Source organism: Lepidochelys kempii, chromosome 1 (assembly GCF_965140285.1).
Source record: "Lepidochelys kempii isolate rLepKem1 chromosome 1, rLepKem1.hap1, whole genome shotgun sequence".
Lineage (NCBI taxonomy): Eukaryota > Metazoa > Chordata > Testudines > Cheloniidae > Lepidochelys > Lepidochelys kempii.
In genome coordinates this window covers 52693215-52764855 of record NC_136380.1, presented here as the reverse complement: position 1 = coordinate 52764855, position 71641 = coordinate 52693215, and the positions used below count along the sequence as shown (strand labels likewise).

At 48.4% G+C, this 71641-nt stretch overlaps 1 protein-coding gene across 3 annotated transcripts; it reads right to left on the bottom strand.

The window, feature by feature from the left end:
- Positions 1-19682: 19682 nt before the first annotated feature.
- SERTM1 (serine rich and transmembrane domain containing 1) lies at positions 19683-68695 on the bottom strand. Of its 3 annotated transcripts, none has more exons than XM_073342094.2 (2): positions 68258-68695; positions 19683-25671 (listed from the first exon to the last, which is right to left on the bottom strand). In XM_073342094.2, exon 2 carries the CDS (start codon positions 25485-25487, stop codon positions 25164-25166), a length of 324 nt encoding a protein of 107 aa, XP_073198195.1. In that variant the 5' UTR covers positions 25488-25671; positions 68258-68695; the 3' UTR covers positions 19683-25163. The 3 variants fall into 3 exon arrangements, with proteins under 3 accessions (XP_073198195.1, XP_073198213.1, XP_073198203.1); XM_073342112.2 differs by having other exon boundaries at positions 68261-68695; XM_073342102.2 differs by having other exon boundaries at positions 68524-68695.
- Positions 68696-71641: the final 2946 nt, after the last annotated feature.

Sequence of the window (71641 nt, the reverse complement as noted above, 5' to 3'; positions counted from 1 at the left end):
ACTAGGCATAATTGGGAATGGTACCATCTGAAATTTACCTGGTGTCTGTTCTGAGACTTGTTAACTGGGGAGGATCATCTCTACAGAGATTTGCTGGAGATGTAGGGAGGGAAGCATTTTCTTGTTCCATATTCTTAAATGCAACATCATCCTGCAGTTCATAAAAGCTGAATGTGTACCAAAAAATGGAGGACAAAATGAGTTTTTAACACCCAGTGTCTTCTGTGGAATCTTATCAAAGAAACTGGGCATGAGCCAATGGGTTTCCAACAATGTCAAGGAAAACCCTGTACGTGAGACTGAGGATCATTATTTCTCTTGGACAAGTAAAGAGCCACTTTCCAAAACCTGTAGTTAGGCAGCCTCCGTATTGGTTACACATCTACAGAAGCTCGCACGCATGTTGCACTGTATGCAAGGGGTGTGCACATATGGCTGTAAAGTACATTCTGTTTTAGCACCCCTATTCTTCTTTGTATCCAAATAGCAATAGACAGATTTATACATTTTGGTTAAATCTCCCAAGTTGAGTCAAATGGTTTATTTTTGGAGGTGTGCTGCTGGAGTTTACTTATGCTCCCTTGACACTTTTGTTACTTTTCTCTGAGCTCTCTCCAGTTTGTCTATATCTTTCTGGGAATGTGGTGCCCCAAACTGAATACATTAGTACAGGGGTGTTTGTATCAGGACAGTAGAAAGAGGGCCCATTAGCTCCAGGCTCCATGACTTTTCATAGATTCATATATTCTAGGGCAAGAAGAGATGACTGTGATCAGGGCCGGCCTTAGGGAAAATGGCACCCTGGGCAAACTTTTATTTTGGAGACCCCCATCGCCCCTAGCCCCCACGGGCTCCCCCCTACCCCATAACCTCTGGGTCCCACTGCCTCCCCCAGTGTTTAATTTGTATTGAAAGAGATGCCAGAGCTCAGCCCTGGCACAAATTAAGCACTCTCAGGGTGGCCTGATGCTGGTGGGTGCTGGCCGGGAGCCCAGCTCTGAAGGCAACACCACCGCCAGCAGCAGTGCAGAAGGAAGGGTGTCATGGTTGATGGTGTACTGCCACTCTTACTTCTACACGTCTGCTGTGGCTGGTGGTTCCTAGTGCTCGGCATGTGGCTCAAGGCGGCCTTTGCACTGTCACACAGGGGCTGCATCTTGCCAGAACCCACAGCAGCCCTCTGGCTACTCCTGGCTCGCCAGGGGTGCCATTTCAGAGTCTGGTGGGGAGAGGGGAAGGCAACTTTAGACATGATTACAGGGGTTACTTAGGCACCTGAAAACTGAAATATCTTGACATGTGATATTGTGTCTTAGTGGTTTTTGCAGTATTGTTGTAGTCATGTTGGTACCAGGATATCAAAGCCACAAGGTGGGTGAGATAATATCTTCAACTGGACCAACTTTGGTTGGTGAAAGAGACAAGCTTTTGAACCCCTCAGAGCTCTTCTCCAGGTCTGAGGAGCTCAAAAACTTGTCTCTTTCACCAACCAAAGTTGGCCCAAACAAAGATATTACCTCACCCACCTTGTCTCTCTGTTTCTGTTTTAACAGCTTTAAAGCTTGAACTCTTTGAATCTCAACTTTTACTGTCATTAAAAAATTGTCTGGGCAGGGGGCAGAGCCTATCCCCACTAGAGTTATGTCCCAGTTTAAGGGCCTGAAACTGTAAGTCACAATCACACATTGTCCTTACACTAACAGTAGGAACCCCATCGACTTCCTGAGGATGAACGCGGTTTGCAGGATATGGGATTAGTCAGAGATGGAAGGAAAGAAAGGAGTTTATTTATTCTTCATGCATAAGGCCATACCAAATTCACGGTCCATTTTGATCAATTTCACGGTCATAGGATTTAAAAATAGTAAATTTCATGATTTCAGCTATTTAAATCTGAAATTTCATAGTGTCGTAATTGTAGGGGTCCTGACCCAAAAAGGAGTTGGTGTGTGTGTGTGTGTGGGGGGGGGTCACACAGTTATTGTAGGAAGGGTTGCGGTACTGCTCCCCTTACTTCTGCGCTGCTTCTGGCGGTGGTGCTGCCTTCAGAGCTGGGCAGCTGGAGAGCGGTGGCTGCTGGCCAGGATTCCAGCTCTGAAGGCAGAGCTGCTGCCAACAGCAGTGCAGAAATAAAGGTGGCATGGAATGGTATCGCCACCCTTACTTCTGTGCTGCTGCCTGCAGAGCTGGGCCCTCAGTCAGCAGCTGCCACTCTCTGGCCACCTAGGTCTGAAGGTAGCAGTGCGGCAGTAAGGGTGGCAAAACCGTGACCCCCCTTAAAATAACCTTGCGACCCCCCCCTGCAACTCCCTCTTGGATCAGGATTCCCAATTTGAGAAACACTGGTCTCCCCCAGTGTACTTCCCCAGCCTCCCCTTGCCCCAGGGAATTTCAGTATACTGCTAAGTACAACTAGTGGACTAGAAACAAAACAGTTACAAGCAGAAAGCCTGAGAGTGGGGATAGGCAATCAGGAATTGAAAGAAAACGGAGATGGGTTTCAAGGAGGTCACAGCAAGCAGGCAGGCACCACCCACGTAATAGTTAATCTGCCATTAGAACTATAGAACCACTGTGTTGGGTCCATCCCTGTGACAGGGCAGAGCGCAGTAAGTCTGGGTGCTACTCCCCATGGGTGGTGGGTATAATAGGCCAGGGGAGGCTGCCACGTCCACTGGACCCCTGGTTGTAGGGTTTGGCCAGTGAAGTTTTTGCTTTATTATGCCCCATGCAGGCTCTGGGGTGGCTGAGGAAGTGGTATGTGCTATTCAGCTTCCTGGGTTCATCAGTAATCTCCCTGGACTCCAGAGAGATTACTGAGGAACCCAGGAAGCTGAGTAGCAAATACCGCCTCCTCAGCTGCCCCGGAACCTGCATGGGGCATAGCAAAAGCATCTTTGGGCAGAGATGCTTTTCCCTGGAGTGGCTTGGGGTCTGGGGAGGAGAAGTGTGGCTGTGGCTGGCTCAGGGCACCTCCAGGCAGGTGTGTGTGTGTGTGTGGGGGGGGGAGAGGCTCAGGGCTTTGGCCAGCCCGGGGCTCCTCTGACCGAGGGGTGGGGTCGCTTGGGGCTTATCCGGGCACAGTGGGGAGGCTTGTGGCTCTGGCTGTGGAGGGAGGGGACAGGATGTCTCAGGGCTATGGCCGCGAGGGGCGTGGGCAGAAGGGGTGGAGCCAGGGGCTAGCATCCCCGAAGGGGTACTCCACCTGCCGCCCAGGCTACTCCGCTACCCACTGTGGCCCTCACTCCCACTCCTGTTCAGATGCGGGGGAGACAAGTGGGGGGAGCTGATCTCACACCCATTTATCTCCTGTGCACCCAACTGCCTGACTGGGGGAGGCAGCCCATGGGACCAAGTGAGTGAAGCTCTGAGCCAGGGAGCAGGGAGGACCCTTACCAGCTGATGGGGGGAGGGGCAAAATTTAAGGGTTCCCCCCAATGCCCACCCTCATCAAGAAGCCTCCCCCTTACTCTCAGTTCCCCTGTGGGAAAGCAGCTGTTCCTCCACTACCCCTCCTTGCGGAGCTGAAGCAGCAGCCCTTCCCTACTGCACCCAGCTATTTGGTGCAGGTGCTGTTTGTTTGCCTCTGTGCAGGGGAGGGGGAGAGTGCTCAGCAGGCAAACCCTTGCAGAAAACTGAGGGGGGGGGGTTAGTTAACCTGCATGCCCTGCCATGTGTCACCTCTCTGCAGGGAAGGGATGGGATGGGAGCAAGCTGCAGCACCCCTGGTTAGCGCGGTGCTCACCTGTGCGGAGCTAAGTGTGTGCTCCTGTCAGCGATGCTGGGGGAAAGAGCGAGCCCTTTCCTGGACAAGTGGGGTAGACTCTTGGGGGACGTTAGTGCAGCAGGCCCATCCCCACCACAACCGAGACAGCAGGGAGGCTTGCCCTGGTCAAAGGCCAGCCCTGACTGTCCAGTGATTCTCAACCCACGGCCCAGTCAGCACACAGCTGCGACCCAAGTAGATGTACAGATAGGATATCTATTGTGTGGATGCAGCCCACATAACACCTAGAGAGCTGCTTATGTGGCCCACAGTGGTAAATAGGTTGAGAACCACTGACCTACTCTGAACACAGGCTTTAGAACTTCACCAAAATAATTCCTAAAGCATATCTTTCAGACAATCATCCAAGCTTGATTTAAATATGTGTTAATGATGGGGACTCCACCATGACCCTTGGTAAATTGTTCCAATGTTCCATGGCCCACAATAGCCTTTCCCTTCTTTGCTGCAACATTACAGTCTCATGTCTAATTTGCTGCCTACACTCACCACTAGTTCCTCTCCATCTCACTATTTCCCAGTTTCCCCCCCTCCCATTGAGCATCTCTTTTTCACATTATTTTTCCCTCAGATGTATTAACCTGCATTTTTCCAGGCTGAATCTCATTTTATTTCCTTCCACGTTTCTGTTCTCACTAGGTCCCTTTGTGTTATTCCTTTGCCCTGGTGGGTATTTGCAACTTGTCCCAATATAATAACATCTGTGAGGTTCATTAACATGCTGCTTACTTCCTCTTCCAGATCATAATCAAGATGTTAAAGAAGACTGGACCAATCCCTACACTATCTCGCTGGACATCTGCCTGGTACACTCTTCCAAACGTTAGAAAAACATGTTGTAGCTCTAAGGGCAGAATTCATCACCCAACAGTTAAGTTCAAAGTGGGACTGGCACATAAATAGTAGCTATGTTGCTCTGACAGAGTCCTCTAGCGTAACAAATATTCATTCATTCTAAAGCCATTAAATACATGGAAGTTGCCAAAGATGATATACACACTTTTTCCTTTAGTTCATCATAATCAAAAACTCCAGGGAGTTTGCTCACCTTGTGAGGCCTGAATAAAGATTTAATCCATTTCACCCTAAGCGTGGCACAAAAAGGACATTTCTGAACATAATGTTGCAGCCCTGAAGACTGCAAAAATACTTTTTTGATAGGCACTTATTCTGCACCCTTCAGCAATTGTTGAGGCTAGACTCAAACCTAAGCCTAGCAAATCCTGTGCTCATGACCTTTACTGATTTCAGTGGAAGTTTGGAGTCTGAATACCTTTGAGGCTCTGACCTAAGGGTATAGTTACGCAGCTCAAGGCAGTGAGCCTCCCAGCCCAGATCGACAGACTCAGACTTGTGGGGCTCACACTACCATGCTAAAAAATGTCTGTATAGACATTGAGGGTTGGGCTGGAGCTTGTACTCTGAGGCCTACGGCGGGTGCGTGGGCTGCAGAGCCCAAGCACAACTTAAAAGTGCTGTCTACACAGTTATTTTTAGCTTGTTAGCGTGAGACCCATGAACCTGAATCTGTCGACTTGGACACGGAGGCTTGCGGCCATGAGGTGCCACTGGCTTTGCAGATGTACCCTCAGTGACTTGTGCAAAGTCACACAGGACACTTGTGACAGAGCAGGAAACCAATGCCTAGGCAAGGGCCCTAATCACTGGACCAGCCTTCCTCTTTTCTTAGTGTCTATATGTAATTATGAATTGTAGCCCCCGATAAGACATAATGCTGCAACTGACTTCAGGCCTGTAAGATATTTAGCTTCGCCAAACAAGGCTTCAGGCTGAGGAATAGGTTGTTCACTAGTTGACCAATGAATAACCTTGTAAAAGATGTGTCAATTGCTAATGTTTCAGAAAATCAGTGTAATCAGTGTATCAGTTAACACCGCAAAATGGCTGTAGTAACATCTTGGGGAATCCTAAATTAACCACGAGTTGCTATGGTAACTATCCAACATAAACGTTTGTCAGTAAAAAAATGAACTAGTGAAGTAGCCTATGGAAAATGGGGTATCTCTAAATTACTGGGGTGTGGAAGAACAGATAAGGAAAAAGGGGTTGGAACCCTTACGCATATGGATGAGCCTGAGGGGGTTTAAGTGTAATCAGGGTCAAAGGTGTTGCCCAGCCTGCGTGTGGAGGGAAACACATGCGGAGATGCTAGGATGACAACCACTGGTGGTGATGACAATGAAGATGCTGATGAGGAAGAGAATGACTAACACTCCAGGGTTTCCCAGCAGGTGATCTGAGTGATGCCAGTCATAGGGCTAACCACTTTGCACTCCCTATCTACTGTTGTATTTCATTGCTTGTGAAATTGTTTATCTGCTTAGTGGATTTGTTAATAAAGGGACGTGTAATAAATTGCAATTGTTTCTCATGTGCTCCTTGGGTCTCTCATTCTAATGCTATTGGTAACAATATTCCTGATGCTGTTGCCCGCCGGAGACAGAACCCTTATTGACCATTGCCATCTAAGATTAATCAATCCATCAATAAGGCTACCGAGTGAAAACTTGTGCACACAATATTGAAGGTTGAGACCTTTTTTAAGTGCCTGAATAAGACCCAGGGTTGGGATGGGAGTATTTTAGTCATTGTGTCCTGATGGCATTTCTTAGCATGTTCCATTTGAAGAATCTCCACCCAAAATTTAGGTTTCTGTATTCTAGCAGCCTTTTCAGTCTTTATTGTTCAGTTCTGGGCCTGGTTGTCCACAAACGTTCTCTTTGACCTATGAATAAAGAGAAAAAAACCATGGATGCAAGAAAACCGATTGGTCCTTTAAGAGCTCTATGTGGTTCAAAAGTTTGTCTCTCTCACCAACAGAAGTTGGTCAATAAAAGATATTACCCCACCCCTGTTGTCTCTCTAAATATTCTAGGATCGATAGAGCTACAATACTGCCTATTGGCCCTTTGGGTATCAGCATTAATCACGATCAGTAAAAATATATAGCAGTGAAAATGCTTTCTCTTTTGTAAAGGCATGGCATTGCTGTACAGGGCAACTGACTCCTTAAAACTGTGTTACTTCTCTTTCTTGTCTGAAATCATGATCATTGATGCTGATGCTGTGGAGCATGTTCAGTACTGAATGTGCTTGCCTAACCTTGAAAATGTACAGTAGCTTAATGCTACATCAGTATTAAAAGAACTGCCTAGAGCAGGATGTCTTCTTTCTGCAACCGTGACAAAATCCACAGTGTCAGCTCTGACCCTTAGCTACATTTTGGCCATTTTGCACTGCTCCATTAGCGCAAAGAGACCTTAAAAGCTGACATACCTGACTACAGAAGGAACACCGCATGTAGAGTGATCCTAGAGCAAGAGTAATTGCTCCCATGCTCCCCCTCTCCGTTGCTGGTGTAGGGTGTATGATCCATAGGTCTGCACTCCCACACGCCCCAGCTGCAATAATGGCTTGCTGGGGCCACTGGTGGCTGATGCAAGTTAGAGCAGCTGGAAGGTGACTCTCTTTGGTGTGTAGGGCAAGTTACAGCAGCTTGGGGGTGGCTCTAATTTACAAAGAAGACGTTGGCCCAATTTACAGACAGCCCAGGATTGTGGGAGAACCAAAATAGCATTGAAGTCCCCTTTACACCCCCAAGTTGTGTCATGCAGTCCTCAGTCATAGTCAAGGATTGGGGCCATTGTCTCTGGGAGCATGAACAGCACCATAAACTAGAAAAGACCATTCAGTTTAGAAAACAGTTGAGGTACTCTTATACAGAGATGCCTTTCCTGCTAATCTTGCTGAAGAAAAAAAATCTGAAAGAAAACGCTTAGACCAAAGTATGAAATTCTACAGGGAACTCAGCTTCACCATGAGTAGAGAGGATAGGCAGCCTATGAGGCAAAAGAAGAGACCAGGGTTATCGCTTCACTGCCACTGAGTGCAAGGTAAGGGGATGAGAATAATGCCAGAATTTAGGAATGTTTGTTATGAGAAGAGTATAAGAGTTCAAGGTCATGGAGATACAGAGCATTTCAGGTGAGCCAAAAGCAATATATGATTTTAGAAAGGGGGAAATTGATAAGGTGCGATAAACTACACAGGTAGAGGATTTAAAAATCAGAAGACAATGCATTATTTTAAAAAGAAGGCAGGGAGAACTGCAGGGTTGGAATAAATTGCAACTGCAAGGCCACTGCAGCCAGCAGTCTAAAATACCTAGTTATTCTTTGGAGATAAAGTGTATTGCAAGCTTCAGCAGGAACTTGGGGCTCAGATACACTTAAATGGGGAGTGTTTGCTGAACAACAAAAAGTGTCTTTTTCTGCTCCAGCAAATCCTCATGTTCTTTCCCCCACTGGTGCTTTATTGGTGTCTTGCTAAACTTTTCTGAGAATAGCTTACGTTTATAGGGTGCCTTTTGGTCTGAAGGTTCCCAGAACACTTCATATAATTCTGTAGTTACATATAGCACTGCTGAAATATAGCTAGAAAGGCAGCCACCAGGCAGACAACCAATACACAGTACCACCAGTGGAGAGAGATGCACCAAGGCAAAACCTTCCCGCAAAGTAGGAACATTGTGTCTGTATGTATTGAAAACAGCCGTGTTAGTCTGTATCGCAAAAAGAAAAGGAGTACTTGTGGCACCTTAAAGACTAACCAATTTATTTGAGCATAAGCTTTCATGAGCTACAGCTCACTTCATCGGATGCATACTGTGGAAAATACAGAAGATGTTTTTATACACACAAACCATGAAAAAATGGGTGTTTATCACTACAAAAGGTTTTCTCTCCCTCCACCCCACTCTCCTGATGGTAATAGTTTATCTAAAGTGATCACTCTCCTTATAATGTATATGATAATCAAGGTGGGCCATTTCCAGCACAAATCCAGGTTTTCTCCTTTTGTGCTTTTTTCTTAGTGAAAACACTAACCCAGAGGCTGAAGTGTGTATGCAGGGGGAGGAATATACTGTGAACTATCCTGGCACCTCTTAAATAATTAGTGAGCTAAGTTACCAACCAGTAATGTGTAGTTTTGCAGTACCAGCTAGTTGGTCAGCTCTGGAGACATATTTTTACAGATTATTTCAAAGACACTGAGCTCAAGACTAAGTTTCTGTATTGGGTTCAGTTAAGATGATCAAAATGGTCTTTTCTGGGCTTATCATCTATATTTGAATATGGGATTGTGCAACACAGTCAGCTGAAACTTCAGGCATGACAAACATAGAGAAATTTGGAGAGGGTCCAAAAAATTTTCCTCTCAGAAATTTTTGAATTTTCACCCAAAATTCAAAAACTGAAAGATTTTGGCAAAATATTTTTGGTATTAGCTGAAATCTTTTTACCAAAAAAACCCAACCCTACATGGAAAGCAGTTACTTTTTGCAAAACAACTATGTTTATTTGAAAAAACAGTCTCAGTAGAAAATTTTCAACTGGCCCTAGTCTGAACCTTTACTTAAACACAGAGTTAAATTCAATAGGAAATTCACCTGGGTAAAGATTCAAGTCCTGATCCTGCAAACCCTTACTCATACAAGTAGTCTCACACACCTCACATGCTGTTCCATTCCATCTCCCTCTTCCTCATCTGTTTGTTATGGCCATTTAGGATTAGATTCTGCAATGAAGCCAGGCCAAACACCTCCCAAGTTCCACCTCACGAGGTGGCTCTGCAGAAGGCCTGCCTCAGTTTCTCCTCTTCAAGGGGCTTCTTAAACTCCACACCTGCTTTCATGAGTCCAATGACATCAGCCCTCCTTAGAGTCTGGTTTATTAACTTCAAGTTCAAAAATCAACCCAAAAGACTTCCCCCAGCCCTACACTGAGCACAGCCCCAAACTCCCCTAGTGTCCCAGGATCCTTCTTGTTTTAGTAGGTTAATCCTAGCCCTTCCCTGCAAGAGCCTGTCTTTCTCTCTACAGCTTCCTAAGCATTCCCCAACCCTGCAGCCTCCTGTTGCTCTTTGTAGGAAAATCAGCTCCTCCATGCCCAAGAGGTTCTACTAATTAACCCCAGGCATCAACCCAGGTGTGGGGGAGGCTAATTGGATGGGGCTAGGCAGCTCCAGGCCTCCAGCTCTTAAAGGGGAAGGCCACCCCATCACAAAGCCGCACAGGTAGACCCCTGAGTTCGCATACAGCCCCATGTAAGTCAATAAGAGGGCGCAGGGGTCCATAGTCACCAATCCATTTAAGAATCTTGCTCTTAGATTGTAAACTCTTTGGGGCATATCAAGTTTGCTTAGGGCACCATATAACTAATGAGTAAAAAATAAGTCAAACTCGAAAGACCTTAGGCCAATGGGAGTTTTGCTCGAGTAAGATCTTCATCTTGATCCATTAATGATAACCAGCAATTATTTGTTCCTTGATCTCATGACTTTATTTTGGTGGTCCTTTGGGGGTACTGGGAACTATTTTTATAACAGTGTAGCTGTGGGATTTCATTGTTTTTCAGAATTTCTCATGAGTCGCCTGGAGTTCCTTCACAGACAGATTTAGGGAGCATGCTGGTCTCTAGGACATGCTGGTCACATGCAAAACCAGATGTTGCTCTGAGCTCCTCCATCACTTGTATTTCTGTAAGGTTTTATAACCAGTGTAACTTTATATGCATTCTGGGGCTGCACCGATAATAATTAACAGCTCCCAGGAGCTCTTGGACCGTGAATGGCCCTTCCCACGATGCTTCCATTTTATGGGCCAGGAGCGCCTTTAAGACCATGACCTGGTCCCCTACTTTGAAGGAATGCTCTCTGGCATGTTTATCATACCAGGCTTTTTGCTCTTTTTGAGCATCTTTCAGGTTTTCTTTAGCAAGGGCTAAAGAGGTTTGGAGGGTATTTTGTAGGTTGGTTACAAAGTCCAGAATGTTAGGTCCTGGAGAAGGTATAAACCCCTCCCATTGCTGCTTCACCAACTGTAATGGTCCCTTAACCTCACGGCCATATACAAGTTCAAATGGGGACAACCCTAAACTGGGATGGGGTACAGCTCTGTAGACAAAGAGCAACTGCTGCAACACTAGGTCCCAATCATTGGTGTGCTTATTTATGAATTTATGTATCATGGCCCCCAAAGTTACATTAAACTTCTCCACCAACCTATTTGTTTGATGATGGTAAGGGGTGGCAACCAAGTGGTTTACCCCATGAGCTTCCCAAAGCCTTTCCATAGTTCCTGCCAGGAAATTAGTTCCTGCATCTGTAAGGATGTTGGAGGGCCAACCTACCCTGGCAAAAATGTCCATTAGTGCCTGACACACACTTTTTTAGCCCTAGTGTTGCTTAGAGCTACTGCTTCTGGCCATCGGGTGGCAAAATCCATGAAAGTCAGTGTGTACTGCTTTCCTCTGGGTGTCTTTTTCGGAAAAGGACCCAGAATATCCACAGCTACTTGCTGAAATGAACCTTCTGGCCATCGGGTGGCAAAATCCATGAAAGTCAGTGTGTACTGCTTTCCTCTGGGTGTCTTTTTCGGAAAAGGACCCAGAATATCCACAGCTACTTGCTGAAATGAACCTCAATGATGGGAAGTGGCTGAAGAGGGGCTTTGAGTGTCCTGGATTAAGTTTAGAAGTGTGTGCAACAAGAGTGATGTAGTCGTGGGAGTCTGCTATAGACCACCGGACCAGGGGGATGAGGTAGATGAGGCTTTCTTCCGGCAGCTCACGGAAGCTACTAGATTGCATGCCCTGATTCTCATGGGTGACTTTAATTTTCCTGATATCTGCTGGGAGAGCAATACAGCAGTGCATAGACAATCCAGGAAGGTTTTGGAAAGCGTAGGGGACAATTTCCTGGCGCAAGTGCTAGAGGAGCCAACTAGGGGGGGCGCTTTTCTTGACCTGCTGCTCACAAACCGGGTAGAATTAGTGGGGGAAGCAAAAGTGGATGGGAATCTGGGAGGCAGTGACCATGAGTTGGTTGAGTTCAGGATCCTGATGCAGGGAAGAAAGGTAAGCAGCAGGATACGGACCCTGGACTTCAGGAAAGCAGACTTCGACTCCCTCAGGGAACGGATGGCCAGGATCCCCTGGGGGACTAACTTGAAGGGGAAAGGAGTCCAGGAGAGCTGGCTGTATTTCAAGGAATCCCTGTTGAGGTTACAGGGACAAACCATCCCAATGAGTCGAAAGAATAGTAAATATGGCAGGCGACTAGCTTGGCTTAATGGTGAAATCCTAGCGGATCTTAAACATAAAAAAGAAGCTTACAAGAAGTGGAAGGTTGGACATATGACCAGGGAAGAGTATAAAAATATTGCTCGGGCATGTAGGAATGATATCAGGAGGGCCAAATCGCACCTGGAGCTGCAGCTAGCCAGAGATGTCAAGAGTAACAAGAAGGGTTTCTTCAGGTATGTTGGCAACAAGAAGAAAGCCAAGGAATGTGTGGGCCCCTTACTGAATGAGGGAGGCAACCTAGTGACAGAGGATGTGGAAAAAGCTAATGTACTCAATGCTTTTTTTGCCTCTGTTTTCACTAACAAGGTCAGCTCCCAGACTGCTGCGCTGGGCATCACAAAATGGGGAAGAGATGGCCAGCCCTCTGTGGAGATAGAGGTGGTTAGGGACTATTTAGAAAAGCTGGACGTGCACAAGTCCATGGGGCCGGATGAGTTGCATCCGAGAGTGCTGAAGGAATTGGCGGCTGTGATTGCAGAGCCATTGGCCATTATCTTTGAAAACTCGTGGCGAACCGGGGAAGTCCCGGATGACTGGAAAAAGGCTAATGTAGTGCCAATCTTTAAAAAAGGGAAGAAGGAGGATCCTGGGAACTACAGGCCAGTCAGCCTCACCTCAGTCCCTGGAAAAATCATGGAGCAGGTCCTCAAAGAATCAATCCTGAAGCACTTGCATGAGAGGAAAGTGATCAGGAACAGCCAGCATGGATTCACCAAGGGAAGGTCATGCCTGACTAATCTAATCGCCTTTTATGATGAGATTACTGGTTCTGTGGATGAAGGGAAAGCGGTGGATGTATTGTTTCTTGACTTTAGCAAAGCTTTTGACACGGTCTCCCACAGTATTCTTGTCAGCAAGTTAAGGAAGTATGGGCTGGATGAATGCACTATAAGGTGGGTAGAAAGCTGGCTAGATTGTCGGGCTCAACGGGTAGTGATCAATGGCTCCATGTCTAGTTGGCAGCCGGTATCAAGTGGAGTGCCCCAAGGGTCGGTCCTGGGGCCGGTTTTATTCAATATCTTCATAAATGATCTGGAGGATGGTGTGGATTGCACTCTCAGCAAATTTGCGGATGATACTAAACTGGGAGGAGTGGTAGATACGCTGGAGGGGAGGGATAGGATACAGAAGGACCTAGACAAATTGGAGGTTTGGGCCAAAAGAAATCTGATGAGGTTCAATAAGGATAAGTGCAGGGTCCTGCCCTTAGGACGGAAGAACCCAATGCACAGCTACAGACTAGGGACCGAATGGCTAGGCAGCAGTTCTGCGGAAAAGGACTTAGGGGTGACAGTGGACGAGAAGCTGGATATGAGTCAGCAGTGTGCCCTTGTTGCCAAGAAGGACAATGGCATTTTGGGATGTATAAGTAGGGGCATAGCGAGCAGATCGAGGGACGTGATCGTTCCCCTCTATTCGACATTGGTGAGGCCTCATCTGGAGTACTGTGTCCAGTTTTGGGCCCCACACTACAAGAAGGATGTGGATAAATTGGAGAGAGTCCAGCGAAGGGCAACAAAAATGATTAGGGGACTGGAACACATGAGTTATGAGGAGAGGCTGAGGGAGCTGGGATTGTTTAGCCTGCAGAAGAGAAGAATGAGGGGGGATTTGATAGCTGCTTTCAACTACCTGAAAGGGGGTTCCAAAGAGGATGGCTCTAGACTGTTCTCAATGGTAGCAGATGACAGAACGAGGAGTAATGGTCTCAAGTTGCAGTGGGGGAGGTTTAGATTGGATATTAGGAAAAACTTTTTCACTAAGAGGGTGGTGAAACACTGGAATGCGTTACCTAGGGAGGTGGTGGAATCTCCTTCCTTAGAGGTTTTTAAGGTCAGGCTTGACAAAGCCTGGCTGGGATGATTTAACTGGGAATTGGTCCTGCTTCGAGCAGGGGGTTGGACTAGATGACCTTCTGGGGTCCCTTCCAACCCTGATATTCTATGATTCGATGATTCTATGATTTGACCTGGTCTTGGGGTTTTCTCACTCTTTGGCATACCTCCCAAGACTGGACATAGGTAGAAACATCCTTGCCCATTCCCTCCCAGTGGAATGACTTTCCCAAATGGTCTTTGGTTCTGTTCACCCCAGCATGGCCAATGGGATGATCGTGGGCTAAGCTTAAGAGCTTTATCCGGTACTTAGTTGGAACTACCAACTGTCTCTGAGGATGCCAGTCTTCCTGGTGTGCACCAGAAAGAGTTTCCTTGTATAAAAGTCCTCTTTCTACAGCAAACCTGGATCGATTAGAAGAGCTGAGAGGCGATGGGTTGCTCCATGCCACCGTCCAAGCTATTTGGAGGCTTTCATCTGCTTCCTGTTCAGTCTGGAACTGTTCCCTTGATGCTGGAGACATCAGTTCCTCATTGGATTGTGGACCTGGGCTTGGTCCCTCTGGAAGTGATGCAGGTGATGGGGCTGTTTCCGTTGACTGTGACCCGCTCTCCGCTGGTGCACTATGTTGGGGTTCAGGCTCTGGCTGAGCCTCTTGTGTAGGGTTATCTACTGCTGCTGGTGCAGGTTTGGTGGGGCCCTCTGGTGTTGGGGTTGCAAGTACTGGATTCAGTGCTGGCAATGGTTCTGGTACTGGTTGTTCCCTCGGTTCTGATTCTGAGACTCCTTTTCTTTTTGTGAATACAGACTAACACGGCTGCTACTCTGAAACTACTGCTGTTGCAGATGTTGGCATAGGGTCCGGTTCCATCACCTCTGCTGAGCCTTTGCCTTCTCCTTCTCCAGTGCATGCTTCCTCTCTTTTTCCTTCTCCTCCTTTTCTTTTTCCTTTGCCTCCATTTCTCTCCTGTGGGAAGCCTCCATTTCTTTTTCTTTTGCCCCCATTTCTTTTTCTTTTGCTTCCATTTCTCTCCTATGGGCAGCCTCCCTTTCTTTTTCTTTGGCTGCTTGTGCATCCATCTCCATCTGTCTGAGTTCTACCCGTCTTTCATGTTCCTTTTGTTTTTCCTCAGCCTCAGATCTGGCTAATTCCAGCTTCTGTTGAACAGTGCAGTCTGTCATCCTAACCACTCTGTTTTTAACCAACTTTATACCCGAGAGTTAGAAAGAAAACAAACAAACAAAAAACCTGGCTTGTAAAATTTTGCTGTGCTGTAACCTGATACCTTTTTCTCTGATAGCTAAAGAAAAATCCTTTTGTTATGCCTGCTGCTTTGTCCCCCAGGCAGAGAGACAGAATCTACAGCTGCAATCACCTTTTACAAAACCCTTTAAAATCTTGCTGTGCTTCTGGTTCAAAATGATCTCTGGTTCAAAATGATCCCACCACTCTGCCACCATGTCAAGGTTCCTTCCCCACTCTGAACTCTAGGGTACAGATGTGGGGACCTGCATGAAAGACCCCCTAAGCTTATTCTTAGCTTAGATTAAAAACTTCCCCAAAGTACAAACCTTGCCTTGTCCTTGAACCGTATGCTGCCACCACCAAACGTTTTAAACAAAGAACAGGGAAAGAGGCCACTTGGAGATGTCTTCCCCCAAAATATCCCCCCAAGCCCTACACCCCCTTTCCTGGGGAAGGCTTGATAAGAATCCTCACCAACTGGTACAGGTGAACACAGACCCAAACTCTTGGATCTTAAGAACAATGAAAAATCAATCAGTTTCTTAAAAGAAGAATTTTAATTAAAGAAAAGGTAAAAAAATCACCTCTGTAAAATCAGGATGGTAAATACCTTACAGGGTAATCAGATTCAAAACTTAGAGAATTCCTCTAGGCAAAACCTTAAGTTACAAAAAGACACAGCTTATTTTACCAGCCATTAAACAAAAGAAAATCTAACGCATGTTCTAGCTAGATTATTTACTAACTTTACAGGAGTTGTAAGGCTGCATTCCTGATCTGTTCCCCCCCCACTCCCCCAGATTTGAAAGTATCTTGTCCCCTCATTGGTCATTTTGGTCAGGTGCCAGCGAGGTTATCTTAGCTTCTTAACCCTTTACAGGTGAAAGGGTTTTGCCTCTGGCCAGGAGGGATTTTATAGCACTGTATACAGAAAGGTGGTTACCCTTCCTTTTATATTTATGACACTTGTTATGAGCCAGATTCAGCCTGGGAAAAAAGACTGGGGGAAAAGTCTGTGGAAAAAGGCTCTCAGGAGCCCTGGGCAACCTTGGGTAACAACAAGGAGGACTTTGTTGATGAGGAAGAGGAAGAGGAGAATGAGAAGCAGGCAAGCAGAGGATCCATTCTCCCTGACAGCCAAGAACTTTTTTTAACTCTGGAGCCCATCCCCTCACAGGACCAATTGTCGGCAGAGTATGATGCCAGGGAAGGCACCTCTGGTAAATGCACATTTTCAGTCAGACCATAGGGGTTACATGCTATTATTTTTAATGTTGAATCTGCATTTAAGAATTGGGATAGAAGTTATTGGTGGCCACTCCAGCTACGCAGAGGGTGCTCTCCGAAAAGGACTGCTTATGTGCCCAAGGATGGCCTGGGAATCCTCCATGGAGGTACTCTGCAATCCTGTGCAGAAGATTTCTGGGAAGGGCTGCCTTATTTCGTCCACCATGGTAGACACTTTCTCGCACCACTCCAGTATTAACTCTTCTGGCATCATTGCGGCACACAGTACTGCAGCATAAGGACCAGGTCTGTACCCAGACATTTGCAGCATCTGCTCCTTTTCCACCTCTGTTACCGTCAGGAGTGTGATATTGCATATAGTCACCTAGGGGAAACGGGGGAAGTTTTAAATGCTAGCCCTTAAACCGCAAGCAATTCGATAAATAATCCGTCCCCTATCTGGTGAATTCTGGTCACACAATGACACTTTCCCAAGCATGCCCTAGTTGTCATTGGAAGAGATCACCGTGTATTTCAGCCAGCATTTAAACGGGGAGGGGGGGTGATGCTTCCTGTTTGTCTCCCTTCCACCGCAGCCCAGTGCTGCTTTTGTAACAATCAAACTATTTGTGGGGATTTATGCTTGTGCCTGTCATCAAGCACTATCCAGGTTGCTACAAGAAAGGGGGTTGTGCTGAGGTTGCAACCATTGATCCCAAGGATGTCTTAACAAAAGCTGCAGCACTAGACCTCTCACCCATGCCTTGTGGCCTTACTCACCATGGGCGTAGCAGCAAACCAACTCTTGCAGTAGCCTGTGGTTGTGATTACATTGTGGCTTGCAGGGAAGTGAACTGAGGGGTGTTTCTTTTATAAAAAGATTTAACCTTGCAACATAAATAACGTATGCACTGTCAATGCTACCCTTGTGCTTTGTATTCTTTGCAGCTGAAACCTTGTCCGTAGGCGCATCCTCCACACCAGGACAGAGACTTTCCCAGATTCAAAGGCAGAAAAAGAAGACTTGGGAGGACATATTCAATGAGTTAATGTGCGTCTTCAAGAGTGACAAGATGGAGCTCAGCCCATGGAGGATTGCACTGTCGGAGAGCCTGCACAATGACCGTGAGGACAGGAAAGCATGCAGGGAACACAAGCGTGACACACAGGACAAGATAGTGTGGATTATGAAGGGGCAATCAGACATGTTGAGGCATCTGGTTGAGGTTCAAGAAAGGCAGCTGGATGCTGGAGTCCTGCTGCAGCCTATGCTTAACCTGCTGCTATCGTTGCCAAGTTCCACATCCTTCTCCTGCAGACGTCCTATGAGGTGTGTGTGTGTGTGAGTTCGGTATCCCTTGCACTCAACACCAGGGTTGGGTACAAGGACCAGAAGGTGCCCATTCCCTCACCTTTGATTGTTGTTGCAGTGTAATTGTAAGCAAGCTGTCCTTGTTTCCCCTGCCCCCTCAGTGTTATCTTACTTTTGTCCCAGGTTATCTGACTTTTCTTTGCTGCCTCTCAGTGTTTGGGAGCATAATAAAAATTAATGGATTGAGAGAAAAGGCTCTTTATCCATTCAGCACACTGTGGTTAGTGGGGGTGTAGTTTACAAGGGAGTACATGCAATGAAGGGGACAGCTAGGTAAGGAACAACACACATAAGTGTCACAATACTGTCGGTCATTGATGAAACTAGTTTTCAAAGCCTCACAGAGATGCAGTGCGCCTTGATGTGCTCTTCTTACTGCCCTGGTGTCTGGCTGCTCAAAATTGGCTGCCGGGCGATCTGCCTCCGTCCCCCACCCTGCCAGAAACTTTTCTCCCTTTGTTTCACAGATATTATGGAGCACACAGCAGGCAGGAACGACAATGGGAATATTGCTTTCACTGTGGTCTAATCTAGTAACCAAACTACACTAGTGGGCTTTTAAATGCCCAAAGGCACATTCCACCACCATTCTGCACTTGCTCAGCCTGTGGTTGAACTGCTCCTGCCAAGGCTGCCTGTGTATGGCTTCATGAGCCATGGGAGCAAAGGGTAGGCTGGGTCTCCCAGGATCACAACTGGCATTTCAACATCACCAATGGTTATTTTGCAGTCTGGAAAGAAAGTTCCTGCTTGCAGCTTTCTGAACAGACTGGAGTTCATAAAGATGTGCGCGTCATGCACCTTTCCCGACCATACCACACTGATGATGGAACAGCCCCTTTGATCCACCGGCACTTGCAACATCATTTCAGTTTATGTACTCTTTGGCAAGGTGGTCGGGTGCCAAGATAGGGATATGCATTCCATCTATTGCCCCACCACAGTTAGGGAACCCCATAGCAGCAAAACCATCCACTATGTCCTGCACATTGCCCAGAGTCACTACCCTTCTTAGCGGAAGTCTGTGGATTGCCCTGGCAACTTGGATCACAACAGATCCCACAATAGATTTACCCACTCCAAATTGATACCCCACTGACCAGTAGCAGTCTGGCGTTGCAAGCTTCCACAGAGCTATCACCACTCACTTCTCAACTGTCAGAGCAGCTCTCATTTTAGTATTGCTGTGCTTCAGGACTGGGGAATACTTTTTGCACAGTTCCATGAAAGTGGCCTTGTGCATTCAAAATTTCTGCAGCCACTGCTCATCATCCCACAGCTGCATAACTATGCGGTCCCACCAGTCAGTGCTTGTTTCCCAGGCCCAGAAGCAGTGCTCCACCATGTAAAGATCATGCACAACTGTCGCCAGAATCTGCAAATTGCTCCACTCCATTGCTTCTAGCAGGGCTGCTTGCATGGCATCACATTGTTCTGTGCAGCGGCTCCTGCTTCAGCTGAGCAAATACGGCAGGATAAGGCGTGAGGTGTTTGTAATGCTCACAACAACAGTGTACAGCTGAGTGGGGTCCATGCTTGCTGTGCTATGGCATCTGCGCAGGTAACCCAGGGTTAGGAAAAAAGGCACAAAAAGGCTGGTTTGTTTGCTGTTGATTTCAAGGATGGAGGTAGGGAGGGAGGTAAGTGCATCATGGGAGGCTAATGCCACGTTCCCATAACCACCCACGCAAATGTTTTGATCCCATGAGGCATTGCAAGCCCAACCCAACATTCCACTCGGTTCCATGGACTGTGGGATAGCTACCCACAGTGCAGTGCTCCATGAGTCGTTGTAAGCCCTGCTAGTGAGGATGCGCTCCACCGACACAATGTGCATAGTGGGGACATGCAGAATCGACTGTCTTAAATCGGAGGCTCAATGTCGACTTAAATAAAATCAACCTAATTTTGTAGCGTAGAGATAATATTACCCATTTTCATGCTGCGGCTCCTACCTCCTTTTTTTATATGAGTATTAACCTCATTTTCTGCAAAGGAGACACAGGTGACTGAATTCAGGCCTTGGCAGGTAAATGAAGATTGAGCTGGTTTTTAGCTATCTTGTTTTAAAGTTAATTTATTTGTATTTATAAGTCTACACACAAACACATTGGGTTACAGATTTTGGGATCTTAAACAGCTTTTATAAAGGAAATGTTACTTCTTGTTCAACTTTAAATAAATAACTTAGTATTTCCCCATGTCCTTTCACCGCTTTCTAGTGAAAATTGAGTGAAGCTGTTTCAGGAAAACTCTGTCTGTATGAATAGAGTAATTGAGAGACTAAATATCTTTATAAAAACAGGGTGGATCAGCAATCCCAGTGACTTAAGTTCTTTATTTTGCAACAAAATGCTTTGGCTCTTATAAGAATCTAATCAACACCAAAACTTATTGTATAATACGTTAATTTTTAAAAGTTGAAAACACCATCTCCAATTTAATCTGCCTTTGTCTGGCACTGAATAATGATATTTCTAATTACTACATTTACATTTGATGGTAAAAAACCTGCATTTTCATAGAGCATACAATTAATGTTGGATGTTGGGATATGTGTCCTGCCAGTAGCAAACTGATAACCTGGAGGATAAAAATGTTTTAAAATGTGTAAAAAAAGTTTGTGGAGTGTTTCATGTACAGCTGCGGCCTCACAGGCTGTAATATACCAACAACTTCTTAACTTTAACATGCTGGCCAAATAATACATGACTTGCTACTCCAAAGAGCCAGTTATCTCTAGAGAGATGCTGGGTGACGGGTGTGAAGGGTGCTGGTGCAGGAGGCACACAGACCTCTGCAGGATCGGGCACACCATTTGTAAGGGGATCGGTAACACCAGTCAGTTACAGCTACTGGTGCAGCTCTTCTAGTTAAGACCAGCGATGACACATCTCTCTTCTTCTCATGGTCCTTTAACTGAGTTGGATCTTGCTCAAGGGCAAAGCCTCCATTCACAGTAGGTGGAATGATTTTCACGATTGAGCCCAATGAACTATTCCCCTTGGAGCACGTTCTGTAATGATGCTATAATGTAATAACTGGAACAATTTGGAGTAATTTGGAGGTTGCAATAACAAACCAATCTTTGCATTCCATATTGTATCACTGTCAATTTAATGGGACTAAACCCACGTCAGGTTTGCTGGAGACCTCACAGAATTGTGCTTTGCAATAATAATAATTGCTTTATGACAGTAACTGAATACAGGACTCTGTTTTAATCAAGGGAGCTACTGTATTACATTTGGACACAATAGACAGTTACTCAGAGTATATCATACCAATTATGTAAGTGTGTATGGGTCTGTTCTCTATGCTGGGATCAATCCTGAAAACCCTTATTCCCCCGGGGCTAAGTTATGCCATTTCAGCAAGGCCCAAACTATGGGGTGTGTGGAGCACTGGGAGGCATCCAGGCTTACCATATGTGACCCTGAACTCCCTAGAGCAGGGAGAAGGCATGCCCATTACTACACCTCTTAATGGGGTGCAGCTTATTCTCCCACCATGCATACTGGGTCCATTATGTAGTGTGGAGGATGGGCTGGGCCATGGCCTCACCTCTCCGCAGCTCTTCTTATCCTCACTGGGGCACTGTGCATCCCTGGTGGAGTAAGGAGAGAGCAGGCTCTGTGAAGGGACTACGACGTTGCCTGGCCCTTACACAGGCCACTGCCAAGAAGGATTTGCCTTGCTCCTCCACCCCACTGTGCATCCATGTAAGGAGAAGGCAGAATCTGGCCCTTCACAAGAAGCCTGGGAAACAAGCAGGGAGAACTGGAAGTCCTGGCACAGTCAAGGAATTATGATGTGATTGGAATAACAGACACCTGCTGGGATAACTCACATGACTGGAGTACTGTCATGGATGGATATAAACTGTTCAGGAAGGACAGGCAGGGCAGAAAAGGTGGGGGAGTTGCACTGTATGTAAGGGAGCAGTATGACTGCTCAGAGCTCAAGTATGAAACTGCAGAAAAACCTGAGTGTCTCTGGATTAAGTTTAGAAGTGCGAGCAACAAGGGTGATGTCGTGGTGGGAGTCTGCTATAGACCACCAGACTAGGGGGATGAGGTGGACGAGGCTTTCTTCCGGCAACTCACGGAAGTTACTAGATCGCAGGCCCTGGTGCACAGACAATCCAGGAAGTTTTTGGAAAGGGTAGAGGACAATTTCCTGGTGCAAGTGCTGGAGGAACCAACTCGGGGCAGAGCTCTTCTTGACCTGCTGCTCACAAACCGGGAAGAATTAGTAGGGGAAGCTAAAGTGGATGGGAACCTGGGAGGCAGTGACCATGAGATGGTCGAGTTCAGGATCCTGACACAGGGAAGAAAGGAGAGCAGCAGAATACAGACCCTGGACTTCAGAAAAGCAGACTTTCACTCCCTCAGGGAACTGATGGACAGGATCCCCTGGGAGAATAACATGAGGGGGAAAGGAGTCCAGGAGAGCTGGCTGTATTTTAAAGAATCTTTATTGAGGTCACATGGACAAACCATCCCGATGTGTAGAAAGCATAGTCAATATGGCAGGTGACAAGCTTGGCTTAACAGTGAAATCCTTGCTGATCTTGAACACAAAAAAGAAGCTTACAAGAAGTGGAAGATTGGACAAATGACCAGGGAAGAGTATAAAATATTGCTCGGGGATGCAGGAGTGAAATCAGGAAGGCCAAATCACACCTGGAGTTGCAGCTAGCAAGAGATGTTAAGAGTAACAAGAAGGGTTTCTTCAGGGATGTTAGCAACAAGAAGAAAGTCAAGGAACGTGTGGGCCCCTTGCTGAATGAGGGAGGCAACCTAGTGACAGAGGATGTGGAAAAAGCTAATGTACTTAATGCTTTTTTTGCCTCTGTCTTCACGAACAAGGTCAGCTCCCAGACTGCTGCACTGGGCAGCACAGCATGGGGAGGAGGTGACCAGCCCTCTGTGGAGAAAGAAGTGGTTGGGGACTATTTAGAAAAGCTGGACGAGCACAAGTCCATGGTGCTGGATGCGCTGCATCCGAGAGTGCTAAAGGAGTTGGTGGATGTGATTGCAGAGCCATTGGCCATTATCTTTGAAAACTCATGGTGATCCGGGGAAGTCCCAGAAGACTAGAAAAAGGCTAACGTAGTGCCCATCTTTAAAAAAGGGAAGAAGGAGGATCCGGGGAACTACAGGCCATTCAGCCTCACCTCAGTCCCTGGAAAAATCATGGAGCAGGTCCTCAAGGAATCAATTCTGAAGCACTTACATGAGAGGAAAGTGATCAGGAACAGTCAGCATGGATTCACCAAGGGCAAGTCATGTCTGACTAATCTAATTGCCTTCTATGACGAGATAACTGGCTCTGTGGATGAGGGGAAAGCGGTGGACGTGTTGTTCCTTGACTTTAGCAAAGCTTTTGACATGGTCTCCCACAGTATTCTTGACAGCAAGTTAAAGAAATATGGGCTGGATGAATGGACTATAAGGTGGATAGAAAGTTGGCTAGATTGTTGGGCTCAATGGGTAGTGATCAATGGCTCCATGTCTAGTTGGCAGCCGGTATCAAGTGGAGTGCCCCAAGGGTTGGTCCTTGGGCCGGTTTTGTTCAATATCTTCATAAATGATCTGGAGGATGGTGTGGATTGCACCCTCAGCAAGTTTGCAGATGACACTAAACTGGGAGGAGAGGTAGATACGCTGGAGGATAGGGATAGGATACAGAGGGCCCTAGACAAATTAGAGGATTGGGTCAAAAGAAATCTGATGAGGTTCAACAAGGACAAGTGCAGAGTCCTGCACTTAGGACGGAAGAATTCCATGCACCGCTACAGACTAGGGACCGAATGGCTAGGCAGCAGTTCTGCAGAAAAGGACCTAGGGGTTACAGTGGACGAGAAGCTGGATATGAGTCAACAGTGTGCCCTTGTTGCCAAGAAGGCCAATGGCATTTTGGGATGTATAGGTAGGGGCATTGCCTGCAGATTGAGGGACGTGATCGTTCCCCTCTATTCGACGTTGGTGAGGCCTCATCTGGAGTACTGTGTCCAGTTTTGGGCTCCACACTACAAGAAGGATGTGGATAAATTGGAGAGAGTCCAGCGAAGGGCAACAAAAATGATTAGGGGACTGGAACACATGAGTTATGAGGAGAGGCTGAGGGAACTGGGATTGTTTAGTCTGCGGAAGAGAAGAATGAGGGGGGATTTGATTGCTGCTTTCAACTACCTGAAAGGGGGTTCCAAAGAGGATGGATCTAGACTGTTCTCAGTGGTAGCTGTTGACAAAACAAGGAGTAATGGTCTCAAGTTGCAGTGGGGAGGTTTAGGTTGGATATTAGGAAAAACTTTTTCACTAGGAGGGTGGTGAAACACTGGAATGCGTTACCTAGGGAGGTGGTGGAATCTCCTTCCTTAGATATATTTAAGGTCAGGCTTGACAAAGCCCTGGCTGGGATGATTTAGTTGGGGATTGGTCCTGCTTTGAGCAGGGGGTTGGACTAGATGACCTCCTGAGGTCCCTTCCAACTCTGATATTCTATGATTCTATGATTCTGACTGATGTAAGTAGCTCCACTGAAGTAAGAACTCCTCATGCATATAAGGGCTCTTAATAAAGGCAATCAGCTGCCAGCAACAGTAATGGGAGTTATGTGTCTCTCAAGGAGAGCAGAGGCTGCTCAGATTGTGTTTGGCTTCATTAACAATAAGCTAGAATAGCACGGACATATGGAAAGGAGCTGTGTAGAGGCAGAAACCCATTCCCCCTAAGAAGCAGGTAGCCCTGTCAACTGCATGCAAGTAAGTCCTAAAAATATCTTTACAACATACAGTACAGCTTGAGTTTACAACTGTGCATATTTATTCTAGTTGCTTTTGCTAAATAAAATTAAGCAAATATGTTAAAGTGTATGTGAAAATTGACTTCTAGAGGCTTTATACAGAAAGATTCAATGGATTGATATACATAGACAAAATTAATGTTTGTTAACAAAAGAATTATTTTAGTTTTGTTTTAATAACATAATTGAAATACTGAAACGACATCACAATTAAAAACAAAACAAACAAAAAACCCCACCCAATAACTTTAAAATTGGCCAAGGTGCCAATTTGTCTATCAAATTAGTGTGGTGGCATTTTTGTGAAAGTGATCTTGTCCAGAAGGCCCTATCCAGTGAAAAGTCAATGACACACTAACAAAGGGAAATCCAGGTAAGAGGGATACAACTGCAAAGAATTAGAACATCCACCTAGAACCATATTCAAATTTGGCAGGAAGACTGTGTGTATGCATGGATGTGTATACGTATGTCAGAAAGGCAGCATTAATATTACATACATGAAGCTACGACCAGATGCCATTTTCCATGCTCCAAGATGAAAAGCATCATTAATAAAAGGGGAAATGGAAACTAAAAAGAGAAAGAAAACTCAAAGAGAAGTCTAAAAGTCACCTCTTTCATGATTAATAGTCCTCAATGGCAAATGTTACATGCACTATTTCCCTCAAAAGCTAGACAAAGTTGTTCCATTTTCCAATGTATTTCCTTCATTTCTTTTCATGAAGAAAGGTTTGAGAAAGCAGATCGCTGGGAAGAAATACTACAAACTTCTAAATTAGTGAAAGAACTTCCAGCATCACTAGTGTATTCTGGGTACGAGGCACTGGAAGAGATGATGTTTTTCAGCCTCTGAAGTGCAATGATTAATAACAAAAGAAGAAATGCTAAGAGGCTGAGAAATATAGAAACATAGACATAGACATTTGATAAGCGTCCAGCTGAGGAATCCACTGAAGTTGACAGGGATGTGGGATATAGCTCCAGAAAAGTCCCATTTTCCATGTTTCCTACTAATCCAGATGAAGGGTCAAGTTCTGACATTTTGTGTGTGTTTTTAAGGGAATAGATGTTGTAGTCAAAGGCAGTTTTAGAAGTATAAAAAATGCTGTATTCTAGATGCTTTCATTTTTCCATCAAAACATAGGCAAATTGAGTCACCCTGTGATCAGAGTTATTCTTCACTTCTCAAATCCACAGGTAATATAAGATGCTGTATCCTTCAGTCCTGAAAGAAAAGAAAAATAGAATTAATTTACCACTAGACCAGTGCTTTAATTATTCACCCGAGAGAATATAACTTTAAAAACAGTAAATTATTTCCCCATAAAGTTGACCTCAAGGACTTAAAAAAGAAAAGAAAAAAAGAAATCAGTATCTGTTGCTTTATGGGCTGATTTCCCCCAAAAGCAGGGATAGAAGGAAAATTCTGCACATCCATTTCCCACAGCTTTTACTACCAATTAGCCAGATCCAAAACTTCTGATCCAAACAGCTCTGAACTTGGTGTGGGAGGAAGTCTTGGACTGCAAACCCAGATCCAGATCCAAATTTATCGCTATGTCCACATGGAGCCAAATGAACCCCAGAATCCAAGCACCTTTGACTTTTGTAGAGGAAGGAGATGTTTCATAATGAAGATCCAGATCTGAATTGAGTGCCTCAGGCCCTTTCTATTGATGTCATCTACAGTCATGTTTGCCAGTTCATGTGCCATGTGATGCCTCAACATGAACTAAACTGGTGATATCCCAGCTACTCCCAAACCCTGTTGGAGCATAGTGCTGGCCAAATAAATGCTCTTTCATAATCTATGGTGAAGGTTTGTGCTACAGTATGAATTCCTTGCTACGGGGAATCTTTACAAAATGCAGGATTTCAGGACTTGGCCATCAACTTTCTGTTTCCACACCAAACAAAATAAAAAAATCCTTGTAAAGAGTTAAGCTTGTAATCCTAGAGCCAAGTTTTTAAGCAAGGTGACAGATGGTAAATCCACTACCACTATTAAACCTATGTTGCTGTGCTGTCTTGTCTGAGGTAACCAGAACCAGGGAATTTGCTATGGCTTATTTATTTTACATTTATAAAATGTGCGGATCTAATTTCACAAAGTGCATATACAAAGATTAAAATGCAAGAATCAAGTCATTACCAGGCTGATCTGCTATTGAGAAGGTGGCTTCAATAAAATACACTTCTCAGCCAAAAACTGCACCTTTTCCTTCTGACACCCACAGCTCAGCAAACTCGGCCTCGGTATAAGGGCTCATCTAGACTAACACTTAGTTCACTGCACTCTGGGGTGCAAATCTACCCTGCACTAACGTGCCATGCAATGCCACGCAGTAAGGTGTCTGTGTGAACACTGCTGCTGCACACTACAAGCTCCCTAGTGTGCTTTAACTTACTCCTGTTTCAAAGCGTGGTCAATCAAAGCACACCACAAAACTTTCTGTGGGTGGCAGGCTGGCAGAAGGGTCCGCATGGACACTTACTGTGGGGCAGACTAGTGCAGGGTAGATTTATACCCCAGCCTGCCATGAACTAATGTTCGTATAGACAAGACCTAGGAGAGTGGATTCCATAGCTGAGGAGGGCCCTTCCACTGAAAATACCTTGCCTCCAGAACCCTCATGTTTAAATCTGGAGGCTCAGGTGCCTCAGATGATCCCAACAGTCAGGGTACAACTGAGGCAAGAAGCGGTCTCTATACTAGTGGCTTTTGCACCCAGTGTAGCTAAGCCCCAGTGTAGATATGCTGCACCAGAGTTAGAATGGCCTTAGTGAGTGGAAAATGCGTGTAAAATGCTAATATTCTGTTTCGGTAGGTCTGTACGCCACTGTCCATAAACTTTGTACTCATGTCAATAGCTACTCAAGCTATAAGGCATTGGAGAATCACACCAACTACCTACCTATCTACAATCACATCCATCCTTTGAATGCACCTGTTGAATCCTCTTATATTGTTGGGGAAAGGTAGTGATCTTTTCTTCTCCTACAAGAAGAGAACATCTGCAGAGAATCCAAGGCCTCAGCATAAAGCTGAAGGAAGACAGGGGTCCCACCTGTGATGAGCCTGCTTTGGACCTTAAACTTTAGTTTCAACTCAGTTTAAGTATTTTTAACCTTCATTCCCAGGCTTTGAGGAACATTTTTATCTACTCTTTTTAATGCTTTGGAGAGAAGAGAAGGATTTTCCCTTGTCAAGATTTTGCTTCTAAACCTACTTTTATTAGGTTTGTATCTGCACCTTTCTACTATATCGGTGAGCATTCTATACTCTCCAGCTGGGGAAAGTAAGCAAAGCTGATTTTATAGGTGCCTTAAGGCTCTGATGTATCAATCCTGCACAGGTGCAAAAGAGAGGAGGAAGAACACAAGTGGCCCTTTCATTGTTGTGTCCCTGAGAAAGGGAAGACAAATTTGTAGTCTCTGTGCTCCAGGGATGGAAAAGACTGTGAAAGATTAGTGTCATTAACAGCTCTAGACTACCCAGAGGGACCAGGGAGGAGCCTGGGCCAAGGAGCCCAGGTTGCATGCTGTCCAAAAGTAACACAACAGTCATTTTCCCCTGACCTCCTGGGGGCGCTGTACCCTATTTAACCCTAAGTCTCTTTGCACGGGTCCAGTTCAGAATCATGAGTTCATGAGTGAAACAGGAAGTTAAACTTTTGATGCAAGGAACTCTTCAGCCTTCATCTGACATCATCTTAAAGGGCAAAGGGATTGCCCAATAGTAAAACAGAACAAAACAAAACCACACAAATAAAACAAAACTTCTTATTCCCCTTAAATAAACAGAACTACCTATTCCTATAATAAGTGGTTTTTCTGGCCGTCTTGAGAGGCCTCGCATTTTCAGATGCAACCAGTTTTAACTAAACATTGATATCGTTATTAAGACCCAGTTCTGCCATTTTTATTCCCATTGAGTAGCATTTTACTTCACAGATAATCCCTTGTGACTTCACTAAAGTTTCCTGCAGCATAAGTTCTATGCCATGTAAATAGCGGTGGCAGAATCAGGCCCTTAAAATAATAATGTTATCACTTTGTGGGTTTTTTTTTGGATGTCACACTAAAGCTAAAGTACCTTGGTATGTTTCCATGAAAGTGTTCCAACACTCTTGCCCATAATGCTCTACCTTATAACTGTAACCCCTTGGGGTTTAGAGAGCATGGTCCCTTTAAATCTTTTCCTAAGGGGGGAGGGGAAGCAGTGAGAGAAAGGAGGGAAACTCCAGGTGGGGCTCTGGAGACAGAGAGAGAGAGGGAGAAGGGTGGCGGGGTTCCCAGAAGAGATGGAACCAAATAAAATTGAGGAGAGCCTGGATGCAGCTGAAATACTGGGGAGAGTGAAGGTCCACACTCGTATTTACAACCGCAAAGTGAAGGGCATGGTAGCACTATGTACTCACTCCAAGGAAGCAGATCTTGATAAAGTGCCCAAAGAGGTGCAAGTAGGAGGTATCCCCTGGACAATTTGGGGGCAGAGCAGTCCCCTACTAGTGTGCCTATGTCACTTGAGGTGGATTCTTTAGCGCAGAAATTGCAAGCTCTGATGGTGGATGAAGAAGCGGACAAGAGAGGAATTAATTTTGGCATTAGGAGGGGCTCCAACACGCGCAGCACCCAGCCTGGTGGGATGGGCCAAAGAGCTGGGAAACACTCTCAAAGATGCATTGAAGCTGGCCTATGAAAGTGCTCCATACAAGCGGTTACGTTCTTTCTCGGAGGTGTCACCTGTACCCTCAGGGGAGGATGATTACAAGACCTGGAGGGATTTTATGGTGCCACTTGTCCAAGAGTGGGAATGCTCTGATTCTGAGAAGCGGAAACATGTGCTTGAGAGTCTGAGGGGACCTGCCATGCAAATTGTCCGAGCCCTGAAAGACTCACAACCAGCTAACACAGTGCAAGACTATTTAGAAGCTCTTGAGAGTGTCTACGGTGCTACTGATCGCAGTGAAGACCTGTATTATTGTTACCGCCATACCTATCAGGAGCCCCATGAACGATTGTCGGATTTCATCAGGAGACTAGAGCATTTGCTACAGCAGGTGGTGCGGAAGGAGGGCATCCCCATCAAGCACATTGATTCCGCTAGGTTGGACCAGATCCTTCAGGGCACCTGACAAGATGGATTGATGCTGTGGCGACTGCAGCTGAGGGAGTGGGCCCCAAACCCAGCCCCGTTCCACAAGCTCATTCGAGAGATACGTGAAGAGGAGGAGCGATTGTTGCAAGTGGACGCAGTGGTGCAGCCGAAGAAGACAGGCAGTCACACCATGACCGTGCTTGGAGAGATGGAAGAGGCCCCGTCAATGGCAGCAGCACTGAGAGATTTGACCCGAGAAGTGGCCATGATGAAGGCTCAGGGACATACTGTGCCATCCTCAAGTGGGGAGAGTAGCAGGAGGGGTGATAGCCAGCAAGAAGGTTTCTGTTACAACTGTGGGAGAGATGGGTCACTATGCCTTGGACTGCCAAAACAAGACGGATCATGCAAGGGTATCTCAGAGATTGCAGCAAACCATTAGGGAGCTTCAGGGAAACACCAATGGGGCTTGGGGAAGGAGCAACCCAAGACCCTGAAATCCCAAGGCTTCCCAGAGAAAAACACAAACAGGGGTCACCCAGATGGGCTGGTAGACCCTCAGGCTATAGTACCTGTTCGTATAGAAGGATGATTGTATGAGGCATTGCTGGACAGCAGATCGCCATACTTTATGAATCTTACTACCAAGAATACGTACAGCATTTACCCTTGCGTCCCCTGTCTAGCCTGACAGTATGGGGAATTGGCTGTGACTCCTGCTCCTATCGGGGATATATTCTGTTGAATGTCCGGTTTCCAAAGAACGTTGCGGGAGTAAACCAGGAAATAGAAACATTGGCACTGGTCTGCCCAGATCCAAAGGGAAGAGAGTATGCACCTTTAAATCTAGGGACAAATGCAAACCTGTTCCAGAGATTGGCGTGGAAATGCCGTGAGATGGCAGGGAACAAATATCTGTGGGAGCTGCCAATGCACGCTTTATGTAAAGCCGCATACCAGCGAGCGAGGGGCCCCCAATCCCAAGAGGAGACCAAGGCTAGACCTTTTGGGAGGAACAGATTCCAGTCTGGGGTTTCCCCCATTCCTGCTGAGTGGAAGGACCGCCTGTGTGAAAAGTTAGTCAAGAGGAAAGCTGTTTTCTCTATGCGCAAGTGGGATGTTGGGTGTGCACATGATGTGGAACACCATATCCAAATGCAGGATGGTCAGCCTTTTCGAGAGATGTCAAGATGATTAGTCCCCACTGATACTGAAGATGTGAGGCAGCAGCTACAGGAACTGGCTCAAACAGGTATCATTGAGGAATCCAGGAGCCCCTACACATTGCTGATCATAGTAGTACGAAAGAAAAGTGGAATGGTGTGCATGTGTGTCGACTATCACACTCTGAACCGGCGGACGATCCCTGACCAATACACAATGCCCCAGGTGGATGATGCCTTGGATAGCCTGAATGGTAGCTGCTGGTTCTCTGTCCTTGACCTCTGCAGTGGATACTATCAAGTGCCCACGGCCCCAGAGGACCGGGAGAAGACAGCATTCATCTGCCCCTTACGGTTTTACCAATTTAATTGCATGCCCCAGGGAGTATCTCAAGTTCCAGTCATGTTTCAGTGACGCATGTTGCTGGTGGTAGCGGACATGCACCTTTTGGAGTGTCTGGAGTACTTGGATGACATTGTAGTGTTCGGGTGCACTTTAGAAGAACATGAGACTCGGCTGTGTAAAGTCCTGGATCGTTTGGAACACGCAGGCCTCAAGTTATCCTTAGACAAGTGCATCTTCTGCCCGACATCCGTGCGGTATGTGGGACACATAGTGTCTGCAGATGGTATAATTACAGACCCAGAGAAGGTGAAGGTGGTAATTCCTTGGCCGAGGCCCACGACTCTCAAGAAATTATAGTCGTTTCCAGGATTCTGTGGCTATTACCGCAGGTTCATCAAGAATTTTTTGCACATCGTACATGCACTCACAGAGCTCACCAAGGGATACCCCCCACAAATAAGAAGAAGGGGAACGCACCTCGGCATCAGTACTGTAATGTGGGTGCACCTTTTGGAAAGCAGCGGACTGCTGAGTGTGAAGAAGCTTTCCGTAAAATCATTCAACAGCTCACTCAAGCACCTGTTTTGGTGTACGCTGATCCCACTCAGCCATATGAACTTCATGTTGATGCAAGGTACACAGGTTTAGGCGCTGTCCTTTCTCAAGAGCATGAGGGCAAACTCCAACCGGTAGCGTTTGCAAGTCGAGATCTCACACCGCCTGAGAGAAACTACCCTGCTCATCAAGTGGAGTTCCTGCCATTGAAATGGTCCATCACCGAGAGGTTTCATGACTACCTCTATGGGGCCAAGTTCACTGTAAAAACCAATAATAACCCTTTGACATACATCAAAACAACAGCAAAATTATCCATAGCAGGGCACCGGTGGTTAGCGGCACTCTCTGCCTATGATTTCACTCTGCAGTATCTACCTGGGTGAACAAACATGGATGCAGATGTCTTGTCTCGGCGGCCTCATTCTAAAGATTTATAACCCAATGATCAGATGAATGTGGAGACCCCTGAATTGAGAGCTTTATGCCAATGGGTATCCATTGTGGAGGAAAAAGCCACAGCTAATGGAGAATGAGCAATTGACTGTCTGGGTGCACCACAAGAAGCCATACCCATAGTCTACTCAAGTTTTACTAGAGTACAGGACCCTCAGCTACCCAGACTAAAGGATCGAGAGGTGGAGCATGCCCAGTGAGCTGATCCACGGATGAAGGACATCCTTTATGCATTGGAAAGGGGAAAGGATCCCAAGGCTATTCGACTGAGTCTCCCAGAGGAGGCCCTTTTGCTGAAAGAATGGGACCACCTATTGGTTCGGGATGGATGACTTTATCGAGGGCAGAAGCATCCCCAGAGGCCTCACCCAAAGCAATTGTTGCTACCGCAGAAGTACTGGTGAGGCGTGTTAGAGGCCTGCCATAATTGAATGGGGCATCTGGGAGTCAAGTGATTGGAGACAAGAGTTAAGGGAAGATTCTATTGGCCCCAAATGGGGCATGGCATTGCCTACCATATTCGCACCTGCACCAGATGTATCCAACGAAAGACTCTGCCTACGCAGGTGGCTCCTCTTGTCAGCATCACAAGTTCTGCACCCATGGAGCTTGTCTTTATGTACTTTCTAGCATTAGAGCCTAACCGTCGGGGTACTGCAAATATTTTGGTGGTCACTGACCATTTTACTCATTATGCCCAGGCTTATGCCACCAAAGATCAAAAAGCTTCCACAGTTGCCAAGATCCTGTGGGAAAAGTTCTTCATTCACTATGGGTTGCACGCCAGACCACACTCAGATCAGGGACAGGATTTTGAAAGTCGGTTAATAAAAGAACTTTGTAAGTTCATGGGGATCAAGAAATCACGCACCACCCCTTATCATCCACAAGGGGATCCACTATCAGAATGATTCAACCGCACACTGCTGAACATGCTGGGAACTCTGGAGCCTCAGCAGAAAAAATACTGGAGCCAGCACATGAAGCATCTGACACATGCGTATAACTGCTCTCGACATAATGCAACTGGGTTCACACCATATATGCTAATGTTCGGTCAAGAAGCCTGGTTGCCGGTTGATCTCTGTTTTGGAGTGTCTTCAGGTGGGGCACTCCCAGAAACATACTTGGGGTATGTGACTCGCTGAAGAAATCAACCGAAGGAGGCATATCGGATAGCGACGTAAGCAGCTGGTCACCAGAATCAAAAGAATAAAACCCGATATGATCAGCAAGTGAGGCAACAGGAGATTCAGGTTGGTGACTGAGTTTTGGCCCAAAATCTCGGCCTACAGGGAAAACACAAAATTGCAGATCATTGGGAGTCACACTCATACATTGTAGAGAAGAAACTTGGGGATCTACCAGTATATCACATACATCCTTAGGGCAGTCATGGCCCCACCAAAACTCTCCACCAGAATCATTTGTTACCTGTAGGACAAGTATTGTTTCACCATAAGGATGTTTCCACAGATTTTGAGCCTCCTGGCCCCATGAGTCAGACACAGTCCCAACAATGGAAATATACCTGTCCGCTGCAAACGCCCAGCTCCTCGGAGAGTAAGGATGAAATGAGGTTTGGCAATCATCCAGTTTGGAATGCCCCGACCCTAATGGACCCTCTTGTTGCACAAAGAGATGGTGAAGGGGAAGAACCCATATTGAGCACTTCCGATGCCCCACTGTCCAAAGCTGTGGAGACCCCCCCCAAGAACATGATGAGGAAGATTCAGTGCAGGCAGAGAACCCTGTACCGCAAACAGCCACTTTAAACCCAGATGCCCTCGAATTCATGTCTCAAGGATCCATCATCTTGCCTCCATGTTCAGTGTGTCACCTCAGCCAATACCTGACAGCCAGCCTAGATGTTCCTCCAGGGAAGGGAAGCCCAGGTGTGTGCTGACATATGATCATTTAGGGGAACCCAGTGACCTACAGATCTCTGGGGGTGCCATGGGGGATGAGTTGCCTCATGGGAAACCTGTTCCACCCCTCGGGGTCCTGTGGGATGGATGACGGGAATGCTCCTGACGAATGGGGGCCCTGGGTCTCCTGCTGGGGATCCATGGTGTAGTTGCCCACTTTGATGGGGATATAAAGGATTATTTCTTTTGGGTGGGGGAGAGTGTAACTCCTTGGGGTTTAGAGAGCATGGCCCCTTTAAATCTTTTCCTAAGGGGAGAGGAGGAGCAGTGAGAGAAAGGAGGGAAACTCCAGGTGGGGCTCTGAAGCCAGAGAGAGAAGGAGAAGAGTGGCAGCCCGCAGGCCCTCACAAAGTGAAGCAGCAGAGAACCTGCCTGAAGCCTGGGAAGGACATGGCAGCCAAGCGGGGACACCCCAGGACAGGAGCCAAGAGGAGCACTGTGTCAGGGAGGAATTGCCTGAGAAGGACAGGCCGGAGCTAGACCCAGTATCACTGCTGCCCAGAGCTGCATGGGGCTGTGAGTACTGGGGCTTGTGACTCTGCACTGGGAAGAAGGAGGGAGGCTGCTAGTTAGTTAAGTGGGGAGGTGGTCTCTCTGTGTGGCTTTGCAGAAAGCAGCACAAGAGGCCACCAGAGGGGTTTGTTGGGGAAGTTCACTGCCGCCAAAGACGATCAGGAGCACCCAAGACTCAGCACTGAACTGGAACTTTGCTCAGGACTCCTGAACTCTGTGTGCAGACACATTGCTCGGTGTCTGCCCTTTCCAACTGTGCTACCACTGGGCCTGTGGGGCTTTGGTTTGGATGCAACCCTGTACTACTGCTCCCCCTACATTTCCCCTTGTTGTTTTTCTCCTCTCATTCCTCTGTAAATACATTTTTCCCTTTGTTATATCCATTGTACTTTTCCTGTGGGTGTGTGTGTTCACTCTGAGGGGTTTAGAACAGGTGCCTCTGGGGTGGAAGAGATTTTTCCTGCTGCATTGCTGCACGTGCCATCTCTTGGCCAGAGCTGCCTGCAGAGCAGACTCCATCTTGGCCACGAGGGCGCTAAAGTTACATAATTTTACCTTTAACATTTATATTTCCTGTCAATTCTCCTAACTTAATTATCTGTTTCTTCATGAGGCTGACACTTTCACTGCCTGTGAGAAAAGCAAGAAATTGTACTAATGATCCTCAAGAAGGATGAGATAAGTTTCTGCTGATGCTGTTTCTTCTCTGGCAGACTAATAAAATCCTAAGGAGATACTTATTGAGAGTGCTAAAAATCTGACTTGCAGTCTCTACAATAATTAGCATAAAGTTACCCATCATGCTTTGCACTGTAAATTACATTTAGAGACAATACTATACGCCATAAATAGCCCTATGTATCCAAGTAATAATGACTAAACTAAGCAGTAGATAGTCTTTTAGTAATACAATTCTTTTTTTGTAAACCTTAATTTGTTTTCCGTACCTAGACTCCAGTGTAAGTGAATGCATTCTAAGTGTTCACATAGATAAATAAATAATTACACTATGGTATGAAATCTGCCTTGGTTTTATTGCACACACTTTTGCCATTCTTAATCAGGCCTTCAAATGGCCTAAAATGTGTCCACAAAATAATTAGAGGTGCAAAATTGCACCTGTAAATTTCAGACACGAAAAAGAAGGGCAGGTTTTGAAAATCTGACCCTTTTGGTATATATCTTTATATTGATTCATAAAATATGTTGAAACAAACAATTGTTTTAACCCCAGTATTATTTATTCCAAGGAATAATATTTAAAGTACACTGAAATCAGTTATATTAGACTCAACAGGGAGAGATTCTCCTTTACTCACGAAAGCTTATGCTCAAATAAATTTGTTAGTCTCTAAGGTGCCACAAGTACTCCTTTTCCTTTCCTTTAGTGGCACAAAGTGAAGTAATGGGATAAAATGTAATGATTTATTAGTTTGCAATTACTTAAATGTCTTATGGCTAGATTTTGTTTAAAAAGATACGCTTTGATATAAAAGATTTTGTCCTTGATTAATCATCACAGTGAACAGCAGATCAATTGTTAATTACATTTCTCTATAACAATCTAAGAAAGTAATTCATGCTTGTTTTAATTTGTTAAAACATGGGACATTTATTCAAAATTCTTTATAAAACTTTAAATCTGGTATGTCTTACTTTTGCAGTTAAGAATTATGGACCGATTCAACAAAGCATTTTAGGCCCATGCTTAGCTTTAAGCACACAAGTTGTTTCAGTTACTTCAAGGAAATTAATCATAGGCTTAAAGTTAAGCATGCACATATATACACACGGATGACTTGCTGTATTGCTGTATTGGGGGCCTTTATGCTCAATGTAGATCATTACAATATCAATTAGATTGTTGTTTTTTAAAAAACTGAATACTGTGAATCAATATCATAGACAGTATAAAATGTTATATTCCAATGGGCTAGACTCCAGTTTCCTTACTCACACAGTTTCCTCACTCACCTGAGTATCTGACCCAATGTAAGCATGAAGTGATGTGAATATGCCTACCACAAGATGAGAGGAACTCTTTGGAAACATTTTGGGGCAACCCAGAAAAAAAGGTGTGTTTTTAAAATACATATTTAAAAGGACGGAACTTCACATAGAAATGTTAGATTCAAATGTATCTCAGGTGCCTTTTACAAATTTTCATTATCCCGTTGACATTAATGGCAAAGACCTGTTGACTTCAGTTGGAACAGGATTGGCCCTGCAGCTCTGATGTTATTCATAGAAAGGTACAAAACCTGTTAGGAGAAAAGAAAATGAAATAGACAGGTAGGCCCTGTTTCTGCATCATTAGGAAGCTGGAAAGCAGCCAGATCTCCCCATCTAGGGTTCCCTCTTCTAGTATAGGTGACTAGCATTGATGGAAGGGCTGTGTGATGGGTGTATCAGGCCCTTTGAGGCCCCCTGCTGGAAGCCTCATGGTCCTACCACACCCCGCTCCAGAAAACAGCAGTAGTGGTGGGACCTCCAAGCGGCATAAGGAGGCTGAGAGGAAGTAGCCAATCAGAGCCCAGCAGGCTCATATAAAAGGAGCTGCTGACAGAGCAGATCAGTTGCTGGCTGAAGTTAGGGGGGCAAGAAACGTGCTCCTGGCTAGATGAAGGAGTTGTAATACCTGGACAGAGCAGTTCCTGGCTGGAGTCAGAAAAGCAAGGAAGGTGCTTCTGCTGATGACTGGGACTCATGCAAGATTTCAGCCCTGAAGTAAGGGTGAAGCTGAAAGTGCTGGGGCTAGTGGGAAAGAAAGAAGGGAAGTGGCTCAGGGAAAGGCAGCAGCAAGTAGTTAAAGAGAAGCAGCTGGTGGCTGCTACTTATAGGGCCCCTGTGTTGGGACCCGGAGTAGTGGGTGGGGCAGGTCCCCTCCCCCACAAGCAGAGTGGCCTGAGCCCAGAGAAGGGAGCTTAACGAAGCCCAGAGAAGAAGAGAGAAGACCCTAAAGAAGGTCAGCATTTAATTGAACCATGTTAACCCAAAAGGGGATCAAACTGAACTAGTAACTCAGCTGGAGAGGTGGGGTCTGGAAGGCTTGCTACAGAGCAAAGAGTCACCAGGGAAGGACGCAGGGGCACTGCTCCATAACAGAGCAGGTACCATGGGAAGCTAGCTCAGGAGGAGCCAAGGCTAATCAGGGTACTGTGGCCCTGTTAGACTGACTGAGAACTGAGCCTGGAGACAGGGCTACAGACTGCAATGTTACAGAGGACACTGTGAGAGCCCCTATTGGATTTGTAGCCCAGAAAGGGACTGTTTTGTTTGTATACCTACAAATGGTGTGTGACTCAGCCAGAGAGCCAAGTCACTGAAAACCTGCTCGAGAAGTTTAACTATCAACAGGGGCTACCACAAGCAGAGCAAAGCTGAGAGAGTGCAGGTGCAGACGCACCTCGCCAGCAGGGGCACTCATTCGAGAGAGTGAGTGGTCTCATCACAGGCTGTGCTTGAGATGTTATGAAGGAGTGTGGCTAAATGGTCGTGGACTGCTTTAAACTCTGCTTGGTCAAACTGGCTCCCCTACCAGCCTCAAGTTTGGAGAGCCACAAACAGAACCTCCAGGCCCAGTGAACAATTAGCACAGTATAGGATTGAAAACTTGCTCTTTTTGGTACAAGTGTGCAAATAATTGAAGGAAACAATCTTGCCTAAACATCGTGGGACAAATTCCTTCCTGAAATCATAGAAATCATAGCTATGTGGGACTGGCAGGAACCTCAGTAGGTCATCTAGTTTGGTCCCCTGCACTGAGGCAGGACTAAGTACTATCTAGACCATCCCTTTTGGTTTTTCTCTAATAGGTTCTTAGTAACCTCCAATGATGGAGATTCCACAACCTCCATAGGTAATTTATTCCAGTGCTTAACCACCCTGACAGGAAGTTTTTCCTAATGTTCAACCTAAATCTCCCTTGCTGCAATTTAAGCCCATTACTTCTTGTCTTCTCAGTGGCTGAAGAGTACAATTTATCACTCTTCCCTTTATAACAACCTTTTACGTACTTGAAGACTGTTATCATGTCCCCCCCTCAGTCTTCTCTGCTACAGAATACACCAACCCATTTTTTAAAATCTTCCCTCATAGGTTATGTTTTCAAGATGTTTAATCATTTTTGTTGCTCTCCTCTGGACTTTCTCCAGTTTGTCCACATCTGAGTGTCCTGAGTGTCTCTGGATTAAGTTTAGAAGTGTGTGCAACAACAGTGATGTAGTGGTGGGAGTCTGCTAAAGACCACCGGACAAGGGGGATGAGGTAGATGAGGCTTTCTTCCGGCAACTCACGGAAGCTACTAGATCACATGCCCTGATTCCCATGGGCGACTTTAATCACCCTGATATCTGCTGGGAGAGCAATACAGCGGTGCATAGACAATCCAGGAAGTTTTTGGAAAGCGTAGGGGACAATTTCCTGGCGCAAGTGCTAGAGGAGCCAACTAGGGGGGGCGCTTTTCTTGACCTGCTGCTCACAAACCGGGTAGAATTAGTGGGGGAAGCAAAAGTGGATGGGAATCTGGGAGGCAGTGACCATGAGTTGGTTGAGTTCAGGATCCTGACGCAGGGAAGAAAGGTAAGCAGCAGGATACGGACCCTGGACTTCAGGAAAGCAGACTTCGACTCCCTCAGGGAACGGATGGCCAGGATCCCCTGGGGGACTAACTTGAAGGGGAAAGGAGTCCAGGAGAGCTGGCTGTATTTCAAGGAATCCCTGTTGAGGTTACAGGGACAAACCATCCCAATGAGTCGAAAGAATAGTAAATATGGCAGGCGACCAGCTTGGCTTAATAGTGAAATCCTAGCAGATCTTAAACATAAAAAAGAAGCTTACAAGAAGTGTAAGGTTGGACATATGACCAGAGAAGAGTATAAAAATATTGCTCGGGCATGTAGGAATGAAATCAGGAGGGCCAAATCTCATCTGGAGCTGCAGCTAGCGAGAGATGTCAAGAGTAACAAGAAGAGTTTCTTCAGGTATGTTGGCAACAAGAAGAAAGCCAAGGAAAGTGTGGGCCCCTTACTGAATAAGGGAGGCAACCTAGTGACAGAGGATGTGGAAAAAGCTAATGTACTCAATGCTTTTTTTGCCTCTGTCTTCACTAACAAGGTCAGCTCCCAGACTGCTGCGCTGGGCATCACAAAATGGGGAAGAGATGGCCAGCCCTCTGTGGAGATAGAGGTGGTTAGGGACTATTTAGAAAAGCTGGATGTGCACAAGTCCATGGGACCGGACGAGTTGCATCCGAGAGTGCTGAAGGAATTGGCGGCTGTGATTGCAGAGCCATTGGCCATTATCTTTGAAAACTCGTGGCGAACCGGGGAAGTCCCGGATGACTGGAAAAAGGCTAATGTAGTGCCAATCTTTAAAAAAGGGAAGAAGGAGGATCCTGGGAACTACAGGCCAGTCAGCCTCACCTCAGTCCCTGGAAAAATCATGGAGCAGGTCCTCAAAGAATCAATCCTGAAGCACTTGCATGAGAGGAAGGTGATCAGGAACAGCCAGCATGGATTCACCAAGGGAAGGTCATGCCTGACTAATCTAATTGCCTTTTATGATGAGATTACTGGTTCTGTGGATGAAGGGAAAGCAGTGGATGTATTGTTTCTTGACTTTAGCAAAGCTTTTGACACGGTCTCCCACAGTATTCTTGTCAGCAAGTTAAGGAAGTATGGGCTGGATGAATGCACTATAAGGTGGGTAGAAAGCTGGCTAGATTGTCGGGCTCAACGGGTAGTGATCAATGGCTCCATGTCTAGTTGGCAGCCGGTATCAAGTGGAGTGCCCCAAGGGTCGGTCCTGGGGCCGGTTTCGTTCAATATCTTCATAAATGATCTGGAGGATGGTGTGGATTGCACTCTCAGCAAATTTGCGGATGATACTAAACTGGGAGGAGTGGTAGATACGCTGGGAGGGGAGGGATAGGATACAGAAGGACCTAGACAAATTGGAGGATTGGGCCAAAAGAAATCTGATGAGGTTCAATAAGGATAAGTGCAGGGTCCTGCACTTAGGATGGAAGAATCCAATGCACCGCTACAGACTAGGGACCGAATGGCTAGGCAGCAGTTCTGCGGAAAAGGACCTAGGGGTGACAGTGGACGAGAAGCTGGATATGAGTCAGCAGTGTGCCCTTGTTGCCAAGAAGGCCAATGGCATTTTGGGATGTATAAGTAGGGGCATAGCGAGCAGATCGAGGGACGTGATCGTTCCTCTCTATTCGACATTGGTGAGGCCTCATCTGGAGTACTGTGTCCAGTTTTGGGCCCCACACTACAAGAAGGATGTGGATAAATTGGAGAGAGTCCAGCGAAGGGCAACAAAAATTATTAGGGGTCTAGAACACATGACTTATGAGGAGAGGTTGAGGGAGCTGGGATTGTTTAGCCTGCAGAAGAGAAGAATGAGGGGGGATTTGATAGCTGCTTTCAACTACCTGAAAGGGGGTTCCAAAGAGATTGGCTCTAGACTGTTCTCAATGGTAGCAGATGACAGAATGAGGAGTAATGGTCTCAAGTTGCAGTGGGGGAGGTTTAGATTGGATATTAGGAAAAACTTTTTCACTAAGAGGGTGGTGAAGCACGGGAATGCGTTACCTAGGGAGGTGGTAGAATCTCCTTCCTTAGAGGTTTTTAAGGTCAGGCTTGACAAAGCCCTGGCTGGGATGATTTAACTGGGAATTGGTCCTGCTTCGAGCAGGGGGTTGGACTAGATGACCTTCAGGGGTCCCTTCCAACCCTGATATTCTATGATTCTATGATTCTTCTGAAATGTGGCACCCAAAATTAGACAGAATACTCCAGTTGAGGCCTAATCAGCGCAGAGTACAGCGGATGAATTACTTCTCGTGTCTTGCTTACAACACTCCTGCTGCTACATCCCAGAAGATGGTTGGGGTGGTTTTTTTGGTTTTTTTGCAACAGTGTTAAACTGTTGACTCATATTTAGTTTAGGATCCAGTACAGCCCCCAGATCCTTTTCTGTAGTACTCCTCCTAGGCAGTCCTCTTCCATTTTGTATTTGTGCAATTGATTATTCCTTCCTAATTGTAGTACTTTGCATTTGTCCTTACTGAATTTCATTCTGTTTAATTCAGACCATTTCTCCAATTTGTCAAGATTATTGTGAATTCTAATCCTGTCCTCCAACATGCTTGCAATCCCTCCCGGTTTGGTATCATCTGCAAACTTTATGTGTATTTTCTGTGCCATTATCCAAATTATTCATCAAGATATTGAATAGAACTGAACCCAGGACTGATCTCTGGGGGACCCTACAATATGCCCTTCCAGATCGATTTTTGAACCATTGAAAACTACTCTGAGTATCTTTCCAGCCAGTTATGCACCCACCTTACAGTAGGTTCATCTAGGTTAGCGTTTCCCAAACTTGGGATGCCGCTTGTTCAGGGAAAGCCCCTGGCGGGCCCAGCCAGTTTGTTTACCTGCCGTGTCCACAGGTTTGGCCGATCGCAGCTCCCACTGGCTGCTGTATGCTGTCCCTCAGCCCACACCACTTCCCGCAGCCCCCATTGGCCAGGCACAGTGAACCGCGGCCAGTGGGAGCCGCAATCGGCCTAACCTGCGGACGTGGCAGGTAAACAAACCGGCTGGGCCCGCCAGGGGCTTTCCCTGAACAAGCGGTGTCCCAAGTTTGGGAAACACTGGTCTAGGCTATATTTCTCTAATTTATTTATGAGAAGGTCATGTGAGACAGTATCAAAAGCTTTACAAAAGTAGAGATATGACATCTACTGCTTCCCTCCTATCACAGGGCTTGTTACCCTGTCAAAGAAGGATATTAGGTTGATTTGACATAATGTTAGCCTACCCCATTTACACTGATGTTCAGTATGTTAGTCGTCCAATGACTGCCAACTTTTTTGGTGAAAACTGAAAAAAAATACATTCTTTTGTCTACACTTGAAAGTTATTTTTGATTAAGGTGGGGTGAATTTAAAGTTCAGCAGCTAAAATAGAAAAATTTAAAGTGGAATAACTCCATGGGTGGATGCTTATTCCAGAATAAGAGTGTTCACATGTGGAGTTATTCCTGAATAGTTTATTCCTGCATAACTCCATCCCACATCAGTCCCAATAGTAAAGACTCTGCAAGCCAAATTGAGCTCTCATTTACATTTGTGTAACCTTCTTGCCTTCAGATTAGGCCTTCACTATGCAATCCCATGACCTTTCAATATGTTGGCATAGCTTGAACTGATTGGAGCTTAGTAAACAAATCTGTTGATGATGCTAAAAAGGAAAAGAATCTAGCTCCACTCTTTGTTTTAGCTCTTCAGCCCTAACAGGCGTAAAAAGTAATAAATGATTATTTATTCGTCCGGATAAGTCATCCGTCACTTAAGACACCAGATATGACTGACTACTGTGACAGGGTCGGGCCAGATGGCTATAGGAGAGTAATTTTTTTTTTTGAAGCAAAAGAGGTATTTTTTTTATTTGCATAACACACTTACAAAACAAAACAACAGCATATGCAATGTGTAACACAGCAACCAATCACAATTGTTTTCTCATTAGCTTCAGGGGAGGGAAGTGTTCAAGCTTGCCTGGGCCCAGAGCTGGGGGCTTCCTCAACTCTCGTGGTCTTCCACCCTAACGAGTTACCTGGTGGTCCAGAGCGAGGGGGCTTCATCGACTCTCAAGGTCTGCCACCCCCTCGAGTTACCTGGCGCCACGCCCGAGTGTCACCAACAATTCCCTCCTCTGAAAGCACCCAACAAAAGGGGCAGGTTGTGGGATGGACAACCCGGGGGGGGGAGGGCCACGTGCACCCACGTGTGAAAGGACCCCTCTAAGGTGGTGGTGTCCGCAGCAGCAATGGCTGGGGCTGGGGTCCTTTACTCTCTCCCCCAATCAAAGGGTCAAAACAAAGGGAGCCGGATGGGGACACCAAGCAGAGAGCCTCAGACAGCGCCCACCACTCCTCAAAAGCATCAAGGGAGTCGGAGGACGCCGCCCAGAGGAACTCCGCCCGGATACATGAACGGACCGAGGATTGGAAAATGGCCCCACAGTCACAGGAAACTCCATCGGTCAACCTCCTCTCTCTGGTTTTATAGATGGCTGTTTTAGCCAGGGCCAGGAAGAGGTTAACTAGGAGATCCCGCGACTTTGTGAGGCCACAGATGGGGAGTGCATAAATAAAAAGGTGAGGGGAAAAATGCAACCAAAAACATAATAAAAGATTTGTGAGGAGCCGGAATAGGGGCTACAGTCTGGCGCACTCCAAATATACATGCGCCAGGGTTCCCCTCACACCGCAAAAGGGACAAGTATCTGGGATGAGGTTGAACCACGCCAAGTACGTGCCCGGGCTCATAGCTCTGTGAAGGAGCCGCCAACTGAGGTGCCCGACGGGCCTCGGAACCAAGGTGGAATATAGGCTAGCCCACCAGGGCTGCTCACCCTCCAAAGGTGGCAGAAGGTCTCGCCACTTTGTGTCAGGGCGGGACACTAGGGTGAGGGCGTGAAGGGTGTGGAGCACGAGCGTGTATAGATGTTTCCTTGGTGTGGTTTGGAAGCATACTGGCTGCAGTTCATGCAGCCGGCTCGCCATAAAAGGGTGAGGGGGTTGATTGGGTCTACGGGGCAGGGGTCTAATTAAAAGGTCCGGCGGGCCTGGGGTAGAGGGTGGGTGGGGCATGCCCTCGAGCAGGACCCGATCGAGGTAAGCTCTAGCAGCGGGCGGCAAAGCGGCCTTCACCTCCTGAAGTACGTGCCGGGGGGTACGAGGTCTGGAGAGCCCCATGCGCCGAGCGAGAGTCAGGGAATCCAGCCAGTCTCCCCGGTCATAGTCCAGGAGGTCTCCGACTCTCGTGACTTCTGCCAGGATCAAGCTCTGGTGCATCAAGCGGGACTTCACCACCTGCACACGGAGTTGGGGGTTGTGTAGCAGGGGCTCCACGAGGAGATCTGCCCCCTCGGTGGCCGTCATGGACCTGGTCATTAAAAACAGTTCCCAAGTCCGAAGGAGGTCCTGGTAGAAGACCAGCAGCCCGGAGAGGTCTCGCGGAAGACGTCCCGGACAGAGATAAAAGAGCTACCGGTCATATCGGAGCCCTCAGATGCAGTGCAGGATGGCGCGCGCCAGTATGCTCCACGCCGAACTGCCTGCACCATAAAGGAGCCTCTGTAGGGCCTGGAGGTGGAAGATGCAGACCTGAGTGTGCAGACACTTCAGGCCCTGTCCTCCTTCCTTCAGGGGTAGATGAAGGACCCCTACAGGGGCCCAGTGCTTTCCTGACCAAAAGAACCCCAAAATCGATGTCCGGAGGTTGGTCAGGAAACCCGGGCCTGGGACCAGGGTGTTGAGCCGGTACCAGACATTGGACAGGACTAGTTGATTAAGCACCAGCGCTCTCCCTCGGAGGGAGAGACATCAGAGCAGTCCTGTCCATTTCCGGAGCCGCTCTATCACCCCGCCCTCTAAGTTTTCCCAGTTCTCTGGTGGAGAGGGATGTGTGGCAGAAAGGTAAAAGCCGAGGTAGAGCAGCGGACCCGCGCTCCACCAGACGGTCTGAAGCGTGGGTGGGAGGGAGCGCGCCTGCCGCCAGTCTCCCACTGCTAAGCCAGAGCTCTTGACCCAGTTGACCCGGGCAGAGGAGGCTGCCGAATAGATGGCCTGGCAAGCCTCCACCTGCGCCAAGTCGCCCGGGTCCTGGACCACGAGGAGCACGTCATCAGCGTATGCTGACAGGACCAGCCGCGGCTCCGGCTCCCGCAGCACCAACCCTGTCAACCTCCTGCGGAGGAGACAGAGGAAGGGCTCGATCGCCAGAGTGTACAGCTGTCCCGAGAAGGGGCACCCCGCCGTACTCCTCGCCCGAAGTTGACCGGTTCGGTCAGAGTCCAGTTGAGCTTAACCAGACACTCTGTGGAAGCATACAGCACCCGGAGAAAACCCACAAACTGGGGTCCAAAGCCAAACGCCCACAGAGTGCTCAGGAGGTACCCGTGGTCCACCCTAACGAAAGCCTTCTCCTGATCTAGGGACAGGAGGGTGAACGACAGACCGTTTCTACGCCCGAGTACCAAAAGGTCCTGAACCAGAAATAGGTTATCAAAGATACTGCAGTCTGGGATGGTGTAGGTCTGGTCTGGGTGGATCACGTCCACCAGCACAGACCCTAGCCGCAGCAAAATTGCTTTCACTACGATTTTGTAGTCCGTGCTGAGGAGCAAGACGGGACGCCAATTTCGTAAATCGCGGAGGTTCCCCTTCTTCGGCAGTAAGGCGAGCACAGCTCGCCTGCACGAAAGAGGGAGAACCCCGTTCTGCAGAGACTCGGTCCAGACGGTGAGTAGGTCTGAGCCGAGGATGTCCCAAAACACGCAGTAGAACTCCACGGTCAGCCCGTCCATGCCTGGAGACTTATTAGTGGGCATATGACGGAGAACTTCTGAGAACTCGGCCAGAGTGAGAGGCAACTCTAGCCGGTTTCGGTTGCTCGTGCTGACCGTAGGGAGCTCCTCCCAGAGCACTCTGTAAGCGCCAGGATCGGTTGGATCCGGGGAGAAAAGACTTGCGTAGAAGGCTCGGGCTCTCCCGCACATCTCCACCAGTTCCGTGAGGGGGGTGCCATCTTCTGCCAGAAGGCAGGTGACATGTTTCTTGGCCCCCCTCGTTTTCTCCAGGGCATAGAAGAAGCGGGAGCCGCGATCCATCTCCCGAAGGAGGTGGATGCGGGACCGAACAAAGGCGCTCCGGGCCCAATGGTCCTCGAGGGCCCGGAGCTCCTCCCGCTTCTCCCGGCATGCTCCGCAGAGGAGCGGGTCCTCAGGGCTGGCGGCCAGACGCCTCTCCAGCTCTAAGACCTCCCGTTCCAACTGCTCTATCGCTGCATTTCTCCGTCGGCTGGTGCCCCGGGTGTAGTCGTGGCAGAAAAGCCTGGCGCGCACCTTCCCCAGGTCCCACCATCGCCGCGCCGAGGGAAAGGCATGCCGCTGCCCTCGTTAGGCCAGCCAGAATTTCCCGGAAGGACATCACGAAGCCCTCATCCTCCAACAGGCTGTTGTTAAAATGCCAGTAGGCCGGCCCCGGCCTCTCCGCACAGAGGGAGGCTGTCACGGTGGCTAGATGATGGTCAGAAAATGGGGCCAGCCGAATGCTGGAGGAGTGGGTTCATGAGAGATGGAAGCGTGATAAATAAATGCGGTTGAACCGGGAGTGGCTCAACCGATGGGCTACCACCCGGACAAAGGTGAACGTGGAAGTGTCATTCGGGTGGTGGTCGCGCCAGATGTCCACTAGGGAGTGATGTTCGACTATCTCCCGGAGAGTGTCCACGGCGGCCGGACTCTGCTCGGTCCCCGAGTGGTCCTGTTCCTCAAGGGTGGTATTAAAGTCCCCTCCTAGGACCAGGCACTCGTGAGAATCTAAGCTGCCGACGAAGGCGGATGCCCGCTGGTAGAATTGCAGCCGCTCCGGGCCCAATGTCGGGGCATAGAAGTTAATGAGGTTAACCACGAGCCCCTCCATACGGACCCGGAGATGCAGCAGGCGACCTGGCATGGCCTTGGCGACCCCTAGCACCTCGGGCCATAGGTCGGGGCAGAACAGGGTCACCACTCCAGCCTGTCAAACCATGGCATGGCTAAAGTAGACCCTGTCCCCCGACTCCAGCGGTCAACTGTCTTCGGTGGTTGGGTCAGTCTGGGTCTCTTGCAGGAAAACCACAGAGTTCCCTCCCTCCCGAAGGGAGGAGAGCACCTGGGACCTGCGGAGAGCCATCCTACAACCCCGGGTGTTCAACATTGCGATGGTGAGAGGTGTCATGGGGAGGGTCGTGGGGGTCCTCTCTGGCAGGGACACTCGCATCTCCCAGCGGGCCATGCAGCAGTCCATGACCCATCCCGTAGGTGAGTAATTGTTCACAGAAGACGTGGACCCACCAGTAGGCCGCGGCATCCTGCTTCCCCATCCCTTTACCTTCCCCTGTGAGGGCCCTTGTGGCCTGGAGGATTTGAGAAAAGTCCCCCCATCGCTGGAGAGTAAGTTGTACCTTGTTGCGGGAGCCACGGACATCCTCTAAAAACCTCCACAGCTCTCCTCACAGCTCATGGGGGGGGGGGTTTACAGTTTCCCAGTTGTTCCCCAACGGGGCCCTTGGTGCAGCCCTGTGGTCCACTAAAACGGACAAGCAGGGTGCGGACCCCAGACGGGGTGCCTTATGGGCTGGAGCTTCTAGGCCCGCCTCAAGCTCTGGGGCGATAGGCGGTGGTGGAGGGAAAATAGCAGCTCCCAATGGGTCGGGGCAGGAGAACACAAAGGCTGCTCCCTGGGGGTCATCAGTTGGAAAAGGGAAGGAGAAAGCCCCGGGCAGCAATGACATTGCGGGAGGTAAATTGGATAGGGATAGGGGCAGGGGCAGGGGCAGGAGCAGAGGCGAGGTTTTGGGTTTCAGGAGGCAAGCAGCTGGATGGTGGCACCTCCCGATCAGGCTCAAGGGTTAAGGGGGTGGGAAGGGAGCTCTCAGTGACACTGGGCACGCACTCTGTGGTGGATTTAGCAGCCACAGCATCAGAAGGTGGATTATCTTCTGTAGGGCCCCTGCCCGGGAAAGAAGTCGATTGCTCCGCATCAACGGGGGGTACCCCTGGCGATTCGTGTCCCGGCCGCGTGGCGCTGGCTGTCACCTGAGGAGGCTCGGTGGTCATCAGTGGGGTGACATCAGTGGCTGGGTCGGTGGAGGAGTCCAGGGGCTCCTCGGAGGTGGGAGCGAAAGCAGCAGTTAAGGGGAGGGAGCATAGGGAAAAGACGGGTGGAGTGAGGTCGCCCAGATCGAAATTTGCTGGCAAAAGATCGTCCTCCCCCTGGGCGACTGGGGTCAGATCTAAGGCCTTGATCTCCTCAAACATGGAGGAGAGGACACTTTCCGCCACCCCGGGGTTCTCCCCGCCAGCACCCGCCACGACCGTTGCCTCGGGTTTCACGGGGGCTTCGGGTAGCGTCAGGACAGAAGGGGCTTCCTCAAGGGTCTCGGAGGGGAGGGTCTCCCGTGGAGGGGAGACACTACCCTCTGGTGCTGCCACGTCTTTCCCGGCTGACACCGGTGGATGGGACGCACTCATGGGCAAAGCGGAAGGTTCAGCATCGGTGCCCCCCTTCCTGGTCTTCTGGGGGGCCTCCGCCTCTGGTAGATGAGGCGGAGCTCGAGCCTTTTGCTTGCCTCACTTCCCCTGGACTAGGGCCCAGCCCTTCATGGCATCATCTGGGGGCTGGTTAGCAACGGTCATGTCAGGGGGTAAAGGCGATGGCTCAGGGACTTGGGGGGGAACGGTGGGGCAGCATAAGGGAGGGAGGATTCTCCCTGGGGCAGGCTCTCTCCCATGCCTGGTGGTACCTCTGCCACACCCTCCTCCATAGGCCCCACTAGATTGTCAGCAGCGAGGGCGGGGCTCTCCCGCTCATCTGGGCATTGTAGGGGAGGTGCCCCATGGGCCTAAGCAGGAGTAGCGGTGGTCCAAAGAGGAGAGGGGGCGGGTTTGGATACCGGGCAGCCAGGGGCATCAGCAATGATGAGGCTGATGTCCTGCAGGGTCTCGGGGATCCCAGGTGCCCCTCCTTGTGGGGCTAAGGGGCAGTCCCTCTGGACATGCCCCAACGCCCGGCAGAGGTAGCACCGGGCTTCCCCCATGGAAAAGTACACCCGGTAACGGGCCCCCTGATGGGGGACTAAGAAGGACCCTTCGAGCGCCACTCCGTCACGCGCTGCCGATGGCAGTAAAAGTTGCACTTGCCGGCGGAAGGAAAAAATGTGACGGAGGGTGGGGTCCTTGCAGCCCAACGGGAGAGGGCTGATAACAGAAACAGGTTTCCCCAGGGTGGAAAGGGTGGGTAGCAGGGCAGCATTGGGCAGAAAAGGAGGGACAGAGGTCAGGACCAGGCGGACACCCAGGTCCTCTAGCAGCTCTAGGGGGACAAACACCCCCCCCCACCGCCTGGCCCCTCTCCACCGCTTCCTGGGTAGCAGCCTCCGATGCTAAGAAGAAAATGACCTTCCCATACATTTTGGAGGCGGCCACAATGGCCAAAGGGCCCCACCACCCTCACCAACGCCCGCACGTAGGTCTCCACGTAGGGCGAGGCGGGCACCAAGAGGCATCGAACACCGTGCTTCCTTGTCATGGTGAGAAAGGGGCCCCGGCCGCTACTGATGGTGGCGGAGGCGGTGGGTGGGAGAAATGACGAGGCAGCAGGCGGGGCCACTGCTCTCGCCAGGCCAGCCAAAACTCCCGAAAGGACGTCACGAAGCTCTCGTCCTCCAACAGGCTGTTGTTAAAGTGCCAATAGGCTGGCCCCGGTCTCTCTGCATGGTGGGAGACTGTTATGGTGACTAAATGATGGTCGGAGAATGGGGCCGGCCGAATGGCGGAGGAGTGGGCCTGTGAAAAATGGAAACGGGATAAGTAAATACGGTCTAACCGAGAGTGGTGTGACCGATGGGCCTCCACCCGGACAAAAGTGAACGTGGAAGTGTCATCTGGGTGATGGTCACGCCAGACGTCCACTAGGGAGTGATGTTCAACTATCCCTCGAAGAATATTCGCGGCGACCGGGCCAGGCTCGGCTCGGCCCCTGAACGGTCCCGTTCCTCGAGGGTGGTGTTAAACTCCCCTCCCAGGACCAGGCACTCGTGTGAATCTAGGGTGCCGAGAAAGTCAGACACCCGCTGATAGAATTGTGGCCGGTTTGAGCTCATTTGCGGGGCATAGATGTTAACAAGATTGACCACGAGCCCCTCCATACGGACTCGAAGGTGCAGCAGGTGGCCCGGCCCGGCCTCAGTGACCCCTAGCACCTCGGGCTGTAGGTTGGGGGAGAACAGGGTTGCCACTCCAGCTTGCCAAGTCGCGAAGTGGCTAAAGTATACCCCGTCCCCCCACTCCAGCCGCCACCTGTCCTCGGCAGTCGGGTCCATATGGGTCTCCTGCAGGAAAACTACAGAGTACCCCCCTTCCCGAAGGTAAGAGAGCACCTGGGACCTGCGGAGAGCCATCCTACAGCCCCTGGTATTCAGGGTTGCAATAATAAGAGGCATCATGCGGAGGGCTGGGGGGTGGGGGTTTCTTGTTGGTGGGGGTGTTCATGGCCCCCGGCCGGTTTGCGCAGCAACCCGTGACCCATCCCGTGGATGAGTAGATCGTTTCGGAAGCCGCAGGCTCACTCGTAGGCCGCAGCACCGCGCTTTCCTTGCCCCCTGCCCTCCTGTATAAGGGCCCTTGTGGCCTGGAGGATTTGGTCAAAGTCCCCCCATAGCTGAAGAGCCAGCTGTACCCTATTGCGGGCGCCACGGGTGTGTTCTAGGAACTTCCGTAGTGCATGCCGCAGCTCATGGGGGGGTGGGGTTACAATTTCCGGGGTATTCCCTGGTGGGGCTCTTAATACAGCCTCGTGGTCCGCTAAGGCAGGTAGACAGGGTGCGGACCACCATTGGGGCGTCTGACAGGCTGGGGTTATTAAATTCATTTCATGCCTTGGTGGGGAGGGGATGGCAGGGAAAAAATTGCAACTCCTAATGGGTCGCGACTAGAAAGTGCAAAGACTGCTCCCTGGGGGGAATCTGCGAAAGGCGGGAAGGAAATAACCCCAGGGGCGGCATTAGCATTGCAGGAGGAGGGGAATTGGGCAGGGACAGGGATGGGGGAAGGGGCAGGGATAAGGCTCTGGGGTTCAGGAGGCAAGCAGCTAAAGGAAAGTGCCTCCTGAGCAGAGTCAAGTGTTAAGGGGTAAGGGAGGGGGCTCCCAATAATGCTAGGCGCTGGCTCCGTGGTGGACCACGTTCTGCAGGGTACTCGCCCGGGAAGGCAATTAGGGGGAGGGAGCATGGGGAAAGATTGCCCAGCTCGAGGCCAGCTGGCAGTAGACCATCCTCTCCCTGGGTGACCGGGGTCAAATTTAGGGCCTCAATCTCCGCATACACGGAGGAGAGGCCAGCTCCTGCTACCCTGGGGGCCTCTCCTCTAGGGCCCGCCTCAACGGTTGCCTCGGGGTCTGTGGGGGGTTCGGGTGGTATCCGGGCAGAAGGGGCGTCCTCAGGAGTCTCGGAGGGGAGGGTCTCCCATGGAGGGGGGATTCTGCCCTCCAATGCCAGTCTGTCTTCCCCTCCCAACACCAGCGGATGGATCTCACTCGTGGCCATAGCGGGAGGATCAATATCAGCGCCTCCTTTCCTGGTCTTCCGGGGGGCTTCCGCGTCGGATGGATGCAGCAGAGCTCGAGCCTTCCGCTTGCCTCGCTTCCCCTGGACTAGGGTCCAGCCCTCCATAGCGTCGTCTGGGGGTTGGTTAGCAGGGGTCGTGTCGGGGGGCGGAGGCGATGGTTCAGGGGTTCGGGGAGGTAGCGGTGAGGCAGCATGAGGGGTGGGGGGTTCTCCTTGGGGCGGGCCCTCTACTGTATCCGGTAATATCCTTGCCACACCCTCCTCCATAGGCTCTACCGGATTGGTAATAGCAAGGGTGGAGCTCCCTTGCTCGCCCGGGCGTTGTAGGGAAGGTATCTCTTGGGTCCAGACGGGAGCAGCGATGGGTCGAGTAGGAGGAGGGTTGGTTTCAGGTGCCGGGCAGCCAGGGGTGTCGGCAACGACAGGGCCGATGTCCTGCCGGGTCTCGGGGGTCTCGGGTGCCCCTCTCCCCCCGGGCCAAAGGGCAGTCTCTGCGGACATTCCCTGCTGAGCGGCAGAGGTAGCACCGGGCCTCTCCGGTGGAGTAAAAGACCCGATAGCGGGCTCCCTGGTAGGGGACTAGGCAAGACCCCTCGAGCACCTCTCCCTCACGCGCCCCCACCGGCGGTAGAAGCTGCACTTGCCGGCGGAACGAAAGGAAGTGACGGAGGGTGGGGTCCTTGCAGCCCAACGGGAGAGGGCTGATGACAGCGTCAAGTTTCCCCAGGGTGGAGAGAGCGGGTAACAAGGCAACATTGGGTAAAAAGGGAGGAACGGAGGTGAGGACGAGGCGAACGCCCAGGTCTTCTAGCGGCTGTAGGGGGACAAATACCCCCCCCACTGCCAGGCCCCTCTCCACCACCTCCTGGGCGGCAGCCTCCGAAGCTAAGAAAAAAACGACCTTCCCATACATCTTGGAGGCCGCCACAATAGCCGTGGGTCCTACCACCTTCCCCAACGCCTGCACGTATGTCTCCACGTGGGGCGAGGCGGGTACCAGGAGGCAACGGACACCATGCCTCCTGGTCAAGGTGGGGAAAGGGCCCCGGCCTCTGGTGAGGGTAGCGGAGGCAGGGGGTGGGTGAGATGACGAGGCGGCAGGCAGGGGGGAGCCCGTCACCGCCCGGGCATACGTCCTGGGGGCCGGGGGAGGAACATTCACAGAGCTGGTGGAAGGAAACGCAGGGAGGGGCGCCACGGTCGATGACGAGGCCACAGCTGTGGGGGCAGCCCCTGCCATGAAGGGCCTAGTGGTTTTAGCGGGGCCCTTTCCTTTCTTCCCGCCCTGGCCTTTCCGGCCAGCTGGGGAGGGGGGGTTCCTGGAATCTGGGGGGGCGGTGGGCACAGCAGCGGCAGTAATCACCCCAGTGCCTCCTGCTGCTGGTGCCCCAGCGGGGGGGGGGTGGCAAGTATTTTAACAATAGTGGGGGGGCGACCTTGGGGGTCGGGCGCGGGGGTGGGGGAGGGACAGCTGATATTGTTAGAGGGGCCTCACTCCTCTCATTCCCCGCCATTGTGAGCAGGGAGAGACGGGGAGACACCGGAAGGAGGAGGAGGGAGGGGGAAGCAGATTAACCGCTCCTCCCTGCTGGGCTGCAGGCGGGGGGGGGAAACAAAATCGGGGTCCGGTAATAGGGGCAAGCTGTGGGATAAGCAATCCGGGGGGGTGGGGTGCAGATCCATGCACATTTGTCCAAAGAGTCTCGGTTGGTCGGCTGTTATGTCTGGTCCAAAAGGCAAAGTTCAAAGCGAACAACTGGATCCGAAGGTAGATGGCAGGTTGCCAGCAGGGACGGACGGCGTGGGGGCCGTGACAGTTGTAGTAATGGTGGGGGGGGGGGGCACCGATGGATCGGGGGGGGGCTCCGTGCCACACCCCCTGTGCCGCCACAAACGCAATTAAGCCACAGTCAAACTACCCCTCACGAGAGTATAATTCAGAAAATCACTCAGTCTTACGGCCCCCTTCACGATGATTTGTAGCTTCCCTGGGTTATTTCTCCTGTCTTCTGAAATCTTCTCCTGCTGCGTTGGCTGTGTTCCAAGGCTTCCGGCAGGCCGAGAAAAATTACAAAAATAAGCTGACAGCAAAACGGCTGGGTCTGGGGGCTTCCACTCCCCTCTCCGGATAGCAGGTCAGCAATCTTCCCCCCCTCCTCCGGGGATTTCAGCTGAGGCAAATAGCTGCGCCCGGGAACAGGTGTGTGTGTGGGGGTGCTGGCGGCAATTTGGCAGCTGACCAGCACTCAGCAGCAGCAGAGAAATGGCAGAAAGACGAAACGAAACAAAAAAGCATCTGGCCCAGTCGGGGGGGGGGGACGGGGACTAAGGCAGGGTTCAAAAGTAAGAAAAATCCGGGCCGGGGGGCTTTAGGAAAGAAAGGAAAGCAAATAGCTCAGGAGCGAGTGAAGAACGATTCCGGCTCCTTAACAGGGAAGGTTCCAGAACAATCATGAACCTTCTGGAGACAATTAAGACAGGCTGATTAGAACACCTGCAGCTAATCAAAAAGCTGCTAGAATCAATTAAGGCAGGCTAATCAGGGCACCTGAGTTTTAAAAAGGAGCTCATTTCAGTTTGTAGTTTGTATGTGAGGAGCTAGGAGTGAGAACGTGGCCTGTTGGAGGACTGAGGTGTACAAGCATTATCAGACACCAGGAGCAAGGTCCTATGGTGAGGATAAAGAAGGTGTTGGGAGGAGGCCATGGGGAAGTAGCCCAGGGAGTTGTAGCTGTCACACAGCTGTTCCAGGAGGCACTCTAGACAGCTACATTCCACAGGGCCCTGGGCTGGAACCCGGAGTAGAGGGCGGGCCCGGGTTCCCCCCAAATCCTCCCAACTCCTGGTCAGACACAGGAGTTGTCGACCTGGACTGTGAATTCAGAAAAATGGCCAAGCTGAGGGCTGCCATGAAGCTCCAAGGCGAGCAAATCTGCCAAATAAGCACAAGACCCACCAAGGTAGAGCAGGAACTTTGTCATGCTACATACCAGGAGAAGGTCTGTGGAATATGATTGTGCCATTCTTATATGGTCACTTTTCAGAATAGAATTCCTCTTTAAATATTACTTTCCTGTCAGCTATTCTTCCATTCATCTCTAGTGTAATTCACTGACTGATCTTATTCTAATTTATTGCCTGTTTACATCTTTCCCTGAATGGCACCCCTCTGAAAGGCTATTTCTTGAGGAAAATTACTGTGAGCTGTTTTCAACAGTGCAGACAACATCAATTAATACAATATCCTGACACCCAAATATGTTTGTTGTTTTCATTAAATGTTGAGCAGTATGTGAGTCAGTAGTGGTCCCCGACTGCAGACTAAACTGGGTTACAAATGATTGCTGTAATCTCAACATGACACACAGTAAGTAGGGTACTTTTTCAGATAACCTTGGTTACACAGTGTTATAAATCTGTTACAATGCAGTTGCGTCTCTCTCCATATTTTGATTCAACCACATTCTTTCATCGCCTGGCCTCAGCAAAAATGCAATTTAATGGATCTTCTTCACAGTTGCTGGGGCTCTACAAATAGTTGGGAAGAAGGCTGAGGAGTGGGGAACCAAGATAAGCCTGGGATATTCATTTTCTTCTGAGTGTATCGGTCACAGACCTTACAAGTTTTTTCAGGGATGGCACCTTGATTTCTTTATTTCTTTCTGACCTCTTGGGACTATGAGTTGAGAGATATTTTAGCTATCATAGAGGTTTGTAAGTGCTCATGAAGAGTGCCAGTTTGACATCGCTGAAAACTGAAATGTTTTAGACCTTGCTACACTAGTATTTTTGTTAGAATCTCCCACCATCTCTCCCCTTTTTTCTGGTATTTATATGACCCCCTCATCACCATCCTAAATGAGCACCTCACAACCATATTTTTTAAAATGTATTTATTTTCACAACAACCCCATAAGGCAGGGAAGTGCAATCATCACCCATTTTACAGAAGGTGGACTTAGGTACACAAAGAGTAAATGTCTTATCCAAGGTCACAGGAAGGCTGTGGTGGAACAGGGAATTGAACCTGACTCCTCAAGTTCTAGTTTAGAATACTAACCACTGAGTGCCCATCCACTCTGCTCTACCGTCAGTGCAGCTTCACTCATTGGAGCACTAATCTAGACCAGCCTGTAGCATTTTAACCACCATGTCACTGGGTGACGAGTGGTTAAAATGGCAGCAGTTGGTCTGCTTTAGTGATCTCACTCTTCATAGAATCGTAGGACTGGAAGGGACCTGGAGAGGTCATCTAGTCCAGTCCTCTGCACTTATAGCAGCGCTAAGTATTATCTATTGCCAGTACTAGCTGGAGAATGTAATGCAGATGCTAGTGGAGACCAGGTTTTATTTAACCATAGAATAGATACAGCAGAGGCAGAAGTATTCCCCCCACACCTTGCTAATGGGCCTCAGCTCTGTTCTGGAAGGTAGTTCAGAATCCATTCAATTTCAGTCTCTCACCTGAAACAGAAATTAGTGCTAATTGTGATGGGCTTTTTGTAGTGGACACCTGCCCAGTAGAAACTGAACTTGGAACAACTCAGCCCATGGGCCACCCATCAGACAGTGACAGCTTTCAGTAACTACTGATTTGAACTAGATTTTAACTGGTGACTTGAAGGTGAAAAACTTCATATCTTATTACCATTTCACTGAATTTGCCAATCACATCCTAGTACTGGATTTAATTTTTCTATAAAAGTTAATGTACAAATAACCATCATATGATTGATATTTAGCAGCATGTTGAAATTCATTCAGATATCCAGGTATATCAGGTAATAAACAGAAGGCTTCTGTCTCAGCCTTCATAGGGCTACTATCTTGGATTTATGTCAGGATAGTGATCCTTTGAATAAAGGTAATTTTCTCCTGTTTAAAGGAGTTTGTTTTGCTATAGTCATTTAATAATGAAGCCTTTACATTGAATCTATATGCTGAGCACAAGTAAGCTCAAATAGTTATATAATGGCCATCCAAGCACAGATATGGAATGGTTTTTTTTAAAGGTCTTTCCTAATGATCCTTCCCTGATCTTAAAAGTCCCTACAACTGAGAGTTCCATCTGCGTTAACAATAGTTTTGAATTCAGTGAGGCCAATGGTTATTCTTCATTCTCTCATGAGTGAGCTCCATAGACTAGGTCCAGCTCCTGGGCAAGTTCTGGCTCCTGCACTCTCAAGTCTCCTCCTATTGGTCAACAATTTAAACGTTCCAGCAGAACGTAGCTGTTGTGGGAGGTCATCACGACACCCATGATCATACGGGGAGTGGTGATCTGGTAAGCCAATCTCATGGAGGGCTTTGACTATCAGGACAGAGACCTTGAACAGGACTCTGTGCTCAAAGGGGAGTCAGTGCAGAGAGCAGGGTTATGTACACAGAGACCTGTGCTACTAACCAAGTGTGCTGCAGTGTTTTGTACCAGTTGGAGCTTTCCCATTCTAAGATACAATGAGTTAAAAATAATTAAGGCTGGAGATCATGATTTCTTGGATCACCAAGGTAAAAGATGTGTTTGATAGGATGAGGTGAAATTTTATGGTTATTTGCAGATAGTAGTGACCATATTTTGAGGCACGGCTATTTAGCCATCTAGTAGCACTGAGGAGTTTGAAAGGACAAACTTAATCTTAGGGCAGATCTCCACAGTAGTGGGGGATGTTATAGAGGCAGCAAGTATTTCAAAGTGCTTCCTTCATCCTCCCAGGATCATCTCTGTCTTGCCTGGGTTTGGCTTTAGCCAGCTGCTCTCTTTATCCAGGTGCTGATTTCAGCCAGGCATGGAGACAGTGCTGTTTAAGTTTGATGGACGAGAGATGTCATCTGGCATTATATCTATGTAATACTGGTACTTCAGCCTACGTTGCCTAAGCAGCTCTCCTACTAGCGTCACAAGGATGCTGAATAAGACAGAGAGGATTGAGCCCCGTGGGCCTCCACAGGTGAGGGCTTTGGAGATTGAGGAACAGTTGCCCATAACGACCATCGGTGTTTGGTTTGAGAGGAAGAACCCGAGACATTCCAGGGCATTTCCATTCCTCTCTGCAGCCACACAGAGACTGAACAACAGTATTTAGTGACCCACAAAGAGATCCAACAGGATGTGTGCAGATGCATTTCCCTTGTCTATGGAAGAACATAATGACAAGTACCGGTTCTGTACCTTGCCCTGGTGAAGCCTGACAGAGGGATCCAGTATCCTGGCACTTGGCAGATAGCACTGGAGCCTGTCGTTTGCTAGGTACTCTATTAACTTGCTAGGAAAGGGAGGTGATCGGTGATCACAGTTTGAAGATGTGTAGCAAGAAGGAATGGCTTGTTTAGCTCTGGTGAGACGACTGTATGTTTTAGGGTGAGGGGCAGATTTCCCTTGTTAAAGAAGATGTTGATGATCTCTATTAGGAGCCCTAGGTGTTCTCTGCTCTCTTTTACTATCCTGGAGATGGTAGATTGGTACGGCATGATTTCCCTTTACAAAAAAAACATGTTGACTCTTCCCCAACAAATCATGTTCATCTATGCGTCTTGCAATTTTGTTCTTGTTTTTGACTTCTTGTTCAGTCAGTCAGAAATAAGGATGGCATGGTGTATCATCACCCTTACTTCTGCACTGCTGCTGTGGCTTGTGGTGCCAAGCACCTGGCCTGCAGCTCAAGGCAGGCTCCATGCTTTCACACGGGGGCTGCATCTTGCCAGAGCCAATGGCCCTCCTGCAGCCCTCTGGCCACTCCTGGCTCACCAGGGGTGCCATTTCAGATTTTGGTTTGGTGTGAGAGATTGCGTGTGTGTTTGAGGGCAGGAGAAAGAGTGTTGGCGGGGGAAAGTGTGTGTATGTGCGCGGGGGAAGCGCTGTCTTTTTAAGCAGGGCACTCAGGAGCCCGAACACTTTTTTTCAGCGAGCAGTAGCTGCTGAGGGCAACACTCACTCCTGAGCCAGCAGCAGCTGCAGACAAGCTCTCCCTGTTCCCCGACCACAGCTCAGTGGTGACTGAGTACCTGGGCAGAGGAGGGGGACACCCTGACATCAGCCCCTTTTCCCCTGCTCTGCACAGCAGACAGAAGGCAGACTCCCAGTCCACAGCAGCTTGGTCAGTGGAGGCTCCATGGGGTCAGGGGGCAGAGGCGGGAGCTGCAATTGAGCAGGGCGGTGGGAGGAGGAGGGGCACCCCTGGCCCAAGGCACACAGCAGCACCCCCCCTGAGCACAGTGCCCTGGGTGGTGGCCCACCTTTAAGGCCAGCCCTGTCCAGAAGGGAGGGGACGGTGCAGGCAGAGGGGGCTGGGCTCCTCTCTTCCCCCTGAAAGGTGTTTAACTGGCTGCCCCAAATCACCCACAGACCACAGGGCAGGGTCACGATTGTTTAGTGCAGCGGGGGTGGGTGGGCTGCTGCTGGGGTCACCCAGGGGGTGAGGTCCTGTGGCAGTGGCTCCAAAGCTCCCTGTCCCTGCTTTGTGTCCTTGTGGCTGCTGGCGATTGCTCTTACCCCTCTCCTCATGTAAAAGAAATCAATAGATTTTCGTGGAGGGTAGGAGGTGCAAGGTATTTCAGTAATCTGCACATCTGGACTGGATATTATGGAGTCTCTTGTCCCTGGCCACCTCCTCCTCACTACCACAGCTGGTGCCTGCCTCCCTCCCCACCTGGCTGCTGCCAAGTCCCGTCTCCAGAGGTGTACAATTAACATTTGTTAAAAAAGAAATAACGTATTAGTTTATTTTGAGTTAATTGTATGCATTAACTGTCATTAACTGACAGCCCTAATAATTCTACATTTGTAAATTGCACTTTCATGATAAAGAGATTACACTACAGTACTTGTATGAGGTGAACTGAAAAATACTATTTTATTTATCTTTTACAATGCAAATATTTGTAATAAAGAATAATACAAAGTGAGCACTGTGCACTTTGTATTCTGTGTATATATGAAAATGTAGAAAAATGCAAAAATATTTATAACAAATGTAAATCGGTATTCTATCGTTTAACAGTGTGATTAAAACTGATTAATCACAATTATTTTTAATCTAGTTAATTTGTCTTGCATTAATTGCTTGTGTCAACCAGGGCCGGCTCTAGGCACCAGCTAAGCAAGCTGGTTCCTGGGGCAGCGCTGCTGAAGGGGCGGCATTCCGGCAGCAGCCCCGGCGGCAGGCCCCTCCGTTGTTTCCTGCGGTGGCAATTCGGCGGCGACTCCTCTGACTCGGGTGGGTCTCGCCGTTGGCAGCAATTCGGCAGCAACTCCCTCCCTCCTGGGGGTGGATTCGGCAGGTGTTTTTTGTTTGGTTGGTTTTTTTGCTGCTTGGGGTGGCAAAAAACGTAGAGCTGGCCCTGGTGTCAACTGTGATTAATTGACAGCCCTATAAAAAAAATCCTTTTTAGTCTGTTTTACCACCATGTCATCCTACTACTACCCTTCTCCTCAGCCCTCCTAAGGGAGTGAATGAGGAGCCTTGACAGCTTGCTTTCCTGTGGCACTGCTTTAGCTTTGGAGTCATAAAGCCAGATTCTAATCTCAGGTGGGCTTGCATTGGCTCAGATCTTAATAAAATAAATACTACTACAAATAATTCATAGGTATTATTTATATTGTGGTAGCGGCTACAGGCTCCTCTGCTACACTAAGCACTGTACAAACACATAACAAAAAGACAGACCCTGTCCCTGTCCCATTTTGTTTTCTTACCTTGAGAGATCCATCAGTAAGCACAAGGTCTGCACAAGGGCAGCAACAGATTTTGTTTAGCACTACATATCACACATCTAAGATTAGAATCTGGCCCATGTGCTGTCTTCAGCAATGCAGATTAAATTGACTGTACATGAGGAAACAGTCCCAGACCACACAGATTGAAACAAATAGTGCCACTTTCAAAAAGATCCTCCCTGAAAGGAAAAAGAGACCCACATAGTCTTTATATTTCAAATCTCTACCCTTTCAGCACATTTGGTGTGAACTACTCTTGAGAAATAGTTCTCTAGAGATAATGTTAACGCATTGGTATGTTGCTTTTATCTCTTCTATCACTGTATTACTTATGGCTTAAGCCTGTCCAAATTCAATAAAGAAAATTACCTAGTGCTACCAAGACTGCTAAGTACACTGTTGAAATCCAAATGTTTTGATTACATTTATTACACCGTTCCACCCAAAAGCATCATGACACTATCCTGGAAACCTCTCCCCATTCTGGACTAAGTGTTGGTGCCCCTTAAGGAAACGGGTCATCACATAATAACCCTACTAAGCAGACAGCTCAAAAAACTAAATTCTGAAAGGTGCTGAGCACCCTCAATATCCAGCACCTCCCAGAACAGAACCTCTGTCTACTCCTCATTTCTTTCAGAAAGACTCTCCGGAGGGAAGAAGCATAAGTCTCTTCAAAATGCACATTGTCCGCAAACAAGAAAAATACAAGTGATTGCACTTGTGTTCCATGTCTCTTTTGTCTACAGAGGACTTTTATGAATAAATTCCTTTCACACTGAACACTGCAGTTGCTGATTTATTCTACTGTTACATACCGTGCAGTGGCTCCCATACATAGCAAAGAAAACAGCCGAAAATGATTACACTTGCTGGAGCTGCAATGCAAAAACTAATTCATCCTCAAGATTGGAATGTGTTCATTCATATTCAAATGGCAGCTGTACCCATTGAGATGGACAGGGCTGAGTTTTGAATTATATGAGAAGTACTATTTGAGAAGGACTAGTTAGTTCAGAAGATCAGGAAGCGCATCTACATAAGGTCCTTTGGATAAGCGGTTGTATCCCACACTTTTTATTCCTTCTAATATCTGTTAAATGCCTTTAAAAGCTATTCCCAAAGGCTCAGTTGTGCCATTTATGCAGAGCCTATTATTAAGGGGGAGTCCATCATGGTACTGCCCCAATTATAACTCAGAGAGGAATTCTGCCTTGATGAGCACATATCCACACTTGCTCTACGGGCCAGTTAGTTTGGGGGAGGAGGATGGGGCCAAGATCCTGCCTCCTCTCTGCACCTCTGTGGGAGTAAATAGGGAGCGATCTCTGAACTCCTCAGCAAGGACTGCAATTGTGCCTGACCACACAAGGAGGGAAAGCCTGGTGCCCTCCCAAGTAAGGAGGAGGCTGAATCTGACTCAAAGGAATTATTGTATGCAGTGTTGCTGAAACTACATTGGTCCTAGGATATTATCTTTTATTGGACCAACTTCTGCTGGTGAGAGAGACAAACTTTCAAACTTACACAGTGCTCTTCTTTCCCAGACCTGAAGAGCTCTGTGTAAGTGTAACCCACACACCTTTGGGGTGTGGTGTTCTGTCCCATCTAGTGGCACCAAGATGACCTAGAGAGAGAGAGAGAGAGAGAGAAACAGAGCTACAGCCATAGCTACCAGACACATGCCTTTTAGCTCATGCATTTCGCTCCAAAACGCTCAAGTTCGATCCCGCGCACCAATGACCGGGGTCTGTCGGTGTTACAAGTGGGGGCTCATCTGGGATTTCAACTGGGAAGTCTCTGAAGCTCGGGATGCACTTCCTCAGCTAGGGGAAGTATGTAACCCACACACCTCCTGCGTGTGGTGTTCTGTCCCATCTAGTGGCTCCGAGACCACTTAGAGAGAGAGAGAAATTAATGACAGGTTTCAGAGTAGCAGCCATATTAGTCTGTGTTCGCAAAAAGAAAAGGAGTACTTGTGGCACCTTAGAGACTAACACATTTATTTGAGCATAAGCTTTTGTGAGCTACAGCTCACTTCATCGGATGCATCAAATAAATTTGTTAGTCTCTAAGGTGCCACAAGTACTCCTTTTCTTTTAGAGAAATTAATGAGTCTGCTGTACTGCCTTAGCTACCAGCCATATGGCTTTTGGCTCATGCATTTAGCTCCAGAGGTCCCAGGTTTGATTCTGCTCGCCGATGACCGGGGTCTGCCGGTGTTACATAAGCTCAAAAGCTTGTCTCTCTCACCAAAAGAAGTTGGTCCCATAAAAAGATATTACCTCCCCCACATTGACTCCCCAAAGGAAGGGGTCTTGTAATAGATCTGCTGGGGAAATAATTTTTTCTCCCCTGCAAAAAAGTCAATGATTTTTTTTCATTCTTTGTTTCAGATTGCCAGGTATTCAGATATGATTTGGTTTTGTTACTGCTAAACACACACACACACACACACCCTATCAACCTACCAAAATCCCCACAAACCCTGAAAAATCTGAATTTTCTTTGTTTGTCTGTTGGCAACCCAAACTGAGAAGTTTTCTGTTAAAACTGCAAATTCTGTGGTGGGGACGGTTGTTTTTTTAATGAAAACCAGCAAGATTTAATTCAAACCCCACTTTTTCATGAAACATTTCATTCTCAATTAAGTTTGAATGAAAACTAGTTGTTGAAAAAAATTCAACTAGCTCTGTCGGATGGCCCCCCTTTGTCATTCAGGCTGGGTCAGGTTCTGCCAGCCTCATGCACAGAGAGTAGGACCTTAGGCTGTGAAAAATCCAATGAAAACCAGCAGGGTTCGTGGACTAAGGTGCTGGTCAATGTGAGTAATGGTGGCACCATCTGTGCCCAAACAAATGGCAGCTGAATTCTGTTAGCGTGTGATTTGCTGTTAGCACGCGTTCATGCCCATCTCCTCAAACAGCGACATGCCTTTCTGTTCCTATCTAAGTGTCTTCTGGTTGGTGAGGAGCTCTCTTTGGAACAAATCCTGCCTGGCCCTTAGCAGGAAAGCAGTAGAGGAGTGGGGAGTATGTGTCCCCATGTAAGGATCAGAGAGAATTCCAGTGCCTGCACGGCAGGGAGCAAAGGGGGCTACTCCATCCTCAATCCCCCGGGAATGCACTGTGCCATGTTCCACTCCCTCCCCCTGCAACAATACACTGGCTCACAAAGCTGGCTGGCTACACAAGGGGAATTAAGCTGCACCTCTTCAAGGGGTTTGGTAGCAGGCATACAGTCTCTGCCCAGCTAGGAGCTCTGGCAGGTATTCTGTGTCCCTGAGGTAGAACGGCTTCCTGGTATTCGGGGTAGTGCAGCTCTGCAGCATCATTTACTATAGGCAAAAAGAAAAGGAGTACTTGTGGCACCTTAGAGACTAACCAATTTATTTGAGCATAAGTTTTGTGAGCTACAGCTCACTTCATCGGATGCATCCGATGAAGTGAGCTGTAGCTCACGAAAGCTTATGCTCAAATAAATTGGTTAGTCTCTAAAGTGCCACAAGTACTCCTTTTCTTTTTGCGAATACAGACTAACACGGCTGTTACTCTGAAACCTGTCATTTACTATAGGCTACACCTACAAGACACAATTAACCCTATGCATGTTGTCCTTATTAGCACCCCACATTCACATTACACAAGTAACACAATCTTTAGTCACACATTCACTCGTGAGACTAAGGGTTTGCAGGATTGGGCCCCTATGGTTTGATACCGCTCAAAATAACGTTGATCAGAAAATTCCGCATGGGATCCCACTATCCTTGTTTCCAAAGAATACAGTCTTAGGGCTGTCATGTTGTCAGGTTCCCCATTAACTAATGAGGAGCATTGTGGTAACTGAGCCTAGGTATTTACCCTAATTGTGAACTCAACTGTAAAAAGTGAGTGCAAGTTCATCAAATGTCACAATAACCAATAACAATAAATGTTGATGAGAAAAGATGCAAAAGGGAGACGAAAAGATTAGCCTAAACAAAAAGGCCTACTGATATAATTTAAGGGCTGCGTTAAGATCATGCCTGAAAACAAGAAACACATGGGACTGAAAAATCAATGGACCAAAATTGGAGTGTCATAAATTTGGCGTAATTGGTGGCCAAAATAATGAGGGGATGGGCTATTCCACTCATCACTCCCTTTTGGGGTCTTCAAAAAGAGACTTTGGGGTGAAAATTAGCAGAGTGGAAATGAACGCTACAATTGTTAGCTGAAAAAAGAGAAAGGGCTGAATGTCAGCATCATGGCTGTCACTCCCACTGGTTCCTGGGACCCTAGACTTCCTTCATCCTAATCCTGCGAAACGTCTTGACCAGAGAAGAACAGAGGGACGGACTCAGATGACATCATCACCTCCATTGGCTCCAGGTGAATACCAAACATCACCTGGGATGTGAGACTTCCGTCTCTCTCCCTTCCTCCTCCCCCCACATGTCCTTTTCCTTCCCCCTCCCTGAATTATTCTCTCTCTTATTGGACAGTCACAGAGGGGAAAAGGAGAGGAATAAGAGAATGGCTTAGCCAGCCAGGACTGCTTATTTTGCAACACTGCAGTAAGCCTGTGAGCAGAATGGTAGTCAATGCAACGCTTTAGCAAGCCTGATGCTGGTACAAGTTTGCCAGGTGTCGGAGTGGCTGATGAGACTCTGTGCTGTACCTGTGTTCTTCCAGCAGTGAGGTTTCAAGTGAGAGTCCACACCAGAGACAGAGAGCTGCATTTTATATCTTTGCTGTTCTCTCCTCTCCGCTCTTGTGTGCGTTTGTCTTGTTTTGTCTTCTAGGAAACAAGAACTGACTTTATCAACAGCTGCTCCAGTCTATGTCAATTAACTTCCTCTCTTCTCCCCAAAGAGGACAGTTATTACCACCTTTAAAGACATCTTTTAATACCATCTAAAAGGCTGTGAGAGGATGGAGGGATATGCTTGTTTCTTGACCCTTCAGATCACATGATGTGACCCTGCCCAAGGGAAGTTATGGGTTAGCAAGGCAGGCAATAGGCTGTGACACCTGTGCAAAAATCCCTCATGTGGACAAGCCCTTAGAGTAAAAATATCAAAGAGGAGGAAGTATGGGTGGTTCCAAGCCATGATTCATTTCAGTCCATTCCAGCCTGGAGATCTAAGACCATGGCCAATTTGAATTTAAAAAGCAAAGTCATAAGGGATTAGTATGGAGCAGCTCCAGTCCTGCATCGATCCATGACTCCATAATCCTTGGTTCTTGAGTCTCTGAACTGGGAAGATTACCCCCATACATCCCTACATTTCAGTCATATCCTTTTTCACAATAAAATGCCCACTACTATGTACAGTATGCTAGAACTCTGTAGTCGTCAAAATGTGGCTCTACTATTAGTACATTCTACCATGTTACTATGATTTCCTCTGAAATACGTTTAATCTGATTTATTATGCATGATATCTTTTATATGCTTTTACAACGGTTACATTCTCTGGCAAATGTTTAGCTTTTTAACCATCTCCTCACGTCTCTCTCTCTCCTGCCTGTTTTGCAATGCAAGGACAGTGAGAATTCCCTTTCGCTGCTTTCTGTCCCAAGCTTCATCACCTCACATTAAACATGCTATACTGATGATATTGCAACACCTCCTGGCTTTTATTTGGGAAGAAACTGATTTGGGAGCATGTATTTTCTGCAGATGCATCAACTTATATTTTTTCTGTATTGTACTGTCTAAGCCTGATCCTGCTGTAAACTCAATGGGAATTTTGCCACGCATTTTCAATGGAAACAACTCCTGTCATAGCCACACAAAAACAATGTGGGATGTAATGCCAGTGGCAACCCAAACTATGTCCAGAGCTCCAGAATATGTAGTACAGTAACAAATCAAGCTCTGCACTATATAACTTTCATTTGGCAGGATAGTTAAAGAATAGAAACCAACATGTGCCTATTTTGACTCTGCATCCTTTCCATTCTGAAAAGAGCCAATTCATGGACACAGTCCATCACCTGGGCTCATTGAAAGAGTTTGTCCCTGTGCCGGAAGACAAAACAATTTCTCTGAAATGAAAAAAGTACTTTTTGATTTTTAAGGACTTGAATGGGTCAAGAAAAGGCCAATAAGGACAAAAATAGTACCCTACTCCATCACCTCATGTTTGAAAACAATAAAGCCACAAAGGAAAACAGACAAAACAATCCACAAATTAGATGTCATTGATTACTACCCTCTCTTTTATGGCACAGAAAAGACAAAATATCCAGTATTCTCTTTCTAACTACAATAACTAAGTAACTCATCCTGAGGCAGAGGGGACAGAAGGGGATTTCCTATAATTGTCAGGCTTTCAAATCCTGTTTTGAAAGCTCTGTTAACATTACTAATATGTTGTTCAACATTGATCTCACCTGTCAATATCAGGTGCTCGGAATATCAGGTGCAATATATAGTGATGGGAGGCCTGAGACATGGATACATTCTGAGATAAACAGTACATATCTATCTGTATCTTTGACTGGGTGTGATATGTTAACCAAGGACTGAAATCAGACAACTCAGACCATGAAGAAAGCACACCACACTGGCTCAGTAGAGTGCAGAAAAATACCCCAACTCCTGTGCAGCAAGCTAGAACTCCAATCAACTGCAAAGATTTTCCCCCTTCTTAATTAAAGACCAGATCCTGATCTCAGCGGAGTCAAAGGCAAAGTTCCTATTGACTTCGGGGGAGCAGATTCCAGCTCTGCAACTGTTTTCTTCTCTTGCTGAAAAAGCATGAATCATTTTCATTTAGTGACTTTTAGGCAGCGCTTTGGGTATCACATTGCATTAAAAGCCTAAACAGTGAAATTGTACAGCAAACGACTTAAGAAAAACTATAATCTGAAACAGCAAAAAGTATGTTAATTCCCCACCCACCCATCCACCAACACAGACAACTATCAGTTTCAGCAGGGTACTGCGAGAAAACTAATGATGCATAACTCAGTAATGAAAAAGTGAGAAGGATCGCTTCAGAAATTACACGGCATTGTCATTAGCCAGATCCACACTACTTGCTTTCACATCTTACTATTCTTATCGGGGAAGAACTGAGAATAATAATAAGACTGCAGACATTCAGAAACGGATCCTTTTAGTTCCCTGTCCACTATACACCACGCTCCAGAGGTAAGCTGCATGCACACTTAACGGGGTCATAATTGTCATAGGCGCGCCTGGAATCGATCCACACTAAACCCAATTTTTATGCAACCAATTTTTTTTCAGGAGGTGCAAAGAAAGTTGTGCAGCAAACAAATCCCACCACGGAAAGGGACGGACTCCCAGCCCTTCTCCCCGACCCCTCAACGTAGCATCATCCCCACACCCAGCGCTGTAAACATCTGAACCTAAGGGTATCACTCTTCTTTTGCAACTGACCGATCCTTGCCCCGCCGAGCAGGGTGAATGGACCAAGCTGCCTCTCTGGGAAGTGACCATGGTGGGAGGGGAAGTCAGGCAATAAACCAAAGCAGATTCTCCCCTGTCCCTTTGGGAAGTGAGCGGTTCAGCTGCGGAACAGCCTAAGAGGCTGGTGGGTTCTGCCCAGCTGGCGAATCTCTCCACCACACTGGGCGGAAAACGCCTCCTCGCCCCATGCCCCGAGCAGAGCCAGCCCGCGGCCGTGCGGCTCAGGCAGGCGCCTGGGGTGATGTTTCCGGAGGCTGGTATCCTTTGAACAAACGAGGTTTTCAGTGGGACGAGGGAGGGGCGGGGGGCTCCATGCCTCCCTGACATTGCACAGAGCAAACTCCCTCTTCATCGGAAGTGAGAGCCTGCCTGGAAACCGACCCCCCGTGCCCGCTCCTCCCTCTCCCCAGCGCTCACCACCTGGAGGCGATTCCGCAGCTCTTGATTATCCGGCTCTACAGTCCCGCGAATTGGCTCCTCCGCTAGAGGCCGGGACTGAGATGAGGCACGGGCAGCCCTGGGAGACCGCAACCATCGCCGCGCCGCGCCGCGCCGCTCAGCTCCCGCTGCCCAGCCGCGCCAGAGGGGTCACGCCAGAGGGCCCCCACGTCTCCCCATGCAACCCCCGTTATTCCTACGGCTCGCCTGCGGGGAGAGCCCCAGCCTGCGGGCAGCTCACTGACCTGCCCTGGGAAATGGCCCGAGGTCCCCCAGTCTGGCTGCAACGAGTGCGACCGGAGCGAGCGGGGCGGCTGCCCCTGGCCGTCCTACTCCTCAGAGCCCCGCGCCAGCCGGAGAGAGCGCGGCTCCCCTGCCCTGGGCGGGGCCGGGCGGCAGGCGGCCAATCAGCGCGCCCGTCACCACCCTGCTGCAGCTGTAATGACAGCGGCTCTCCACAGCCCGGCTGCTGCACTCTGCCTCGGACTGGGTGTGTGTGAGCCCCGCACCCTCCACCCCGGCACCTCACCGCCCCCACTTCTGTGTGAGTCCCTCACCCTCCACCACCTCTGTTCCGTGTGTGAGTCCCTCACCCTCCACCGCCTCTGTTCCGTGTGTAACCCTTCTGCCCGTCAGAGTTGGCAGCAACAAGGGCCGGGTTCAATATCTAGGGGATCCATTCCAGTAACACAATGCAAACCGGCTGGAGCCCCCACCCAGTGACCTGGGACAAATATATACCACCCCCGCTGGGCGCCTCCAAGAGGCAAAACTTCCCCTCTCGCAAGCACATAGTCTGAGTGTAGCAAAAAGCCTTTTAATAACAGAGAGAAACAATGTGGCATTATGTTGGGGAAACACCACCAACAGGATTCATAACACAACCCATGAGCAAAAAAACCCACCCCAAGCAAATTGGGGCATGCCCCTTTCCCTTTGGTTCTTGAGTCCAGCAACCCCAAATCACCCAAAGTCCCAAAAGTCCAATGCCCCAAAAGTCTCTGTCCCTGGTCAGGGCAGCCCCAGAGTTCGAAAGTTTATCTGCAGAGCTTTATCTCCCAACCTGGGTGGAGATGGGACGGGGATAAGAGGCACCTTACATGATCTGAAGCTGACCACCCCACAGCTCCATATGCCTTCACTTCACTCCGCCAGCCGCCCCACGAACTCCTTCGCTCAGCTCCGCGGCCCACCAGCAGCTCCCGCCATCCTATGAACTGCTCCACCAGCCTGTCCACAAGGCACTCCAGCCGTCCCGCAAACGGCTCCACAATATATCTTCAGGCTCCCCCACTACTTAACACAACGCTCAGTGATTTCAGCTCTTAGTCAGTTCAACTCTTTGGTGAATTCAGCTTGTAGTAGGGGAGCCTCAGTGCTGGTGCACTATTAGCCCAAAGTGAGCTCAGCAGCCTGTAACAAAGCCTGTGGTTTGAGCATTGGCCTGCTAAACCCAGGGTTGTGAGTTCAATCCTTGAGGGGGCCATTTAGGGATCGGGGCAAAAATTGGGGATTGGTTCTGTTTTGAGCAGGGGGTTGGACTAGATGACCTCCTGAGGTCCCTTCCAACCCTGATATTCTATGATTCTATGATTCTAATGAAATCAAAATTAGCTCTGATATTCCACAGTGGAGAGAGAAGGAAGTGCAATTAGCATGTAAAGCCCTCACCAAGGGACCCATACCACCAAGAATTAACACTTGTCCCCAACCCCTCTCAATTCACAGAGTTTTGGAACCCATGACCCTTGCCTAGCGAGTGCTACTTAGTTGATGGTGAATCCCTCCATCATAACAAAAGGCCAAGTACAGTTCCAAGCACAGTTCCCATAATCAGGGTAATAACAATTTATTCTTCCTGCCCCAATAACAGAGACACTGGGGATCCCACAGCAGCCAAAGTGACCATTTGGGCAGCTATGGCCTCATTCTAGGCGGGGTGGGTGTGCCTATGCAAATGAGATCGGCCCCTGAAGTTCTTTTCCACAACTTGCCACACCTCACCACCAGATGTCAGGGTGGAGTTCATCCTGACACTGCTTACACGTGTGAACCCCTCACCCTCCACCGCCTCTGTTCCATGTGAATCCCTCACCCTCCACACCTCCAGCTCACCGCCCCTGTTCCCTGTTAATCCTTCCACCCACCCCTCCACCCCACCACCCCTGTTCCATGTTCCACCCACCCTCCACAGTACCCCATCGCCCCTGTTCTGTGTGTGAATCCTTCCCCCCGCCCCTCCACCCCACCACTCCTGTTCTGTGTGAATCCCTCACCCTCCAACCCCACCGCTACCCCCTGTTCCGTGTGAATCCCTCACCCTCCACCCCCACCACCCCGTTCTGTGTGAATCCCGCACCCTCTACTCCACCATCCCTCTTCTGTGTGAATCCCTCACTCTCCAACCCCACAGCTACCCCACCTGTTCCATGTGAATCCCTCACCGTCCACTACACCACCCTGTTCTGAGTGAATCCCTCACCCTAGTCCCCCACTGCCCCTGTTCTGTGTGAATCACTCATGCCCTACCCCACCACCTCTGTTCTGTATGTGAGTCCTTCCACCCACACCTCCTCCCCCACCTCCCTGTTCCGTGTGAATCCCTCACCCTCCACGCCCACCACCCCGTTCTGTGTGAATCCCGCACCCTTCACCCCCACCACCCCTGTTCTGTGTGAATCCCTCACCCTCCACCTGAACACCTTTGTTCCATGTGAATCCTTCCACCCACCCGTCCCTCTTTCCCCAGCCTCCTCTCTCCTTCAGTGTGTGTTGCTCTGTGTGTATATGACTCTATCTCTCTTCCAATGCTCACTCTTTCTTCCCCTTTGCCAGCCCAGAGTGACTGAGCTCAAATTCCATTCCCACCCTCCCTCCTTCTCCACAGGTCCTAGTCCATGGAGGTTGAACTGCTGGCCATGAGAAGCTTAGCTCTTCATAGTGATGGCTAGTAGGAGGGAGGAAGGAATTCCCTCCTTCAGAAAACAGGTATCCTTTTTAAGCCTTCCTCATACCCTTGTTTGATAAGTGTACACCTCCTACGACCTGCTTTCTATCTGCACTCCCCATTGCTACTGCTCCATGTTTGAAGGTGGGAATACAGTTTAATTCTTGCAACAATGGACTAAAGTCAGAATTCTAGTTCTAGTCCCGCTGCCACCACTCATTCACTTTGACATTGGGTGAGTCACTTTCTCACTTAAGCTGTTTAGTGCCTCATTTTCTCCACCTGTAAAACAAAGATAATGATAATGACCTAGTATGTCTTTCAGTGGCATTGTAAAGATCAATTGATTAATGTGTTTAATGGAATTTTTGGTCCTCAAATGGAAGGTTCTATAAATGTTATTATCTCCAGTTTGG

Bases quoted from the DNA above. Each gene is read 5' to 3' on its own strand.
- SERTM1 (XM_073342094.2), bottom strand. From the start codon at position 25,487: ATGTCAGAACTTGACCCTTCATCTGGATTAGTAGGAAACATGGAAAAT.